This window comes from Poecilia reticulata, linkage group LG13 (assembly GCF_000633615.1).
Source record: "Poecilia reticulata strain Guanapo linkage group LG13, Guppy_female_1.0+MT, whole genome shotgun sequence".
Lineage (NCBI taxonomy): Eukaryota > Metazoa > Chordata > Actinopteri > Cyprinodontiformes > Poeciliidae > Poecilia > Poecilia reticulata.
The window spans coordinates 3,013,550-3,085,638 of NC_024343.1; positions in this window are offsets into that span (position 1 = coordinate 3,013,550).

Below are 72,089 nucleotides of genomic sequence, written 5' to 3' on the forward strand. Positions count from 1 at the left end.
AGATTAGAGCAAAAAAAAAATAATAATAATAATAATAATAATAATAATTGAAGGCCTAATGAGAAAGGATCATTATTCAGAAATACTAAAGCAACATTTCACAACATCTGGCAGGAAGTCGATGCTTGGGCATAGTTGGTGTTCCAAATGGGCAATGACTTCAATCATACCACTGAAGTAGTTATAAAAGCTGCTAAGAATAAGAATAACAAAGCTTATATTTTGGAGAGGCAATTGCAAAGGGCTCATCTATAGAAAATCTGTAGAAAAAGTACATGTGGATTTGAAAAGGTGTATGTGACTGAGGCAGATTGCTAATCTGACACGGTGGCCAGAATTCTGTCAGATGCAATGGGAAGAATTAAAGCAAACAATTGTCAGAAGGTTGAGGGAAGATAAATAAAACATTCATCTCAAGTCAAACAGCTTAAAGGCATTTCTACTAAATTCTAAAATGAACATGATGTTCTCTTCTAGATTTAAAAATGGCAAACAAAACTGATACAATCCTGCTTTTCACAAATAGGAACAGTTTTACTTTATTTATCTTCCTTAAAATAATCCAAATCTCAAAATCAATCTGGCCATAATTATAAGAAAATGCTTTCCAACTTGTAGGCAGTTCATGACAGAACCGAAACACGTCAGCAATAAGTTTCCCGAAAGGGAAAAGGCATTATGCAACAATACCACAATCAGCTGAAATGTGCTCACTAAAACAGAACTGCCTTTTTGAGTTTACTAACACATGAGGGGAGGTTTGCACATCACAGAATGACAAGATAAAATTCCACAAATCTTCTTCATGAGACAAATGAGATRATCTCTAAAGGAAACGTGGATAACTTTGAAGAAGACACAAACTTCTGTCAAAAAGTCAAAGTTTATCTGCACACATAAAATATCCATTGTTGTTTGGCAAAAAACTGTGCAGTTTCAAAAATCATTCGTTAGATAACTTTTCTTTCTTTTTTTTTTTACAGAAGCCTGTTTTGATTTTTCATGTGAGGTTGTCCTAATTTTAATCTTTTGTTTTTTTTTTTACATTTTACAGAAAATTGTAAGACACGTAAGGTTATTTTCTTCAGTTTTGATTGCTTATGTATATTAATTGAACTGTTCAGTATTTTAAAGTTAATATTAAATACCCACATACCACAATATGTCATGAAAGCAAACAGGCAGTGGTGAGATGTACTAATGTGTTTGTAAATCAGCTGATACCCAGAACAAAAAGAATTGAAGAATAGAAAAGCAGCAGAATATAAGCAATGACATTAACCATGTCTGAACTCGGGTAAACAACCAAATCTGTGATCAAAGCTACATCACCCAAGCTCACAGTGAAATGCATCATGAGGATGCTTCTTCCTTTATCTTTCTTTCTTTCTTTCTTTCTTTCTTTCTTTCTTTCTTTCTTTCTTTCTTTCTTTCTTTCTTTCTTTCTTTCTTTCTTTCTCTTTCTTTCTTTCTTTCTTTCTTTCTTTCTTTCTTTCTCAATGTGAGGCAGCAGTGAGTCAGAAAAGGCCCTCCACATTTTCTCACAGTTTTTTGATCATCTCATGTTCTCCTCATTGAGCTACTCTGCAAAACTACGTTAGGGGATTTTCAAGTCAAGAGAATGCGTTTCCTTGCCGACATTATTAACAGCCATTTGGACATGGATCAGAAGCTGATATGAACAGTGAAGAAGCTGAGGGGCAAATACAGCTGAACTTAAGTGGAGGAAGGAGTCCGAGGAAGGAGGAAGGAGTCTATATATAACGTCACATTGCATCAGTCTGTGCTCAGTGTTAACAAGACAGGAATAGATACTTGATTTTAATTCTTCCCACAGCTCATCTGAGACGTCTGAGCCTACATCTGCATCAAAGCTGCTGTATCTAACTTTTGTAAAAAAAAAAAGAAAAAAAAAAGGAAAAAAAAGTTTTTTCCATATTTGTTAAAACTATCACCTTGTGGTGACAGTATGAGATAATTTGTAAAAATGTTGATCTCCTCCAACTCCTCCCTGAGCTACTGTTATAGTCTGAAAAAACAACCAATCAGAGCCAGGAGGAGGGTCTTAGCGCTACAAATCAGCCTCATGTACTTCTTGCTAAATTTGCTAATAGCGGAGGAACAACAACTTACTGCTACAAAAAAGCCATCAGACGCTATGCTAACTAGCTTGAGCATTCACCACATGCTATGCTATCTGCAGCTTAGCAGAGAGCAAGGGGGAAGAGGAGACAAGAAGCGCCCAACTAGATTGTTATTGATTGCATTAAGACCTGCCTCTTGGCTCTGATTGGTTGTTTCAAGTTAGCACTTCATTTCATATTGTCACGACTTAGTGACAGTTTCAACAAATATGTAAACAAATATTTTGTATGAAAATTACTGCAGCTTTAAAGAGACTAGAAAGTTAAATGTTAAAAGTTTGAATTAAATGTCAGGAACAAGTGGGTATTTTGTGATGAAAAGGATGAGGAGGGGGTTGGAGTTCAAATTATGAGAAAGGTTTACCATCATCACGTCTWGTTTCGATATCCCAAAACAAAACAAAAAACAGACATTTTAAGTGTAAACTTGTTACAGGGTTGAGAAATTGATGCAGATTGACTTTTACTTGTTGTGGTACAAACATTTTCACGCCAACACAAATTAGTTTGAAGAATTATTGTTCATGAGAGTATAAACGCAGAAGGATCAGGACATATAAAGCGTGTGCAAGGTTTTGTGTGTGGTATGTATATCAGTGTGTGAGGGCATGGGTGTATGTTTGCTTGTAAGAGGCCCAGTGAGTGGGAGAGTCGGGTTCTGCTGGGACTCACAGCTGTTTCATGGGACTGTTCCAGGAAGAACTGCTGGACTTGTTAGTGTTTACTGGCATCCACTTTGTGAGTGTGTGTATTTTTACATTAATGTGTTAGGCTGGGTGTAGGTCTGCTTTCGTTTGGCCATGTACTGCTCTATTTCTCAACCATCTTCTAACGTATCCGGTCTCCCTCTGAATTTTGCTTTGAGTCTTAAAAAAAATAAAATAAAAATACAGGCACTGAGCCATGTTTTTGTAAGTCCCAACAGTGATTCATTAGGCCTGGGGTTGATGGAGTCATGTCAGTTTCAAAAGTCACCGGTTCTCCTACAAGCATTCAACAGTATCAGAAAACGTTCATCTGCAAGTTAATGTGCTACAGAAACACTTCAAGCTGTTTAAAAATTGAGGGCTTCCRAATGTACAAGGGGTCCTTACCAGAAATCCTCTTGTAATATTTTGTTGTCATATTGGCTGCTCAAAAATATTTCTTGTTTATGTTACCATTTGTCAGCAGGCTCTTCATTATATCAGTTGAGTCTGGATTTGGTTTCTGTTCTTCTGAGGTACTCAAACACAGATCTCTGTCTGATAGAAATGATTCTGCTGTAGTAGAGAAGAAACTAAGTGTTTGGCTCCATGCTGATTTGTACATTTATGATCATTCTCTGTTCACGACATCTGTGGCTCAATGGGAAAATTGTTGCCTTTCTGTCTCCTCAATACCATATGTAGATATGTGTGCTTGTGGGTAAGGTACCTTACAGTAATCTGTCTACCAATCAAAATATCAGTACAGGAAGTTGTGTGCAATGTGGTGTGACTTATGAAGAAGCACACTAAGGTCAAAAAGTGGCCTAGCCAAGCTCCAGACCACAGTGCTGCAGATATCTGTACTGAGATGAAAGTGTAAATAATCAAGTGGCAGCCAGGAAACACAAGACTTCTGCAATGACAGATTTTCACGTAGAAAAACAAAAAGTTGAGGAAAATAACTATGAGCTTTTAATTTGATAACTATGAGCTTATTTTTCTTTCATTTACAAAATATTTCATTTGTTGTTGATTGGATAAACATCCTCATTTGAATAACTCATGACACTTCACACAGGCGCTATGTATTCGTTACTAGAATGTTTTCTATTATGACTTTTTTTATTGCCCAGAAAAATAATATTTAATATTTTTGTGCTGCTTTTATTATCTTTGATCCAAACTACTTAAAGGTGGGCGATTATTTAAATTGACTTTTGGAAATCCTCGAGTCTCCCATGGCAACCATTCGGGGGTGCCTTTACGCTTCCTCTCCTTGGAGCCCTTTGGAACGGCAGTAAACGGCATAATGGAAAGGTATTGTTGTGATGACTTACTGAAGGCGGAGTCTCTGAAAAGGCTGGAGCATCTTAAAGAGACAGAAGCCAATTTCACTGTATGGGATTGAGAAGTCAAAATGAAGTCGGTTATCTTTGATATGTACAGAATTGTTATAACTGAGGATAACATAGGTACTTGATTGTGCTGTAAAATAGGATTATGTTCCTGAAAATACAAAAGATCACTGTTTACAAAACAACCATCAAGGAAACATCTWTGTAGCAATGGAAGTATTWTGCCRTCTGACCAAATGTCCTCTGATGTTTCTTAGAGACCACGAATCAGATCCTTGCTTTCTCCRTGGGCTAAAATATCCAGCTGCAAGACAACCAAATATGTGCTTACCACACTTTCAAAGAATAACCACCATAATTATGTTTACTGTCATATTAAGTCATATAAAGTGCATGATATCATTTCTGTTTGTGGAAAGTACCAATGTCTGTTTCCCACATTTTTCCACCAAAATATGTGAAGTAATGGAAGGGGCTCTGGGAGGCAATTTTTGTTTAGGTCCCACTTTGGGAGACCTGCAGAGATCCCCACTAGGAACAAAATAAGGTAAAACTTTTATATGCTCCAAAAGGGAAAACACAAATGGAGTTTCTGGAAGCTACTGAATCCTCCAGTAGATCAAACTTACAGAATGTTCCTCAATGGTCTTTATTTGGGTGTGTACCAATGTTGGGTGCTCACATAAACTGTTGTGTCCCTCATATAGGCCTGTACACCAGTGTGGCCTGTTTAGGGCAGGACCCCCAAAGGCCCTGCATAATGTACCTCACAAGTGGTCTGCACTGGTTTGTTCTGGGCAAGTTTAACTCTGGTTTACCCACAGATATAGGAAACCAAATTGTCAAAAGTGTTGTTTGACCATCAGGGTAGTCAAATAAGATTCATGTGGGTGATCTTTGTGAAAAGTGAGGGTTTGTGATGCCTTAAATGTTGTGCTGCCACTTTTCAACATTTGTTGGATTTTTTTCCCCCAAAACCACACATACAAAAAAAAATCTTGTAAAAGCATCAGTGCCCAGGGGAAAAAGCTTGTAAGGTTCCAAAGACAAAGGGTCAAACAAAGAAATGACTATAAGTATCATAATTAAACAAAGAAAGAAAGTAAATCTTTCTTAAATCCCAGCACATTTATAGGTTTATATTTACTATGTTTGTAAATTTAGAGGAAAGAAGAACCAGGGCCAACAAAACTGATTCTCATAATTATCAATATTGAAATGAATTTGATGTACTGTAATGTTTTCATAAGTTATGTCTTTAATTTCGGAGCATAATTGTTTTGCTGTTTTAAAAAGCTAGAAAGTGTTGTTATTAAGGCTGAAAGAACCAATGAAGACTCAACTTACCTGCTCTGTWCAAAACACTTTTTAATGTAGGAAGCAGGAAGTTGTACTTGTTACCTTTATAATGAAAATATGTTGTCATCACTGTGGGCATTGATAGAAATAATAGAGTGACAGAAATAACCTGTTAGTAGGATGACAACGCCACTATTGGCTAATTGTTACCAACAGTCTGGATGACATTTTATCGTATCTAGGTCAAATATTAGATTAATAAAAACCTTTACCAGACAATTCYCAAATGGAAAGTGATTTAGTCAAACACAGATAGTAATTTTTCAAACCCAAACTATGAAAGAAGGAGGCATCTTTATTTTCTTGTTCTTGTAATATCTTTACATACAGTATTTGCTTGACTCACCATATATAGATTTTTTTCTCTCTTAATATTTTTCCATCTTGCCTTTCATGTATCTTTATGTTTTAGATTACCAGTATTACTTTTACCTCAGTGCCTCAGTTTTGAACTTTTGTACATCTATTTTCCATCTGCTCATTTCCTCAGCTGTGTTACATCCAGTAATCGACTCCTGGGAAATGTACATTTCCTTAAATAAAGAAATGTACATTTCCTTATGTACATCCAATGTACATCTAATACTGATGTACATTTAAGGAAATGTACATTTCCTTAAATGTACATTTTCTGATGTACATTTTAAGGAAATGTACATCAGCATTAGAGTAAGACAAAAAAAATCTTTCTTAAATCTCAGCATATTTATATTTTTTTGTATATATAAAATCATTTTTTTAAAGCCTTGATGAATGAAGTATACGTTTTCCATTTTCTTTCTTTCTTCCATGCAGCGCATCACTACATAGTATATGATGGGTCTTGAAAACACAACATGGATTTCTGGTCTCTTTCTGCTGATTGCACTGACAACAGGGTATGTTGAACAGACAACCTATCAACTTCCTGATCTAAATTAATCTACTGGTTGCTTCTATAGTTGCATAAAATAAAAAATCTTGTAAATTCAAACAGATGTTTTTTTTGTTTTTTTCCCATGCAGTAATTTAACTCTGACAGAGACAGAGCACGTAGTGAGCTGGATATATGTCTACAGGAGAAGAGCTGTGTAACTATCATGTCACTGTAAGTCTCCTCAGTCTGTCATGATTTAAAGGGACAGGTGAACAGACTAAACACGGTGAGACTGGCCTTTCTCTGCATTAAGCTCTGAGGTGTCTGGGCCAGGTACAGACGGCACTAATCTCTCTCTTGTGTTGGTGTGTGTGCATGTGCGTGTGTGTGTGTGCGCGTGTGTGTGTATGCATGTGAGAGAGTGTCCCTGTAAGATGTGAGCAAGAGAGCTTCTTCTTCAGGTGATAAAGACGAAAACATGATACCTGGCAGGATATGATGTCACCTTCAAATAGTTGTGTGTGTGCGCGTGTGTGTGTGACAGAGGGGTTTGCCGTTGAGTCTGCTCTTATGGAATGCTGAATGTTTCTCTTCACTTACCGTGTTGATTTGTGCTGGGTCTCATGTTCAAAGGAATTTCCCCTGAAAACCCTGTGAGTAACATGGAAACCACAAAGATGTGTGTGTGAGTTGTAGTGTGTGAGGTGAGGAGACTCGTATGTGTACGAGTTTGTAATCACCAGGGTCTGACTCTGGGTTAAAAACAGAGGGAAAATAAACTATAATGTAGTATTATGGATGCATTTATTACATTRTTGCATCAGGTCAGACTAGTTTGGATATTTCCCCCCAAAACAACCGTTGAAAAAAATAAGGTTTATTTATTTTTATGTTTTTTTTTGCGTGTTGTATGTAAATGCATTTTACAACCTGGGACATTTAAATGTGACACAAAAACAATAAAATAATAAAGCGCATAACTGTAACTGTAGAAACAATTTTTACAAAGTTTTAAAATCAGTCTTCATTAATTGGTCTTTAATCATTTGTTCAACACTAACAAAAAGGTCTTATTTCATAATTTTGAATGCTGTTGCAACTGAAAAAGYAACAGACATCAGAGATAGTGTCTTATGGTTATGTATCATTTATATAAAAAAATGCTTTACATATCTTAAATAAAGCAGATGTAAAATAATCTGGGCTCTGAAAAAATCACATATGCAGCCTACAAGTACAAAACTTGTTCATTTTTTATAGATCAATAAATGGATAACAAATGTCTATCCATATATTTCCACTTTAACAAAAAAATTTGTCACATTATTATTTTATTTATTTCAGTTTTTCCTGTACTTTCTTTTACACCCAGCGTTCTTTAAATCCAAAACATAATCAGCTGCAGAAACGTAGATCTCCCCCCTATTATTTCTAGATAGCTTTGACAGTCTATAGTTTGGCCACTGACTCAAAAAGATTTAAAGTGCTAACAAATGGCAATGTAAGTATAAAATGAACGGATGTGGGGGGATATTATTTTATCGTTCATTTGGAAAATGTTTCTATAATGACTCTCAATTCAGTTTGGCTGAAGACCATGTTTTCTTGGCAAAAGAGTCTGTCGACTGTACCAGATACCTTTCAGTTCCAGCCTTCTGCTGCTTTGGGTCTTATGGGGAACATCTAGTAAGTATCAACGCATATGTTGATTCATCAGTCTGCATCATGCTGTCACTGGGCAAAACATTAATTACAATGTTGGAAGTGAACCCATCGTTTTTCACTTTTACATTAGTTCTTCTGTTTAACGGACATACTGTCCTGTGAAAAATGTTCGTATTGCTTCTACTTTTTCCACATTTTGACAAATTGTTGCCCCAAACTTTAATGTATTTCATTGGGTTTTCATGTGGAAGACAGACACAAACTCTCAAATAACTGTGAAATGGAACAGCAGGGATCATACTTTGCAAATAATTCTAGCAAAAGAATGGCATAGTGGTTAGAAGTGTTTACTTTACCTCAGGAGGACCACAGGATCACACAGTGTGGGCTCTTTATGCGTTCTCCCTGTGGATGCATGGAGTCTCTGGGTATTTCTTCCCACTGTCAAAAAACTCCCCCAAAAACATGAAATCTATTAATTAATTTCTCTACATCGTCCTTATAGGCAATAGTGAGTGCATGGATGTCACTTCTATGGTCTTGTGTTGATCTCTGATGGGTATTATGTATTATTTTTTATGTTATTGTTTTTTTTTCTCATCCAACAAAAGGGCAACACGTTCCATAACGGCTGCAGTCTGAGGCACCTGTCTGCCCATGTCATATGTTATTAGTTTTTCTTGTTATTTGGATGGACTGTACTAAAACCAATTTTGTTATGCTTCTGCACTATGACAATAATGGCTGATTCTGATATTATGCTAAAAATCGTGATTGTCCCCTCATCAAAAACATACCTGGAGTATTGAGTATTGCCTTGATTCTATTCATGTGGAGGTGCCCGAGCGTTTTCTCTCACAGAGCTCTGCCTATTTCCACAAAGCTCCTCCTTGGAGCTTCTTAAAGAGACAGAAGCCAATTTCAAAGCTTCAAATTGTGAAGTCCAATTTCTTTTAAGTTATGTTTGACATAAACAGCATTTTTTTATAAGAACTGAAGGTAACAAAGTCACTTCATTGGGCTATAAAATGGCACTATCTGCCTGAAAAATGCATAATACTGCCCCTTTAAGACATTTTAAATGATAAATTGGTTTGACGTTCTAACCGAGGTTGCTCTTGCAAATGAGATCTTGTCTTAGTTAGATTTATCTGTGTAACTAAAGGTGAAATCAAAGAAAATAAAATTTTCTGAGATGATCAGACGTGCAGTATTACAGCAAAAAGACGCGCATCATATTTTCAGATTTGTATTTGAACATTTTTTCTTGAAGCCATGCGTATTTTTTCTTACACCAACACGCCTTTGTATTAAACTACAAAAATCCGAAAAACACACATTGTAAATTTACAGGTTGTAATGCAAGAAAATGTGAAGAAGTTCCTGGGTGTTTTTCTAAGGCACAACATTTACATGTAAACGATCCAGACTTGCCTTTTTTGTTTTCTTAGTGTGAGTTTATACATGTGTACATTATTGGAGTATGTGAGGTAGAGATTACACCGAGATAAGAGCAGCTGGAATGACCTCAGGAGTCCCGCACAGGCTGCAGAGACGGACGCAAGAGAGAGGAAATGGGTCGAGCAGCCAGATTCAGCTGTGTATATATTCTGCAGGGATCTCAAAGTGGTCGCGTACCCATCCTCCCCTGCCTCTCCCCCTCCTACCACCCCCCGCTCCCTCGTTCCCTCCCATCCTCCTTCAGTTTGTTGGCCGGCACCACACCATGCGTCTCGGGGCAGATTTCTCCCACAGTTGGGAGTGCTGGGTTGTGTGGCGGCCTGTTTATACTGGAGCATGGACTTCCTAGTGGCAGCCTGCACCTATCTAAACATCCCCCCGGCCGCTGCTCTGTGTTCCCGGCCTCGCACAGCCTCCACTCCCCAGCCCCGCCGCTGCCCCCACCTCCTCCTCCATCAGTCGCTTCATCCTTTCTCGGCGCTCTCTGCTCGCTCTCACACCCTTTTCTGTTTTATCACTTTCTTCACTGCTGGGTTTTGTCATTATCCATACTCACTGTTTGCTTTCCGTAGAATCCTTTTGTCTACTGTAACTTGTTTTCTTCAGTGTCCAAATCACGCCATGTCGTTGACTTTTTCCCATCAGTACGTTTCTCATTGTTTTGACTTTGTTCTGATGCAGAAGTTTGTAAAAAAAAGTTTCATCGTATGTTTAAGCTGAGATATTTTTGTTTTGTTTCCAAAAGGGCCAGAATCTGATGTTTTCAAGCTGACTTGATTATTTGTTTCCAGGCTTTCTGGTCTCTTAAGGCATACATGTAATGATGGAGGCACCAACATGATAAAACAAGGACAGCTTTGCTACAGAACACGTGCAGACTGCCATAAGCAAACTCTAGGGGGTCAAATATATAGAACGTTCTAGATAACAGTTGTGTCTAAATAACATTTTATCAGTCAAATCAAAGCAGTTTTTTCTATATACTGCCAAATTACATCATTGTGAAAAGATGTTCGATGTCATGTAGTTTCAAGAAGTAGAGACTACTATTTATTAGTATTTTAATAGTTTGTTATTGGTTAGTTTTATTAATACATTCTGGTTCATATTAGAATATCTGAGGATATTTATGATCTTGAATTGGCCTGAAATAAAAACTGGCTGTGGAGGCAGTCCAGTGAGATACATAAGGTTATACATCTTCCTACTCAGTTTTAGACATAACAATGAGTTTGTATGCTAAAATCTGGGACAAAATTGTATTATTTTAATCTGGGCCAGTATGGAATAAAGAAGCTTGAGAGGGAAATAAGAAAATCTTTGAGATTCCACATATAAATGTTCTACTACATTTCATAAAAATGTTTTAAGAAACTAGAAGACTTTGCAAGAAAGTTAGCTATTTTCTAAATTGCAAATGTTTAACCAACTGCTCTTTTAATAACCTTTGTGGAGCAAGAATGTTGTTTTATACTTCTCAAAGTGTAACATTCGATACTCGTCGGCCCATGTCTTTAATTCACATTGAATGAGCAGTGCTTTAGAGATATAATAGTACAAAACTTCAGCAATGGTGGTCAGTAGCTGTCAGTTTCCAAGCATCTCTCGGATGCAGTCTTATGTGTGCAATTGCCCGTTGGTCCAGTCGGCCTTACCTGGAATGCCAGATGGCCAGTCCATCCAGGTCCCCACCCAGAGCTTGGTCTTCACACTCAACTGTAAACTGCTCCAGTGATCACTGTAGATCACGGTTTGATGAAGCCCACAGAACCACATCATCTGCAAAAGCAGAGACCTGATGCGGAGGCCACTAGACCGAGTCCCGTCAACATCTTGGTTGTGCCTAGAAATTCAGTCCATGAAGGCTGAACTGAATCAATGACACAGGGCAACCTTGGCAGAGTCCAATGAGCCCGACTGCCGGCAATGCAGACCTAACCTTGACATTGGTTGTACAGGAAAAAATGAGCAATATCAAGGGGCCTTTCACCCCATAATCCCAAAGTACCTCATACAGTAGGACTCCTCAAAGGACATAGTCAAATCCACAATTAAGAAATTCCATTTCAACCCAGTTTATTTCTATAGTGCCAACTCAACAGATATTGTCATAAGGTACTTTGCAAGAAAAGAAAAACTCAGTTGAATCCTGTAGACAGATTCAGACTTTCATACATTCCTCTTCATCCTAGTTGTTAAGTTTCACCAGCTCTACTTAATGTTTTCCACAGTTCCACAAAACCCGACTTCACTTTTAAAAGTTCACATCTGGACACGGTTGGCGTGAACAGTGATTCATGTTGTTTATTTGTACTCTGAAGTCTACATTTTTGTGTTCCCCACTGGAAATGCAACAATACCCCCTTAGGTCACAATTCGAATATTGTACAGACCAGAGTTCAATATCCATTATGGCTGCTTAACCATTTTGCACATTTGACTTTAGCACTTCTGACAGTTTGCATCTCATAAAATCAGGCTTTAAAAATTACTTTACGACCTCGTATTGTGAACATGCTTCCTTTAGCGCAAAATGAGGAAAGTACATTTTCATCTGTTGCGTTGCTGCAGTAATTAGCATCAAAATAGTCATTCCGACTACTTTACCAACATGCAGGTAGAATTGACTAATCTCAGAAGTGACAGTCTTTCTAAGATCCGAACTTCAACTTCTAATACAAATTAAAAACAGGACAAGGAAAAGGCAGAGGCAGCTTTTCTTTGTAGCCTTATGGGAGAACTGTTCTGTGCAGCAGGCGTGTCTTTCTGTTAGTGTTTTGTAAGACATTAAGGTAAAAAAAAGTGTCTTTGTAGCAGGTTGTAGCTATGAAGTAAACAGAGTAAATACAAGGACCTAAACATCCCGTTTGAAGTTCACTACGTTGACTGCAATATTGGCTCATCTCGTGAATTTAGGTGCTTCAATGTCTTATTGGCTACCTCGACGTTTCTTGAAAATAATAAAAAACTGAAGTTAAATACAGCTAAAGTTATAAACAATGTTAGAGAAAATCCTGAAGTAGCATTGATCAAGTGATTTTTTTTTTTAGCTATCTTTTAAATCAATTGTTTTTGAAACTCTTTGATTGCGAAATTCAGACATGTCTTTCCCCAGAGAGAAGATGGAATCACTTCCATGAATCGTGGGAGTGCCCAGTGGTCTCCAGGTGGCCATCCCCCCTCAGCCCACCTTTCTTGTCAGAGACAACAAGAAAAGCTGACAGTTTGTAAAACAAAAGGGATCTGCAGAGATGTTTCTCAGACGATTGCGTTTCTAATCCACAAATCTCGCCAACAGAACTCCGACGCATTCACCGCTTTTAAACGCCCACGCACACGTCTACGCACTTGTTAGACACATAGCACACCTCCCTTTGTTTGTTTATTTGTCTGATTATCAGCTGCTGTCCAAAAGAGCTGTGGCAGGATATCTGGTTGAACACAATAGCAGGGTTTTCTCCCCAGGGAGCTCTCTGATTAGCAGGCCAGTGGAACATGCATGGAGCATGATCAGCTTCTGCCTGCAGAAAAGTTCAGTCTCTTCCAGACTCACGTTGAGGAGAATGCTACAATTACAAATGTGCACAAATCTTTTGTCTATATTCTGCTAATGTAGAAAAAACACAATTTTGCAACTGTGGCATTTCCATTTCCTGTCTAACAAATGTAAAATAAAGGCCAATTGAGCAAGCAAAACTTTTAAACAATTTAATAAAAAAAAGTAAATCACACGAGTAAACTTGTTCACAGAATAAGTCATTAAAAATCATACCAGCGCTGTACGTTTGTAGTTATATGAAATATATTCATAATTCAGTCATCTGTGGAAACGTCAGCGTGTGTTATTATGTTACGTGAGCGGCGTTTTGGTGAAATTGTAGTCAGCGATTTTACAGAGGAATTATAGATTCAACACGTTCGGATGAACACAACTTTTATGAACGGTGTGAATCCGTTGAGAGCTTTGGTGGAGCCACCTGTACATTGTCTGAAAAAAACCCGGCTTTATTACCCATCTTCCTAAAACTTCCTGTCTTCTTCTTCAATGTTTCCACCGGTAGCAACATTTGGCTGTTGATCACGTGACTCATGATGCAAAAATAATAAATAAATAAGAGAAGTAATCTACTTTGATATGAAAAAAACCCCCACCCAATCCTAGGGCGAAAACTTATTGAAAAAGTTTTTCTGAAATTGGCATAGTTCTGTTAAACACATTTGTTTTCATACTTTCAATTTGCACAACTTTATGGTTAATGGAACCGCATCTACAGCTATACTGCCTCCCTCTCACCCTTTTGTACCGGCCAGTCCTTATCTCATTCCTCGTTTTCCTCTGCCAGAGGACCGGTCTCAGGGGGATGCCCCTGGATAATTTTTTGGGGCCATTTGGCTTGGGGTTAGCGGTGGTGACGGAATGATTTGTTTGTCACAGCCAGGCCTAAAAGAAGTGTTCTGGCCACACAAAAGCTCTAAGATCTCCAGGGCAGTGTGCAAATGTTCGTGTTCACCCCGGGTGAAGAATGTGCATTAAAAACAAAAAAAAAAAGAAAAAGCATGGTTAAAGTCGAGAGTGTGAAGTATTGAGATCCAGCTAGCGCTAGGCCAGAGAAAACTCCAGTGAAAGCATGCCCTTGCTGACAGATGAATTGCCCTAATTAGAAATCCATAACATCCTGCCACATGGCTGCCTTATCCCCAGCACACTTCCTGCTCTGGACCAGGCTGACGACAGCCAGCCGCGCTCCTTCCGTCACTCCAAGCAAGGAACAAATTTGCGAAACGGGCTGCGGGTGTCTCCTCTGGCACAAGCCTCGAGCATTATCTGTCAGTGGCGCTTTCTCTTGGACAATTAGAGAGCAAGTGTTGGAGACCGTGCGTGCATACACACACGTGTGTGTGTGTCATTCCAGCCCTGTGTGTTTGGACCTTTTAGTTCAACTGGCTGGTTCTCTGTCTATATCACTTCCTCTCTCTTTTTTGCCAATTTTAGTCACACCTTCGCTTTTATTCCTTTGGCCTCCTTAAAACACCCAGTCGCCCTCCCGTCCCACTTACCAGGAGTCCAGATGAGGGCGAGACCTGAAGAATACAAGCGCACAGGATACGACTGATAAAAGTGATCGCAGGCCTAGCTAGTTCATCTGCAAGAGAGGGTTCATGCTCTGGTAAAAGGCACCAGTGCCAACTCACTGGATATACAACAGGAGACAATCTGTTGTGCACATTAAGCAAGACATAATGGAGATCCATGACCCCTCATAAACATTATGCAGAGCTTAATGGCTCTGTTGGACGTTCTGCTCTATCTCTAGCCCATTATAAGATGAATGGCTGTGATGCAAGTCTAATGGGCCCACTGCTCCCTTCTCTTGCTGAGAGGTTCCAAGGCGAGTGTTTCTCATAAGAGGATGTTTTGTTAGTGTGCAGCGTTCCACAGGTAAGTGTTGTTGCTAATAAAGTACAAACTTAAAGTGACTTGATAGGGTGTCCAGCTCCTGCAGTCTGTTAAAACAAACTTTGCTAGGCGTTGGGGGAGACGTTACAGTGCTCTTTTGATGAGTGTAAGAAATAAGTTCATCTGCTGAGCCTGTTCTAGACGGATGTGTTTCCATATGATTGAGAGGTTGAAGAAACTGCTCTAGATTTGAACGTGCAAAGAAATGACATCAATGTTCAAAAAAAAAAAAAAAGAATCTGATCAATGTTGAAGTTCTTCGAAAACAATTCTTCATCATGTAAAAATTCTTAAAGTGACGGTGACAGGCATATGGTACCATATTAAAGCACAATCAAGTATCTGTGTTACCTTCAGTTGTTATAAAAATGCTGCTTATATCAAACATAACCTAAATGAAATTTGACCTTGCAATTTGACATCTTGAAATTGGGTCTCTGTCTCTTTAAGAAGCTCCTGTTCTTTCTGGCATTCTGGCGTCAGCAGTCATCAGAACAATGCTTCTCGTTATGCCATTTACAGACGTTCTTAGGAGCCTTGGACTAAGAAGTAGTTCAACTYAGTAGGCTTGCAATTTCACCAGGTGTTTGCTACTTGCTGCTGCTGCTAGTCTGCAGGAACAGTGTGTAGTACATTAATATCTCCCTCAGAGCGCATGGGCATTTTCTACATGTAACCATCACTGAGTCTGTCAAAGGAAGAGATTGATCCACTTTTAAAGCTTTGCAAAAGTGTTTATGCTCTCTGAATATTTTTCTATTTTGCCACACGACAGCCACAAATGTCAAAGGCTTTTATTTGTCTTTTATACAATAATTTTATACAATTATGTACTGCATAATTGTGTACTGCAATTATGCAGTACACAAAGTACTGCATAATTGCAAGGAGAATATTAGATGGTTTAAAAAATATAAAAGCATTTATTGATATTCAGTCCGACAATTCGCCTTAAGATATCTCCAGCTCCAGATGAAGAGCTGTGAGGTTTCAAATCTAGTCAGAGCATCAATTAGATGTTGGTGTCTCCAGAACTTTGGGCAATTCCACTTTGATTTTCTATAAATCTAAATCACAACCTTATTTAGCTCTGGCTACAGGAGTCACTATTAAAATTCATTGATCATACCTTCTTTGGTCTATTTCATAGGCGTTTGGTAGAATGCCTGTTTTTGTTTTGCAAGAAAGAGCTGTGAGAATTGTAAGCAGATAATGTTACAGAGATCCAACAAATCCATTGTCCTTCAGCTTTAACTAAATAAAATGTTACAACTTTGTGCACCATTATATTCTGCAAGTTATGTTAAAGATGCATAACAGTATATCACCAGCACAATTCAAAAAAGATTTATCAAGAGTAACAATATGTCTATAATATGTCTATAGAAACTAAACAGAACAGAGAAACATAGACTTCTAAGAAAATAACAAGAAAGCACAATCATGTATTCTACAAATGTACCACTAGCAAGATAATTTAATTTTGAAAGAAAGTGTAGACTTTCTTTCAAAAGTCTACACTTTTGAAAGTGTACACTACTATAAAGGAGTAGTACTATATAGGAGTAGTTTCTTTGAAACTACTCCTTTATATTAAAAACTTTTGTTTACATCGACATATTACACATATAAACAAAATAACAATTATTTTAGTGGGAAATTTTCCAAGTATTTGACTCCACCAATTGCTCCAGTTTTCTGTCGGTCCTACAGAAGAACATCTGACAGCGCATCATGCTTTTGCTACCAAGTTTAACCAAAACTCACAATTATGCTCTACTCTGTGTTGGTCTATGTCATAAATTGCATAAAACAAACATTAAAGTTTCTGCCGGTAATTTGACCACACCTCAAGTTCAACAGGTGAAGATACGTTTGCAAAGGAACTATACAAAGTTATCGCTGAGAGGCGCTAACTTTTCTAAAGGTTGCTGCAGGATTAACCAAACAGCGTCCTGTGAACGCAGCCGTCATGTCAGTGGGGAAGGAAAAACATCAAAGGATGCCATAAATCACGGAGAAAACTGTATTGTTTTTGTTGCCATGCATTGTGCCCTTGGGGGAAAGATCAGGCTGAAACCAGAGGAGAAAAACTCAACGCCTATGCCTAAAGAAATGTTTTCCTAATTCTTTCTAAGCTGGCACCTCTGATATCAGAGACACAATAATTCGAAGTGGAATTAATCGACGCCCTGCGATCCAAAACACCTGCGAGAGGAACGTTTTTGCATCTCGTTACGTCGTGGTTGAGTTGACGGGTTGAAATGCACATAATCGCTCATACTGACACGTTAGCAGACTGGAGGATTTACTGAGATGCCCATACGGCCTTGTGGTACGCAACTGGGTATTGTCTAAGCAGACTGGACTTTGGTTATTGTTTTTTATCCCTTTTGTCTTTCCAGTGACCCCACTTACAAACTGACAAACACACACAAGCATGTAGATGTAAACACACGAATGCTGCGTGGGCCCACACACACCAGCAGAAGTGTACTTTTGGCTTCATGTTTAAAGTATGCAGTTTTTTTTCGTGTGTGTGCGAGCCTGTCAAGAAAAGTCAAGGGGGGAGTGAGGGGGTGTCAGAGGAAGGAGTGTAAGAAGTGGGACAAGAGAGAGCCAGAGACACAGAGAGAGAGAGAGAGAGTAGGAGTCGGGCCGCGGAACAACGCTGCTGCGAGCAGCTGTGGCACTCCCAGATTTCCCCCTGATTGCTTTCAGCTGGTACTTGAACCCTGGGCCTTTTGGGTTTTGGAGGCCAGCCCAGACCCCACAATCCCCCCAGCGCCCCATCCAGCTGCCTGACCCCTCCCTGACCCCGAGCTGAGGATAGGAAAATACAAGCCATGCCAAGCCAGAGAGACTCTTTTATTTTGCCTGCTGGCATGCTGCCGGTGACCAGGGCTTACATAATGGGAAACATAGCGGGACCCAGGAGAAACAGCCCCCCTTCCCACCCCCCTGTTTTTTTTTTCCTTATTAATCGATCCTCCTCTCTCAACCCCCCTCACCCCACCCCAAACAAAAGAAAAAAAAATTCCCTCCTTTCTCCTTTTCTTCATGTCTTTTCCCACTCTGCCCCCCTCTCGCCCCCATTTGTTCCATCCTCTTCCTTCCCCTGTGCGCTCTTCCTCCCCTCCCGTCCGTGATATATCTCTTTGGGCCCACTCGACCGGGCACATTTATTACAAACAGCCTCGACACAATCCTGAAGCAGAGCCACCAGAAACACAACATTTGACACACGTGAAGCGCACACATATGTGGACGTGTTTAGCTCTCCGGAGCGTTCCACGGCTTTTGTTATCGTTCGCCCCGGAGGAACAGAGTAAGCTGAAAATGAGATCAGCGACATATCGGAGAAAGAGCCATGGTCGAATGCCAACTTCACAGTTTAGGTGATTTTTTTTTCCTTTTTCTTTTTTTAATGTTTTGTTTTATGACTTTTCTTGAAATATTGATTGAGAAACCCAACACGTTCAGTCTGAAAATTATACGGCGTATTTAAAAAGCTRAAGTTGGTTTTGGTAAATATATTTCTAATGGGCCAATTGACATAAAATTCCCAGCAGGTTTTGCTACCAACCCAGGTTATCCACACMGAATAAAATAAAAGTTAAAGCTAAAGTAAGTCATATTTCACACTCGCTTTTCTTCCTGTCCAATGAGTCGTTCTACTTTATTACGCAAAGCTAAGTATTTCAACATAATTGATTTTCATATCTCAGTGTGAGTAGATTACATTTTTTTGGTTACACACTTAGTTAAATGTAATCTAATTTTAATAGACCCAATAGAAATATATTTCCTGAGAAAAAAATGCAGTGTTAAATACTTATACGCCTCTCTTTCTTACTTGTATGTAATTTCCTCCTGAACTATAAATATAAAAGATCGGGGCATGTTTGTAACCTTCTGTACTGCCAAGCAACCTTCTTCATCCATTTCAGCCTCTCGCTCGAAACAAATCCACCGGGAGCTAATTTGGAAGTGATCATAAACCAATTAGCCGCGCAGTGTTTTTATAGGATGATGTCAGCCAACCACAGCGCTCCAGTCAAGTGAGTTCTGGACCGATTTACCACATCTGAAACAGACACCAATAGGTAGTCTGAGTCTGGTTTATAAAAAGCTCCAAACAAGAGCCAGGAGAATATTAGTTCAAATTTAGTCGTCCAGCACGCTTGACGTAAAACCATTACAGCACAGATGTTAAAAACCACGCAGTGACAAAATGCATGAACTGAGATGGACACTTTTTTTTCTTTTTTTTTCCCCTGATATGAACTTTGACTGCACTGGTCGATTCATTGACATCCAAACCGCAGACCTATTGCCTTTCTGCCATGCAGCAAAATGCTGAAGCAGCATCTATTCTATTCTATTCTATTCAAGTTTTGAGTGCTTTATTTCATGAAAACGTCATGCACAAAACGTGAAACAAGCAATTAACATTTAATTTTGTCAAATGCCACCATCAAAATGATCCACATCATCAAATATGTTGATCGGTTTTACATTTACTACTAATAAAAGGCAGCTGTAAACGGGTGAGGTTTTTAGTTTTGATTTAAAGGAACTCAGTGTTTCGATTGTTTTGTAGTTTTCTGGAAGTTTGCTCCAGATTTGCGGTGCTCCACTTACTCCCATTTTATTGGGCTATTGTTTTTTCCCCCCTCAATAACTCTGCTGAACTTCATTTTAATGTAATAAAGTTTTATTTCATCCACAGGCCAAATGTTTCTCTTTGCCTTTTCAATCAAGTTATCATGTTATTAAAACTCTACATGTGTCATTTGGTGTTCGTCTCATTGGCGATGCTGTACATATTGATAACATTTACTGCAGGTACATAAATATATTACATGCAACAAAGCACCATGTGAAAACTATTTGTGTTACTTAGCATGTTGTCTGAACAGGCATGCGGAGCGGGTTTCACAAAGTATCTACACCAGGGTGCCAATTTTTGTCATACTTGTGATTTTAGTAAAAAAAGCAATATTGTTCAATGTGGGATATACTCAGAATGTATTATTACATCACAGTTATCATTATTTGTATGGAATGAAAGTAATATCTCACAAACAAAACAAACATCAACAGCTTTAGTTGTTACACATGCAAACTGTTGTCTGCACCACTTGTTAAAAGAATAATACTAATTTATTTATATATATAGCATATTAGTAAAAGTGTATCTAAATATAACATCAAGTCAAAGTGTTCAGGTGTTCAACTGGACTTAACTTGGACATTTTAAGTCATGAAAACCAGCAGCGGCTGGTCCATGGGGGGGCGCCCTTCCAAATGTGGAAAGTTGGAAACAAAAAAATCTAAAAATGATCTATGAGCAATATTAAAAAGTTGTATTAGCCTATTTTCCTTAATTTAGCCACATAATAGTGTGTGGCTAAATGTACTCAGAATTATTTACAAAACGTTTCCACCAGCTGACTCAAATTCACCAGCGAATTTCCCCCACACAGTGTCTGGTTACTAGGGAAAAGTAACAAGCACTTGGCCAACCAGCATCACTGAATTTACTGCGTCCCCTACACGGGCTGTGACAAATGTAAATGTAAATATGTCAGTGACCCTTGTTGTCAGTCCTTCCACAAGAGACCAGATTTGTGGAGTTCATGACCAGTAATTGTTCTGACAGCAAATTATCCCACCTGAGCCGTGGGACTCTGCAGCTCCTCCAAAGTTACCACCTGCTCATTGGCTGCTTCTCTAAATCCAGCCTGTCAGTTTAGGAGTTCATCTCTGTCTAGGTTTGCGGTTTTGCCATTTTGTTTCGCTGGAATTGATTTTGTAATTAAGTAACTCGGAAAGGAAACTGGCTGCACTGGATTGTGTTGGACGACCTCAGAGAAAAATGGCTGTGTTGGTGTGTGACACACTTCCACTGTGGATAGCATTTTAGCAGTAAGACTCAATCAATCCGGGGATGAAATATGATAAAAACTCTGAATGCAATAAAAGCACAATCATCTTTAAAGATGATTACATCTTCCTCAAATTCCCCCTTTTCGCTCTTTTTCTTTCCACCTTCACCCCCTCGTCACCCACTTCACTACATCATCCCCCCGTCCCCTTTTCATCCTATTCTCGCCTCGTGCGTCTCGGAGCACACAACAAATCCTCATTCCTGGGAAGGTCTCAATGGGAGAGGAATAAGATTAAGTCATGGACGGGTGTTGAGGGAAAACGCTGACCTCCTCTCCTCCCTTTTTCTGCTCCATCTTTCATTTTTCAGTCTCCGTTTTCTTGGCTCTCTTCTTCCACCCGAGCCGCTTTCACTCTCCCTCTCCTGTACATGTACGCCGCAGCCTTCCAGATTGTAATAATAGTAATAACGATAATAACGGCGATGGGGCTGGTGACGGTGATGTAAAGAAACATAATATTGGAATAACAAACACAATCGCTAAACCGGTGGCCATTGTTTGACCTCGGAGTGTGCAATCTACGCGCTAACTTGAGCGCACACGCACGCTCGCAATCTTTTCTGGAGCTTCTCAAAGTTGCACGAGTCAGATGTGTGTGTCTCCATGTGTGAGAAAAAAAGCAAGATTGAGAGCTAAGGGAGAAAGAGGAGATACAGAAAGACAGTAAGAGGGAGAGAGAGAGAGTTTGCTGGCATGCTGTATATACGGTCACTTCCTCTCCAGTTTAAACAGAGCAGGCTGTGCTGGCAACCTCCGCTCTCTGCTCCAAATGGTTTGCATCATGTTTAAACCCCCCTGCCACCACCCCTCCCTTTTTCCTCCGTTCTTTTTCTTCGTCTTCCTTTCTCTATCAATCATCAAAATCACAAAGTTTATGTGTTTGAAAAAAATATGTATAACCCTTTACTTTCTTTAAAAAACAACAACAAAAGGACCTATATAAACAAAATAAACAAGGATTTTTAACTTAAACATCCCTTTTTCTCCTTGTACACTATCCTTCCATCCGTCCAGCCCTCAGACAGCCTCCTGTCACCCCCTGTGAGCTGGTCGTAGATCTCCCATATCTCCCCATGAACTGAAAAAAGGGCTCCAGAAGAACGTCACACAGAGGTCTCCGCAGGCAGATTTACACATTTTTACAATATACAGTCCCCTCCACCCCCCCGACACCCCTACCACCCCCGGCCCCGTTTCTTAATCATGTTAGTCCCATGTGGTAACTCACTAAACGCCTGGGTGGAACCCAAATGGACCAATTTGAAAATGATAAGGAATCACATGTGGGTGAGATCACAAGCTGGGGGACTGTGTTGTTAAAATAAGTGAGGGAGTGAGAGAGAAATTAAAAAAAACACATTTGAGGAGATCTGTAATTTTAAAACTGACCATTTTCTTAAATAAATACAAGTAAGTACCCCCATCTGCATGCCACCCCTTCTTTGTAATGGCTTATATAGAGATTATGCCACAGGAGGATAATGAACAGGAATCACATTTTACACATTAGGCAGTTTGTAACTTTTCCGTATCTGTTTTTTTAACCGTCGCAGACAAACTGAAAAAGTTGAGCTCCCAAACTTCTTTCAAGAGCTGTTGTAGCCGACTGATGAAATTCATCGCTCCTGGTTAAAAACAACCAAACAGAACCAGGAGGAGGGTCTTAGCGGTGTCAATCAATGCTGCTCATTGTGCTGATGGTGGAGAAACAACATACCATTCCAGGAAACCCTTTATCCACCGCCATGCTAATTGGCTTTAGCATTCGTAGCACGCMATGCTGTGGCGAACCAGCTGTAGAGTAGCAGAGAGCAATGGGAGTGGATGAGCATGAGAGTGATTGACAACACTAAGACCCTCCTCCTGGCTCTGATTGGTTGCTTCTGACCGAGCGGTATATTTTTGCAGTTGGTACTGGGAGAAGGCAGAGAAGCGTAATTTATTTTTCTTTTCACAGTTTATCTGTCTTTTGTCATTATACTGTCATGACATAATGATAATTCTAACAAATATGGAGAAAACATTTCTTTTAAAATAAAAGTTACAAACTGCAGCTTTAATCAAGCAGTTAGTCAGGTGGTGCCACATTATTGGGCATGGTAAAACGTTCTATCAATCATCAAAACTCACTGTCAAGCTGCATCATCTTCACTCACTTCAGGATTCTCGACCGACTTTCTTCTTATCTAGTTGATAACTGTATGACCGCTTGGGGCCATTCACTCACTCAGCACTGATGTTTCATTCCCATACCATAAGTCGATCCTTACACAAATCAAACAAGATGTGACAACACAGCATAAGTAACACACCACATCTTGACATGCAGTTCATCACTGTGAGTTCCACACCCTTGATCCCAGAACACATGCACTATTCCAGGGAATGAACTTTGCAGATGGTTTCCATGTTCCTCCCCGTCCTCCTCAGTGTGCATAGTGGCAGGAAAACTGGATGTCTTTACACAAAGCTGCTTCAGTTATGTTTTTTTTTTGTTTGAATTGTAAGTGGTGACAAAATCTGTGTTCATTTTAGATGAGAATCAAATTTGACTTGAGTGATTAAGAATGCCAAGACTTTTTTCGACATAGCTATGCATCCGTTTTCCACATAAGCAATCTTATGTGGAAGATTGCTTATATTCTACATAGTAAGATATGTTCGACAAAAATGCATGCAGGTCTGACAGTGTTACACACTTCTGCCTCAGGACCATTTAGCATGACCAGATAACTCAGAGTACCCAGCGTAATGTGAGTTTTTTACTCTTCGCTGAATAAATGCACTTTAATCACAGCTAGGATTTTTCTGTTCATCTCCTGAGATGCAAAGAAAGGCAGTCAGCTTGGATGCTGCTGTAAAAGTTTGGTCATGTATGTTGCTTTCAACATACTGTTGTAAAATTTAGGGCATCTACTCATCAAAAAATATGAGGAGGAAAAATCCTTAAAGCGACTCCCTGTATCTCTGAGAATTTACATAAAAATACTTCTGTTAGTTTATAAATCACTGAATGACTTGGTACCAAAATACGTCAAAGACCTGCTGTTAGGGTTAGAGTTGTTTCAACCCTCTGGACCACTCAAGTCTTCTGGTTCAGTTCTGCTCTGCATCCCCGGAACCAGAACCAAGCAGGAAGAAGCATTCAGTTTTTATGCTCCACTAATCTGGAACAAACTTCCAGAAAACTGAAAAACAACCAAAACACTTCCTTCCTTTAAAGCAAAGCTAAAAAACCTGCCTCGTCAGAGTCGCCTCTGATTCATGGTAACTGGAACATTGACTGTTATAGTTGATGTGTATTTGCTTGATGATCTTGATGATGGCATTTGACAAAGTGTAATGTTTATTGCTGTTTCATAATTGGTTACTGTATTATATTTTTTGAACACGTAAAGCACTTTGGGGTGCCATGTTGCTGAAATGCACTATGCAAATAAACCTGACTTGATTTGACTTGAAAACTCACCTTTGCTAATTTAAAGTGTTAGCCTTAACCAGTAAGGTCTAAATAGAGGAAGCCCTAAAAAGGAAGGCTAATTTTCAGGCCTCCTTCTGTGTTAGGGACCAAGACGCAACAGCAACAAAATCGCAACAAGGAACTGTCAAAATGTTACGTTGCTTTGCATGTCTGGGACTGTGTCGGTCTGTAGCAGATGGACGTTACTAGAGTTTCCTTTGTAAGCTGTTTGGTTYGCTTTGTATCCTCACGACGCCAACCCTCAAAGGCCATTCATAGCTTGGTAACTCGTTTTGAAAAATAGGAGAACAACATAGAAAAAGATTGTTCAACTAGAGCCGTGCAGATGTTCTGACATCAAGCAGAGAGGATTAATTCCCACAATCATAAACACAGCAGTACACTGTGTTCCTTTTGATGCATCCAGTTGAAGAAACACCAAAATCTTATCAGTGTAAGAAGAAAAAGAAAAGCCAGCCAGCCAGTGGCAATCCCGTGTGATTAATTGCACAACCACCCGGCACCTCCAACACTTCAACCCACATGCCACGGGAATATGTGGCATGTGGCCACTTTTCAGACAAGTGGCTGTGATAGATTGTTTAGAGAGGCCAAGCAGCTTTCAAGACAGGTTRCTACTGCTCAAACAGAGCTTGTGTTGGCCGTGACGCAGAAACTTGATGAGATGTTTCCCAAGCTGCGTCTCATGTTCATAATTGTGCTTTAAAGTTTGCGAGCTGAAAGGTTGCTCTGGCCTGTCGCTTCTTAAGCAGTTTACTTCATCGATGCAAATAACTGAGCAGCTTTCGCAAACCTTTAATGGTTGATATAAAGATCCTTGACTCTAACATTGTTAGGGATGCCAATTAAGAAAAAGAAAACTCAAAAGAGATTTTGTGATATGAAATGGTGTGTTTATTTTCTTTCTGTGTGGATCTCAATAACAGTGCAAATAATGACTAATTTTGCTATCTACCTTGTTTTGTAATATATTCATACTGGTTGCTTTTCAAGCTAGTGAAGTTTTCACTTGCTTGTTGTCAGGGTGAAAGATGGCAGGGGGAAAAAAGTGACGTTTGTGTGTTTTAGTGGAATTGTACCCTGTATTGTGAGTTGAAACCTAATGTTAGGAGTAAAGCTTGTTTGCATTTCCTCATTGAGAATGGTTGAAAGTAGGTACAACACAGACGATCCTTGATTCAATTTTCCTAAGCAACAACGAGGTGCTTGACCCTCTTAAAAATCAAGACAGAAATTACGATGTTGTCAAGAACGGACAGCGTTGGCAGCTGTTGCTATGAGAACGCATGGRAAAAAGTTGCTGAGGTAAGCGTCTATCAAGTCTAGTGCTTCACTGAGATGAGCTAGCAATAAAAAAATGATGATCCTACCATTCAGTGCTTGTCTTCATAGCTCTGGTTCAAGCAAAACACAATGAACTTGTCTAAGAGTTAATTTTTCTAGAACTCCACACTTACAGACTCATTTCAGAAGCAAAATACAATCCCATAATTCATCCTTGCAAATTCAGGTTCATAACATTTTTGAGCTTCACGTCATGTTATAATGTTATTCACTCATCTAAAGCAAACCTGGAGTGTTGCTTTGATTCTTTCATCCATGTCTGAGAAATCCTTTAATCTTCYGTGACAACCATTCAMCTGTGCAAAATGCCTGGGTGGAACTAGCCCCGCCTTTGAGGRCGAAGCTCCTCCTCTTAGCTCAGATTAAAAACTTCTGAATTTCCACCTCACAGAACACCGTTCCCKCAGAGCCTCCCCACTCAGCTCCTTCAGACTAGCCAGCAGCAATTAGCAAACACCTGGTGGAACTGAGTATCTGCTGAGCTCATAATAGGAGTTTCTTATCAGTGAAACCCTGGTAAAAATGTTGTTAAAGGGTTAATAGAGGAGCATGTTGTGATAACTTCCTGAAGGTGGAGTTATAGAGCAGGACTTCCTTAAAGAGACAGAGACCCAATTTCAAGGGATTAAATTATTAAGATTTTATGTCATATTTCATATTTATAGCATTTTATAACAACTAAAGGTAACACAGATCATTGATTGTGCTGTAAACTGACTCTASATGCCTGGAAAACACATAATACTGCTAATTTATTAAGTACAAGAAGTAGCAATGATACGCYGATTAGGAAATACAGCGTGGATTATTGTGAAATGTAACGGTTGGTAATTTCAGATATTTTTTTCTCCCAAAACTTCTTTTTATTTGCATATAACAATAGCTTTTTTTTATAAGCTATAACTCCATTAACCTGTTATTTTAGCTAACAACTACAACCTCCAGTTTTTATAGCTCCATAAATTAAAAAAGAAAAACCAGTGCAACCTCATTTATTTGAGTCAATACTTGTTGTTGGCTGTGTGCATGCACCTGTGTGTGTATGCGTGTGCGCTCGTGTGTTTGTTTGTTAAAATCAACAAATGTTCTCCAATAAAAAAGAAAAAAAAAGCACAAACCGCATCTGTTTCCATTCTTTTATCTGTCATTTTTTTGAGCTTGATATCCGACAATTATCTTTGCTKTAATTAATTTCTCGCCGTGTTTACATCAACTGCTTTGGACGCGACTGATCTGGCATTGTGTGTTTGGTCTGCTGAGATGTTCCTACTTGTTCTGGAGTTGGCACCAGCGCTCTCATTAGACTTGGCTGTCCCTGCACAGACCCTGGTCTGTCTTTAGTCATAAGGCAGATCTCTCTAAAGCCTGAAGAGACTCTGTAAATCAGCCAAGATATTTTTGAATATTGCACAAGCCAGCTGGCTGGCACACACAGTTATAAATTCTCTGCCACACATGTTCATTTGAAAAGGGTTTGCGTCTGCATAAGATGTATTTCGCTGTCTTTAGTTGAAAGAATTGGCTACATGGGTGGGCACACATTACTGCCAGCTGCAGTGGTGGGGCTGATAAAACAGGCCCTTAATCCCGCAAATGAAGGGAAAGCGAGGCACACACACACACACACCCCCACACACACACACACACACACGCACACACACACACGCCTTGGGCTTTCTGCTCTGTCTGAGCAGATCAAATTTCAACATCTCACATTTAGATAAGAATGTTTATCAAAGACTTCAGATTTTTCAGCATTTTCTGCTGCTTCACGTCAGAAAMCTTCGAAGGGAATCGCGAGCTCACATCGGTCCGCATGCGAGAAATGTTCGCTTAATTTATTCCTTTGGAACTAATTCACGCCAATAAATTAGCAGGGGGATTTCCATTGTGACTCCTGGTGGTGGCAGAGGATGAACCAGCACGGATTTCCATTTCAAACAGGCTTGCAGCGCCCTGCAGCCAGATCAYGGTTGATTGAACACGTTCCTCACGCAATGTGATGGACATCGAGCAGAACAAACCTTTTATTATCACCATCCAAGAACTCAGCAAACTGAGGGCCAAGGAAACCACAGACCGATGCTTGAAACCAGGTGTGAGGGGCGGGGAGGAGGGGAGGTTAATGGGAGAAATTTATAATGTGCAAGTACAATCTTGAAGCTTGTTGCATCGTTGGAAGGGTAAATCAGGAAGGTATATCGTTTTGTCAAAGAAAGTAATGCGGCAAAAACACGCATGTGTTTGGGTTGGAAGGACGTTTTTGAAGATGTGGGAATAAAATTGTTTTCGGCCTCAGCGCAGCTCTGTTTATTTTTATTACTCCAGATCACTGCAGATATCATCTGAATGCGCTTAGGTCCAGTTTACCTAAAATTATATGGAACTCAATGAAGTCAAAATTCATTGAACATCAGCCCCATTCATTGAAATAAATGAATACATATATATTTATAATTTCGATCCAAYAACATCTGGTTCTGCTCAGTTCAATTATAATGCAATCCTGTCAAATATGGACSATCTTAAACTGCCCAGAATGAAAACAGAAACTCATCAAGTGAAAACCACTTAGTGTTTGTTTGCAAAGGCACAAAAAGTAAAAAGTAATTTCTGTTTGTTTTCATCTGAGAAACAAATACTGAGAGAAAAACAAGAACACAAAGATGCCAATAGTGATTAATGGAGAGTAGCAGGAGAAACTAGAGAGGAAAAGTGGTTATCAGTGCTGCGTTCCAGTTGTAGTCAGAACTGGGAAATTCCAATGTCATATTTGAAAAAAAAAATCAACTGGGACGTTCTCCAAAGTCGGATTTCTCCCTGGGGAACTGGGAGCAACSCCGAACAGCCTCCAGTCACAACTTGCATGGTGGACTTTGCATTTCAACATGGCCGCTCCTCGCATCAGCAGTGGGAAGAGCTGGAGGAAACTTRTTTATCCTACAAGACACAAGAGCAAGAGTTCATGTAAAATCAGTGTTACGCCTGCAACTCCAAACTGAACCAATTAAAACTGCTGCTTGCTTATGAAAAGTAAAGCTTACAGTGATGTTTGTAAGAGGTACTGCAACCAGTTCTTATGGGCGTCGACATGTTGGAATTTATTAGAACGCAGTTACCTYGGGTCTGATCTCAAAGTCCTCGTTCCGACTTCCCAGGTAACTGGAAAGCAGCATTAAGTTTTCCACCAGGCTATAGTGGCGTAACCACAGAAACGACTCATTATAACCYCGGCTAATCTAACTGCAGACTTTCATTTAAAGCCTTGTCTTAAAAAGTACAGAGGCTGTTCAGACAAAAGAGAACTAAAATATCTGCCTCCCATTCTAGCAAAGTTGAGCATTTGTCTGGGTACAATACAAAAAAATCTAATCTTTAATGTAGAGTTTGAGTATTGAAAGATCTACAGGCCAGAAGATCATTTTGAATTGCTAAACAGCCTCTAAGAGAGTCTTTTTTTTCTGCTAAATTATTTTTAATAGCTTTATTTTTGTTAAAAAGAACCAAGATGTCCACACAAGAAGGTAAATAAACCTAGAATATTTTGAGTAAGCAGCTACAACAAGAACATGTAATTGTGAGAGAAGCATGCACTGACTGAAAAACCACTGCTGGGTGGTTGCTGTGGGCGTTTCAAACCCACAGTTTTCAGAGCAGTGTGTGCACACTTTGCATCCACCATTTAGAAAATCACCACCGTGGTTGTTTACACCAATGCTGTTAATGTAAAACATTGTTTACCAACTGCAACTGGAGAACCTGTTTCCTCAGTCAGACATTTATTCAGAGCAGAGCACAGATACTGAAAATACCTGAGAACTGAGGAGGGATTTCTTTCTTTATTTTMWATCGTTGCTCAGGCATTTTAAGATTAAAGGCGAACTTAAGAGATGGGAGCCGAAATGCTGAAAACCTTACATGAGAAAAAAAACCTCARAGTACATAAATGCTAAAATTAAGGACAACGGCACACAGATTTGTGACACCTCATGTCAATGACCTTAAAACTTTATAGTTCAAATAAGATTTAATAAAGAAATGATTTCCTTCTGGACTTTCTGTAAACACACACTTTTATTTTATTTTAAGTGATTTTAATCAAATGTAGCAGTTTAAGCATTTTGCCTTCTTCGACGTACTATATCTATTTTATTCTCAATATTTCTTACCTAATTACAGAATTCTCTTTTCTCCATTATTTTTTTTATTATTTTTTTCAACATCTAGTAATGTAACTTTGACATTATTTGTGATATTTCAACAATATTGTGTTGAAAAATCCACCAAAATCATCCAACATATTGTYTCCTCTGTGTGACACTGACATGTCTTCAGGTCAGATTTTAGAAAGTCTTCTAATTCAGTCAGTCAGTCAGTCAGCCAGTCATATTTTATGTTTGCTGAGCTTTTAAACATTCCTTACGGCCTCTGAACTTTTCTTTCACTATTTTTATAGGCCTCGGTGACATTTGTGGCTAAAATGCTCGTGCTGTCAGATATTTTTAACTGGCTGACTTTTACCCACAGTGGCAAAACGGTGGAACGTGGCGGCWGTTTTTTCTCTTTTTTTAAAGATGAAATTTGACTTGAATRTGGAGCTGCAGTGGCGACTGATTCAGAAGAAAATTGCACACAGCGCTTGCGAGAACCTCTGCAGGATAGTCAAAGCAGGAGCCGTGCCTGAGTGCCTGTTTGCTCCATCGTTTGCGGTGCGGGTGCGGTGGGAACAGTCGTAAGACAATTATACCCTCGCCACAGTTAAGTCAATTGACATTGCGCTAATTAGCTAAGTTAAATAGCAGTTTGCGCTCTCTTTGCTCCTGACTTCGAACTGGTCATTAAATGTGACACGTAAGAGAAACCACATGCTTGAACCCACTACTTGGCTGAACAAAAATAATGGAACCGTTATTTTTTWTTWTTTWTTTTTTCATTTATTTTTAAAGGCAGAAAATATTGCCGCAGCGACCGGGTTAAGGGTTTGGTAACTGAGAAACATGCACACAAACATGCATGTTTCCTCTGAGGTGGTTCATGGGTGACTCAGAATCAGATCAACAAGCCGTCATTAGTATCTCAGTGTTTGCATCCAAAGTTAGTCGAGTTACAAACTCTGCATGTCACTCCCCCTCTAACACCCAGAGGTAATAGAAAGCAGCTGAACTGAAACATCACAGAAGTGCAGGTCGTAGTTCTTCAGTCTGACTAATAAGCTGCTGTCTTTAGAGCGAGCTGAGGCTCGGTGGCCCACAGAGTCAGATGAAAGGCATCTCATCTCGCTTTAACAGCGAGTTTTATGAACTTTGGTGGAAAATAGAATGGGACCTCTGTGCAGTTATTCTGACACGATGCACCCACTCGTCTCTGTCAAGTGCAATATCCTGCACTTTGGTCAGATATCAGGTTGGGTGGAAGATAAAGATAAAGTCCGTGACACGTGGGTTCCTTTCAGTGTGTTGCCTCCGTTGCTCAAGTCTGCATCACGTTAGAGGAAGTTGACGCATTTCATCAGTTTTTCTCGTTTTTATCTCCCCAGTAGGCAGTCACAACTTGCAAACATGTACAGCCATGTTCAATAAATTAGAATACGTTTGAAACATACACACACACACGCACACGCACACACACACACGTATATGTATACATAGTATATATAAATAAATACATTTTAGACACAGACTGGTGTTTTTAAGAATTTATTTCTGTAATTATGAAACATGACATTTAATACTAGAATATTAGATCAGATTTTCAATACCGAAATGTAGGCTTCATGACAAAAGCTATGTTTAATACCTGTTTAAAGGTCATTGTTTTCAAAAGGCACCTTTTATTCTGACAAAAAAGTCCCACCTGAAAGCATATTCAAACTCTTTGAATGTGACTCTGTCCCTGTGTTAGAATGGCCCAGTCAAAGTATAGACCTAAATCCAACTGGGCATATGGGACAAGACTTGCTCCCTATTCATATGTCACATTTTGACCTAATTTAGCAAAAAATGAATTCTCTTAAAGCTGCAGTATGTAACTTTTATTTCAGAAATGTGTTTTTTTTACATATTTATTAAAACATTACAAGGCAAATAATCTGAGACAAAAGCTAGTGTATGCGCTGCTCAGCTTTTCTCTCTGCTACACTACAGCAAGTTCACCACAACATTGTCTGACATGAATACTAATGCTAATTAGCATAGCTACCGATGATAGGGTATAGACTGTTTTTCCACCATTAGCACTTTAGTACATAAGTGTGACTGACAGCACTAAGACCCTCCTCCTGGCTCTGATTGGGTGTTTTTGATTGGGAGCAGTCAAATCAACCAATTGCTTCTCCCCCCCCACTCACACACAGATTATCTCTCATACTATACAGTCACAATATGGTGACAGTTTTAACAGATAATGATAAAAAGCATAGTTTTGTAAAAGTTTCAACTTTAATTTGCATTTCCCCAAAAGACCTGCAGCTGTAACTGCAGCGAAACGACTTTGACAGAGTATTGAATTAGCAGGGAGAGTTCCTCATCCATCTTTATGTATTCAGGGCAGTGTGTGAGCCTGCAAGACATCAGAAATAATCAAGCCTGCGGTTATTAAGAGATTGACCAAAGTAGTGAATTAACCAACAGAAATGTCAATCATATAGCCAGGCTATTTTGTGAAACCTTTAAAAAAAAGAAGTGTGTGTCCTGCCTGGCTGGAGCTGAAGCTGAAGCTGGGTCAGAGTCACTCTCCCCCCCCCAAGCCCTCGTTTGGCCCCTCTTGCTGCTACAGGTGCTTCACATTATGCCTCGTAAAACGCAGTAAGAAGGGAAAAATTACTGCCACAGTTTGTTAGTGTGGGAAGGGGAGAAACGTGGGTGGGGGCGTCCTGCAGCGTGGCCGCGCACAGACACAATACTGGCATACGTGACCGCGTTGCGTTTGCTGATTGGTCTTAGCGTTCACCCTCCCATGCCAGGAAGAACCGCATTGTTTTCGTCTTGAACCCGAGTGTCATTTATCTGAGGAGTAATTAAGTGGGGTTTTGTTTGCTCGCCGTGCGCCAGCTGGCACGCTTGGCCGTGGCTCACKGCGTGTATGCCATGCGTACCCGGAGGAAGGCAGCGGGGTCGTGGGGTCGCGAGGTCACTGTGAGTCCACCGCGGTGAGAGGAAACAGGCCTAATCTCAGAAAGGCTGGCAGCTTCCTGCTCTCTGCAGAGGGTACACAGAGGACACTGTCTTAACTCTGAATGCCTAACAAGAGAAGCCACCATGTAATTTAATCAGGATCATTACCCTCACAAATGCTCTGTATATATAATAGTGTAAGTGAGAGACACGTGACCTTAGAATGGGCCTTTTTTTTATCCGTTGAGTCTTACTTTGCATACGGAAAYGTTTTTTCATCCAAATTGTAACAAATGCCTCTTTAACTCAAGATTTTATTTATTTATTTAGTCATTGGATGTTATGTTTTTAGCAAATGACCATGAGCCATTAACAGGGGACGCTCTAGAGACCAAAATAACCAACGACCCAGTTTTTCACGTGACAAATAATATCATGAACCAGCAGATAAAACACCGGTAAGTAGGTAATAGTCTGYATGAAACATTACCACTGCATAACTGATCGGTCCTTATTGATAGAGCACTAATCACATATAGAGAAAGTGACAARAAATAACAGTTTATATCACATATATTTAAAAAATGACAAAAAATGACTAAGAATAAATGGGCTGAATAAGGATAAAGTGAAAACCTGTAAAAAACAAAAACAAAAAAAAAACAGTGTTTAATTGTTTTAATRATGGTGATAACAAATAGACATAAACACCTGACAGAGATGTAACAAAAGCCTAATCACAAAAAGAACCACAAATAACCACTAGAGGGAAAAACTAATAAACTAATAATAAATAAACTATGACAAAATTAATTCATAAAATAGCMAAGTGGATAAAAACAGCAATATGCTGCAGACACAACTTCTGATTAAAATTTCAGAATAAACCATAACGTGAAGTTTAAAGTTTGCATCTAAAGTCAACCTGACTTAATTACTTTTATACATTTAACAGAAATGTGGTATATCTTTCTAAAGCAGCAAAAAATAATCTTCCTTATTGATCATCTATAAGATATTTGTTACTTGTTTTGAGTTTCTCACAAAGACTTAAAACACTCAGTAGAATATACCACAACTTCTGGAAAAGCCACATTCAATAACTTTGAATCTAAAGCAGGAACTTTACATATATAGAATACACTTGTCTATAAACTGCAGGTGTGATGAAACTGAAAGATGATTTTTTTTTTTTTATGAAATGCATATCGGCAGCATGAATACGGACTGTGCTACACCTATATAAACAACATGGGAAAGCCCAGACAATTATATATTAGAGTCTATTCACTTTATAAGTTAAGAAATTAGTTTGTTAGACATCACTTATGTAATTCTAGCGTGTCTTTCTTTGTGTGCTGCTGAAAGCATGCAGGATGTTTAGCTCAAGGCAAAAATGGGTCATGGTGAGGTTGGAGGGCTGGAGGTCAGGGTGGAAGGTAGCGTACAGCGAGATGGCCTCGAGAGCCAGATCAGAATGTGAAAGCACGCATTACGCTCTTACTGGACATTTTTGACTGAACAAAAACAGTTTTCACTGAGCTAAACATACAGACAGATTGCAGCATTTCTAGAGCAGTAAAATGATGAGCAATAGGAGTTTAGTTTGGCTATGAATGACTATAAATAGCTGCTTAGGGTCACTATTAAAAGCACTAGAAATTTAGATCAAAATTACAAACTCTGTGCATCACTTGATTGTCAGTAAAACAGTTCAGACTCAGTTGTTTATATAAACACCTGCCTGATAAAGCTTAGGGTTAAAAACAATAGATGAATACATAGGTCCATCTCTGGACTACTGCACTGAAAAAATGTTTCTTTGAACCAACTTTAAATAATGACTCTAATTTTATTATTTTTATTCAAAGTATAATTTTGATTTAGAATTAAATCAGAATTTAATTCAAAATAATTATACCTGATAGCTATATCAGGTATAATGGTTTTATATCTGATGTAATTAGCTTGATCTAAGTTAATAAAATTAGTTGTAACAAATTAGAGTAAGTTTTTTCTTTAAGTTGCTTCATCCATCCATCCATTTTCTTTACACCCTTGTCCCCTAATGGGRTCGGGAGGGTTGCTGGTGCCTATCTCCAGCTAAGGAAACAGAAACAGATTTTTTTTTATGTCTGATTTCAACAAGGGAACAAATAAAGCTCAATGAATGAACTGTAACAGTGGGGAGTGTAAAACAAAACTATAATTTATTAAACCCCCCATAAAAACATCAAAAAAGGGGAAAACCCTGAAAAAGTTTTTCAGGGTTTTCCTCCTTTTCTTAGTAGGAGGAGCTTGTTAAAACAACAACAACAACAACAACAAACCCTCAAAGTCTTCAGAACTTCTTCACATTAAGGTGGATATTATTTTAGAATAACAGACTTTAACACTGCTGATGACCAAACCTGTGACTTTTCTATTCATCATTTTGTTGGTTTTCATTTGTTCATGGAAGTTTAGTGTTGCTCAGTAGTGGAAAAACTGCATGTAAGTTGACGCTTTGCCACTTCTTTGCCTACAACTGTAAAATATCCCATTCACTTTGATGGAAAATACATATTTTCCATCAAAGGATGGAAAATATGTATTATACACGCTATCTATTTATGCGTGTATAGATAGCGTACATATGCGGCCCTGACAGATGCAGAAGCTCTTGGTGGAAAAACAAATCTTATCCTCATGTCATGGCTTACTATATCTGCTGCTATCAGCCAGCCCACAGATGATACTGACATTTGGGCACGCTTGGTATCACTTTTTTCTGAAGCGGAAGCATGAGAAGTGCTGATCTCCTCCATCAGCATGGCCGTGTCATGTGATGAGTGGTATGTTATCTGGCTAACCGTAAGAACTGTTTATCAGATCGCAACAGCCACATCATAACAAAGATAATAATTTGCAATTTGTCTTATTTTAACGGCAAAATGAAAAATGAAGTTTTTTTTGTTTTTCTTGAATGAGATTTGCTAAAGGACATGTGATTTACAGAAAGAAAAAATCCCCTCAGTTTGCATTTCCTCTGAACTTCACACACAAAAATAACAAGCAAAGAATGGAGGTGAGCTAGCTGGTTTTATTTTGGAGAAATGTGCTTTCCTCAAGCAAGCAGAGAGATTCTAACATTTAACAACACAACCCTGCTTGTCTTTTTATTGGCCCCTACAGCTGGTTTTGAGTTTTAGTGGCTCGACACGGAGTTCAGACTCTGCGCAGATGTTTACTGAGCCGACATAAAAGCTCGCTGAACGAGGAGATGGGTACCAAATTACCATTACACGGATTACTCTTGCTCTCATTTCGTATAAAACAGAACTCATTTAAGCTCGTCTATAAGTGCCTCGTGTCCAACGTTCAAGATCACCTTCCCTTCTGGCTTCATCAAAACACCCTGCAGTGACAGAACAGCGTTTCCTTGAGGGTAGAAGAAGGACGTGCTGCAGCGTAAAAATAATAATAAAAAAAAACTCAGACGCAAACAAATGGGAGGAAATATTTACGTCTTCATAAATGACTTGCAAGTTTCAGTGACTGGTGGCTGCGTAAGTGTTGTCAGTTGTAGAGAGTGAGGTGCGATAGAGTCATGACATCGTTTTTTTGGCTCATGTAACTACAGTATTACAACACAAAGAGTGTCTGGTGTTTTATTCATGACGGTTGTGTTGGCTTTAAAATGCGCTTCTGTAAGTGCAGGAAGTTCCTCAGGGAACGCTTGTAGCAGAGAAATGCAGGTGCCCCTTTAGAGGATGCATAAGAGGTACTTACCCAACCAGCCGCACAAGTGCATCTCAATACATTAGAATATCATTAAATAGCAAAACCTTATACACACACACAGGTGTTCAGGTGATTTTCAAATACAGTCTGCATTGGGCTGCAGTTGCCTCTAAATACATTTTGTGTTAACTTGTGGTTTATTTTTCAGTAATGTTATAATTGCATTATGTATGCGTGTATTGGTTTTTGCCGTGGTTTCTCATGTTTTTCTCTCTTTCTCCAGGTGTAGGAGCAGACTTCCCGGGTGTTCACTTATATTCTTTCTAAGCTTCTTTCTCTCCTCTACTCCTACCTCCTTCTTTTCCTTTCAATTGTTTCCCCCACCATTCATTCTCCTTTTCTTTTCTGTCTCCATGATCATTATGTTTCAAATAAAATCTCCAAATGCCTGTTTTTCAGGCATTTGGTCTACCTTACCTTCAGTKGTTATAAAAATGCTATATATATATATCAAAAATATATAAAAATAGCAACAATACTCCTCTGTGATTCTGTTTAGAACCGTTCTTAGGAGCGTTGGAGTTTGTATGCTAAGTTTATGATTCATAACCTGTATATTTCAACTAATTAACAAACAAATCTGAAAGAGGGAAAGAACAAAATACAAAAAACGGTGCATTAGCCAATAACTCTCACTAGGCCATTCCCAAAACCTAATGAAAGAAATATTTTTTTGTTCACTAAACAAAAAATAAAACACGTTTTTTTTGTTTAGTGAGTTATGCTAAAACAGCGAGTTTTAGCATAACTCACTGTTATGCTAAAAAAATATATAATCTCTTTATATTGAGCTTTCTAGCAAATATCCAAAGGCATAGAGTCAAAGTTGAATAGTATTTAAATCTATCCATGATGTCAATAACATTTGGGGAAAAAATCCTTCAATCTGAAGGGAGAGCATTATCATAGACCACAGCATGATCCTCCCACCACCATATTTCATAATGGGTTTGGAGATCTTTTTATGATGTAGCCTTGTTTTTGTCCCAAACTTTCCCCGTGGTATTTTGGCCAAAAGTTCAAATTTGATTTAATTTAGACCAAAACCCAGTCTTTTATCAGGTTTGAGGAGATTTTAGCCAGGCCTGCATGTTTTCTTTCTTTGAGAATAGGCTTTTGTTTTCCATCCCTACTCTTGAGGCCAGATATTTGTAAAATACAGAAGATTGTTGTCACTTGTAGAACGCGTCCAGTTTTAGAGATTTCACCTTTGTTCCATATTTTTTCCCAAATATTATTAAATGTCTTAACTGTGTCATGACTTAATGTATACAGTTGAAACCTGAAGTCTACATACACCAAATAAAATATTCTGGCGCAAGAGACTATCTTACCAGGACAGCTGCACTTTATCTATGATTAGTCAGGTCACTGTGAACATCTAGTGATATGAAAGTACTGGGCCATTCTACGTTTTTTTCTAAGAATTTCTTAAGATTGCTCAAAGAGGCTTTGAGCAATCTTTTTTTTTTTATTTATCATTTCTTTGTACAACAGACAACTTTGAAATTTTAATTGGCTCCCTAGTAGTGTGATTCAATTAGCATTTTTTATATACCAATAAACCTTTTTGCAAAGGTAACATACATTAATTTTCTTCAATTAAGGATGTAAACAAGCTGTTTTTACAGTACACAACAAAGTAATGAAAGCCACATATAAGTAGGTAAATACTTAAATAAAAAGTTCTTATTGTTACAGAACTAACTCATCACTTTTGCTGGTTGTTTTTATAAGAAGACTATCTACATCTGGGCTCCACAGGATACAAACTATCCTTTCGCAATTCAATCCAAAGATGAGTTTGTAGCGCAAGGTGTTTATATTGTCCAGTCACAAAGATGTTAGTTCTTCGGGGGGTTTTCAGCTAATCATTAAAAATAACAGATACCACAGTTTTAGGTCATATTTATGTTGGAAGTAAACTTGTCTGTTTGTGGGCTAGCATAGTTTCATGATGTGTCACGTGTTTTTACTGCCTGTATTGATATCTGAAAGCTGAATATTCATCAGTAGGGGTGTGTTGACACAACCAGCTCAAGAGACGCAACAATGTATAGTATTGTGATCAAGAGAACAAGATGACGGTACGATTTTCTTATTTTACAAGTAGTCTTCCCAAATCTCCACCATTTAAAGAACTTGCAGATACTGTAGAATAACTCGGCTGCTGCATGTATTGCCATTCTTGTTGTTGTTTATGTTGTTTTTGTTTTTAACTGAAGTGGTTCCAAGTCCACAAAAAGCTTTGCAAAAGCTCTGCTTTTGTGTTTTCACAAATATGATACAGATGATCTGGATTATCCAGCCCTGAACAGATGTACTAATCTTAAAATAGATATGATCAAAAGCAGAAATGACTCATAAAAAAGACATCTAAAATTTGTCTAATGGTGCAAGCCTGGTTGGCCTCTAATGGTTAGTCTTTTTTGTCTGTTTTTGTACTTCCATTTGGGACTCTACTACCTCTAAAAAACAGCCACCCTCAGAGCTTTTGGCAATAGGTTAATGTTGAATGATGTCTGGAAAATGAGCCGTTTCAAAAACCTCCAGAATGTAACATCACAAATCAGCAGGCGCTGTTCCTCACCTAAGAACCTCAGCAAAGCTCAGTCCATCACCTCACAACAACAATTGAATTGCTGATGGATAAGAAAAATGTTTTGTTGTTGACTTACCATCCAGAAACCACTTTCTACTTTCTTGTTGGTTGGACAGCAGGCTCTACTTCTGCTTTTCAAAGATATAAGGTTGTATAATCGCGCAATTGTTTGCAGCCATTTTAATGAGCGAGTGTAAATGTTGAGTTTGATTAGGCGAAAGATGACAATTTTGTGAAAGTGACTGATATGTTTGCATCATTTTGATACTTCTCCAGCTTATCCCTCCTTCTATGTTGGAGCCAGAGGAGCCTTTCAGTTTGGTTGGGCAGCAAGGGACTGAGGTACTTCCTGTAGGACCAATGGACAGAAGGAACCACCGCTGGTCCTCGGCCTTCAGAGGTGGAAAGTATGTGTCGCAGGCTGCGCTTCCACCTCCCAGCTCCCAGCCTGGGAACGGAAGCTGGGAGCCGCCAGGGAAAACAAGCAGACAATCAGGTAGGGCCGAAGCTGGGGGGAGAGAAAGAGAGGATAGGATGGGAGGCGGAGCCGCTTGATGCATCAGGTCGCTGAAGACATGGGCGAAGCTCTTGGAAAAGCCTCCACATGCAGTTGGTGTTTTGGGATGGAGGTTCTGTTTATTTGTTAGCATGAGCATTTCCTCATCCTTCAAAGAAAGTGAAAGGATGTGAGTGTTTTCAGAGGGACCGGCGCACGAAGCATTATGTGTATTCGGTTCCATGTCACAGCCACACAAAACGCATCGCTGAAACTCAATCCCATATTAAAGTCGAGGGAGTGTTTTTGCAGTGTGTGTGTGAGTTGGTGTGTTTGTGTGATAACTCAAGTAAAGTCCGTGTGTTGTGTATTTGGCTAAGGACTGTGGCCAGCAGGGGACAGGGTGGGTTCAGGGCAGCACAGAGGAAGATTATGGTTTTGGGTTTCTGCAGGGGGGGTCCTGTGTCGGCCTGCACGTAACGCAGTGTGTGCTTATGTGTGGGTGGGGGTCGTGCACTATCTCCCTCTGTCTCTCCGAAGAGCAGAAACACACACTCACAAACAAACGCACTCATGTTTTATATTTCTACCCATATTAAGACTTTGTATTGACCTCCATTCATTTTACTAACTGCATTTTTGCCTAAACCAGACATTTCCCCTACCCATACTAGTATATTCCTAAACTGAACCAAATCCACATCTTACCTCTAACTCCTAACACAAGGAAAGGGGGTTCACTATATTAGAACAGGGCTTTTGTCCCCTTACACCAATCGGTCTTCAAACGTTTGGTAAATGTGCCAGAGATGATCCTAAATAGTACAGCTAAACAAGAACATACACACACACAGTCTGTCTTTCTATCTTCACAAGGACTTTGCATTGGCTTCAGTTAATTTCATTTTATTCATTCTACAGCTTAAGCCTGACCTTTACCCTAAACTTAACTTAAGTTTAAGTCACACTTTAGTCCTAAACCTAAGGACTAAAATAGCAGTACGTCCCCATAACATATGTTTAAAAAAATGGTACTTACAATTTATCAAACAGAACAGACCACACACACTCACACACACAGTCAGTCTTCTATCACTTTAGAAGGCAAAACTGAGCCAATTTGCTTCTGGAAACTTGTTCAAACCAGAACTATCACTTAACTTATCCAAACAACATTTCAACCTTAGCTTTCATCCCAAAAACATTAAACAAAAAAAAAAACAAAAAAACAATAATGATTTACATATAAGGATTTATGTGTTGTCCCCAAAAAGAAGACAACATATTGACTCACCAAAAGGATTTATGTGCCTGCAATGTCAATAAATGCGCACACACACAGAGATACACAACAAGTGCGTACAAGTGCTTTGCAGTATTTTACTGACAATGAGCTGGAGAATGAACAAGTAGTAAAAGTCAGACAGCCAAAACGAAAGTAAAAAAAAAAATCCTTTGTTTTTTCTGAAACAAGAGGAAATTTTTGAAGAAACAACTTCAATCACAAAGAATGTTGCTTCACATTTTACAAGTCTGCTGTGTTCCAATCCACTCACTTTCACTCCCTCGTCTTCTGTACCCTTTTTTAATTAATGCGGCTGTAGCTTGCTAACTTCACACAGGAAATACCTTGTCATCTACATCTGATTAGCATCATTTCCTTTTAAACATTATTTGAATCAACTGAGGACCAAGAAGCTGTCATCATAAACAAATTAGGTTAAAATGCTACGTAAATCAATTTTTATACCATCTTATACAATTTTATTGATAAACCGGTGTTTACTGAAACAATTCATATTTATTGAAGCCTTTTCATTTATTTAGCTTGTTGAAGCATTAATGTAGCATTATTTTTGTCAATTGCATAAATCTAATTGATTTCCCCTCTTTATAGTAATTTTCATTGTTTTAAAATACACAATTCAGTTATATTACCTGGAAAAATGCTGTCGTATGCAGAACTTTGTTGTTATACGAGGAAAGTGTGAATTAATAGACCATGCAGTACTGATGAAATGTAGGCTGGTACCTTACTGCATTTCGGAGTTATGGTGTCTCAAGCTTACACATGGCAGCAATAATAAGGCATCTCTAGTTTTCATTAACAAAAAATAGCAATTTAATGTAGGGTTGGAAGATGTGTTTTATTTTACCAACAACACTGAATTTTGATTGACTGAACAAATATATTTGAGCCTGAAATAATTTTAATGTCACAATTGCAATTATCTTGGTAACTTACACAAAATTGTGGCTACATTTAGGAGGATTGTGTGATCTGGATTGCCAGTCAACAAATCCTTGAAATGGTTCCCAGTCCATCACCGAACTGAAGGAGTACATGAAAGACACGTTACTGGTTAGATTCAGAATCAATTGATTGAACATACATGCTTTTTGGGATGTCTAGAGGAAAGCCACATAAGAACAGGAAGACATTGAAACCACAAATCATAGCAGACATTTCCTTTCTATGAGGTTTAAATAAATAAGCGCTAAACCACCTCAGCACGGGCCTTCAATGCATTGTTTCAGAATCACTGCTTCGTTGCACTACTCTTGTTGATGAAATTTCAATTGTTTTTAACGTCTTCACATTGTATTTTCTGGTGGTAATTTCTGGGCAGCAAACTGTCAAAACCCATTCGGTTTTATGACGATATTTTAAGTATTTCCATTTTTGTGATCATAAAATATTTTCAAAAGATTCTTTTGTTTTTGCAGCAATGCGGTTTTCTGCGTTGTAAGAATTTGGCCTATTTGTGTTTTGCCTGTCGAGACTGGTGTACCTTTTCACAAACTTGACTTTGCCCAGAACCACTTTTCAGAATTTTGTTTTAGAACGTGTCTAGCATGCAAACGTCTACAGGTCAAACACCAGCCCAGAGGAAACGGCAGTGTGTGTGTGTGTGTGTGTGTGTGTGTGCGTGTGTGTGTGTGTGTGTGTGTGTGTGTGTGTGCTGTTCACCGCCACCCAGCAGTAATGAGTTTTAAGAACTGTCAACTCCAATAACTCTCCCCTCTGACTGCGGACATCGGGTCGGAAACACAACATGGAAATTACGCTAAATATCCATTTCAAGTTACAGCAAACACTTCAAATGCGACAGATGCTTTCCTCCTTCTGACTCAGTCACTAGCATTTCATTAGTCTGAGGTGGCCCAGAAGAACAGATTTTATGGTCATTTCGAGCCATAAATCTGTCACTTACTTCCTTCTTGTAGAGGTGCTGCTTTTTTAGACAGCACTGAATCCAGCTCAAAAATATAATACTTGAGCACATTTTTTTTTTTTTTTTATGAATAGCCCATGAGGCAAAAACTATTTGTAAGAGAAGATTTACTCATCCACCTGGTTCGCTTGTTCTCCACCTGTTGCGATCGGACATTTATCAACTGTGTTATAATATTTATGTCTTTTGAGGAGCTGAGGATATAAACCAAAGGCTGTACATGACTGGGTTCCAGCAAATCTACTGTAACCCATGAGAGAATAAAGTGCACTCTGATGCCTTTTTTCTCACAGTTACTTACATTTTTTTATTTAAATATATTTCCATATACTATAAGACATATTTTCTTTTGTTTTAAAATACTGTCATTCAATTTAAGTTTGATATTACCCCCTCTTGTTTTATAATTATGTGTCAATAAAAGCCTCTTTCACACAGGAGAAATTCTTCGTGCCAAATGCAAACTTCTGATTGGAGAAACAGTCGTTTCCATCCGTTGCGGACGGCAGCAAGGCACCAGGATTTGGAGGCTATCAGTCAGTGGATGTTGTAACCATTAAAAGCTATGTGTAATGACATTCCTAAGTCCGGAAATAAATGTTTGAAGCAGATGAAACAGTTTTCAAGATTAGAGTATCAAAGGTTTAGATTTTTGGCATTGCTTTGCTAGTTGAGAAATGGCGAGAAAGCCAAAACAAACGGTAAAACGTTCATGTAACAGTAGCTGCGTTTCTATTACAAACATGCGCAAATCTTTGTCTATATTCTGCTGATATTGAAAAAAACACATTTTTTCAATGGTGGCGCTTCCATTAAATAAGACGTTAAATTAAAATCATATGTGAATAAGCTTGTCACTGAAAATCATGACAGTGACGGATGTAAACAGTTACATGAGACATATTCATAATTCAGCCCTGGTGCTTATCATCCACATTAGAGGAGGTGTCAAATTATTATTCAGGTGTTGGAACAACAAGCTGCTGTAAATTGTAGTCAACAATTTTATAAAAGAGCTATGAATTCAACATGTTCAAATGACACAACTTCTTATGAAGTGTTTGATATTGTTGGAGGTCTGGCAAAGCCAGCTCCACACTGACAAATAAATAAATAAATAAATAATCCTCCTACCACTTCCTGTTGTCGTCTTTGTCATTTCTGCCAGTAGTAACATCTGGTTGATGATTACATGACTTATCTGCTGCAAAGTGTTTCCACTGCAGTTTTACAAAATGCATCTATTTTGATAACCAAAAAAACCCACCTTGTCCTAGGGCAAACACTTTTCATTGAAAAACATGACTTTCAATTTGCAAAATGTTATGGTTAACAGAAAAGCAGCAGTAGTCATTATTTTTCGTCTTGCACACTAACAGTCAAACTGAAAAAGCGATTGTGTTGTCTGCTGCTGCTCCTTTTCTGTCTCTGTAATCTCACCTGCTTTTCACCGTAGCTATGCGGGTTCAATTGGTTAGTACAGTGCAGCTGAAACACTCGTTTTGTTGCCACGTTCAATCACGTTCAATGAGAGCTATATGAAACACAACAATGTACAAAGTAACAACTTCTGAAAACAATAAAACAACAGAATGTGAACTAGATCAAATTCAAATAAAGTCACCGTAGGGAGTACTTTAATTTTTTTCAGTAGCATTCATAACATTCTAGACCAGCGGTTCTAGAATGTGGCCAAAATATGAGTTTAGTCCTTCATTTTTTAGATGTTTGCGAGTACTGATGTTTCTTTGCAGAAATTAAAACATAGAGGAGTTTTAGTGTTTTGTTTGTTTGGCATCTTGACCAGAACCAGTTGAACGACCACATGGTCTAGTTTAAGAGACTTCTCATGGTGGCCAACTTTTAAGTTTAAATGACTGTACATCTGTTAGCAACTCAAAATCGGAAGCAAAAAAGGTTTGTCACTTAAACTTCAACAATACAGCAAGTAAGTTGCTTTTTATGTTTTTATCAAAATTGGCTTTAAACAAGAAATTTAACAGCCTGCAGACAAAGTGGAAACAAATAAATTAAGAATGAAGGAATGATAAGTACATAGATTTGCAGCTAATTATTTTAATTATCAGAAAGAAAAAAAGAAGTATCGTCTTGACAGTGCAAAACATGTTTATTTTTTCCCCCAGCAGCGTAGATTTAGATAACGGACCAAGCAAGACGGCTGAGTTTCTCTAAACTCAATTATCTTTTAACATATTCAACCCAAGTTGGAAAAAAAAAATCCATCCATCCATCCATTTTATGAGAAAAAAAAATCATAAAATCAAACTGTTTCCTCCATAAGAACTGTCACATGATTGCATTTGTCTGTACGTGCTTGGTAGAGTGTCCAAGCCTCAGCGGGGCTGCCAGCGACTGAAGCTGTGCTAAGACGGGGGAGTTTAGGAGAGGGGGAGCAAACAGAGGGGCAGAGGGGGTGTGTGGACGTGACATCCTCAGCTGGGCTTGTGACATCATTCTTACGAAGACAGGAAATTGGGAAACCGAGAGGGTAGGGTACAGTGGGTGACTTCGGGGGCTTGTCTGGGTCTTGCTGTTTTCCAGCTGGGTAAACTAGACAGATAGAGAGAGAGAGACCCCCACCATCATTCCCACCCACTCATCGCCCGACCACCTCCTCCCCACTTCTGTCTCCTTCCTCCACCCTTTTCTTCGATCTCTTCTCGTCTCAGAATGCATGTTTTTTTTTCTCTTTTTTTTTAAACACCTCTTTCCCCGTGTGAGTCTGCGACTTTAATGCCATGTGTTTCCTCATGCTGGCTCACCTTTATGTCACTCTCTCCTTTAAGTGTCTGTGTTTATGTTTGCATGTGTGTCTGCTCCTCATCCGTTCGCTCTGACCCCGCGTCTCCATTGAACGTGTTCAAAAAGCCGGCGCCCTCCCGCTGACATGCACACATACGCGCAGGACGAAAGAGATTGCTGTTTTCAGAGCTAATTTTGTCTCTCGAGAGTGATTCCAGTTGATTTAAATGTGATATACAAGTTTGTAGCAATCACAGAGACATGATTTTATGATTCATTAACGAGTCTTGAACAAACTCATGTGTAATAGTCTAAGTAAAGGCCTTCCAGACTTGAAATCAAAGACAAATTATCAAAATACCAGTGGAAATGCACAAAAAGCTGCTCAGCAATTTTAAGTGTTTGATTGCTACAATGTCAATAACGATTTTTCCACCAACCATTTAAAACTGATGATGATTTTTTCATGGTTTTATTATATTTTGCGAGATGCCTGTCTTGTTCAATTTCAAAATCTGACTTCCTGGTTAAATGAAAAGAATTTTCAATCTCAATCTGGGTGGGGTATGAGGAATTTTGGGCTCAAATGCATATTTTAATCAATTTGAACTAAACTGTTATGGGTTTGAATCTAGTTCAAATCTTACCTGAAGAACAGAGGCTTCTTTATAAGATTTCTCAATGGAGTGAAAAGAAGTCACATCTGGTGTACCCCAAAGTTCAATCCCTGAACCCCTCCTGTTTACTACATTCACCCAGTTAAATAAGAGTTCCATTACTATGCAGATGATGCGTAACTCTACTTTAGCACAGCACTCAAAGAGTTTAAAATACTTTTGATCATTTATAAATCGCCTTGGCACCAAAACACATGCAAAGGCATGTGTTTTGGTGCCAAGGCATGTGTTTTGGTGACCTTACAGGTCTGGAAGGTTGTATCAACCTTCCAGACCTGTAAGGTCTTCTGGTTCTGGTTCTGGTTCTGCTCTGCATTTCCAGTATCAGAACCAAACATGGAGAAGCAACATTCAGCTTCTATGTAGCGCAAATCTGGAACAAACTTCCAGAAAAATGCAAAACAGCCGAAACATTGAGTGCCTATAAATCAAGGCTAGAACGCCACCTGTTTAGAGCAGCCTTTGCTTCATAATACTGGAACATTGATCAACATATTTGATTTATAATTGATTCATGATTTTGGGGATGGCATTCAAAATTTTAGCTACATGTTTCATAATTGCTTATTGTACTATGTTTTTATGGTGTAAAGCATTTTGAACTTCCTTGTTGCTGAAAGTTACTGTACAAATAAATTTCACTTGACAATATTTTTAGATGATTTCATCTCAACAATTTACAGGAATCTTATACAGATGTTACAAAAAGCTTGTCGTCCCGTTATCACAGACAAGTGAGATAGTTATGAGAAGATCATTTCTGTGATTTATGTTTAACATTTTATTCACATGTTGTACTTTTTGTGTATATTTCTAAACGGTGCAACAATCCATAGACAAATCTCTCCAATTTCTCCCAAATTGCTTAGGAACTATTAGGGGAACAATAACTCTCCCACCAGGGGAAACTACTCCAACTGAAACCGAAGCAGGTCCCTGGTCTTGGAGTTCGAGGTGTTAATTTTCTTTCTAGCTGCTTTATACTCCGCTGTAAACATCCAGAGTGCGAGCAAGAGGTCAGGTCTCGATGAAGCCAATGGGAACGCGATGAAATCCTTGTTTGCAGCCAGAACTTCTGTAATAAAATAATAGCAAATGTTGCTTTTTGTCTTTAGGCAATGTGGACCAAACCCTCAAAACAGCTACACACACATGCACACCCCCACACACGCACCCCCTCCCCCCGCCCCCCACACACACACACACATGCACACGCACTAAATACACTCTAGCAGAATCACAGAACCTCGTGCTTTCAAAACACATTGAGTGCCTTTTTTTCCCCTCAGTCAAATCACATTAAAACTAATTTTTCATACTTTCACACACCCTTTACTGTGTCATTAAGAGGATAAATCTCAAAATAGATTGTTACAGATTTAGAAAAAGCAAAGATTGAGTCAATCTAGACACAGTGATGCAGCTTTGGGAAGTCGGGGTACCTGGAGAGGACCCATGCATGCAAAAGGAGAACATGCAGGCTCGGTTTCTAAATACCCAAATGTTGGGATTTGAACACAAGAAACAGCTCTGCCATCTACTTCACATTCACAACACATGAAATTTAGAAAGCAGAAATAAATCCTATCCTTCAGGAAAGCAGTTTTTGTGAGTGAAAGGTTCAACATTGGTATCGAACCAAACTCTGATGTCACTCTTGGATCGGATGTCTGGCTGAAGCAGCCGCTCCAGACTCCATCCTCCTGTGTGACTGCCGTGATGTTTTGGACTTCAGCCTCAAGGCAAACAATCGCTGCAAGCGTAAATATATAACATATAGGTAATCACATTAATCATACATAAGCACATGTTTTTTATATATAAATCAATAGTTTGCCTGATTAAAGTTTAAACTTACAGGCAGCATCTGCGATGGAGAGCCACTGCCAGAGGACCGTGTGCTGCTCCATCACGGCCTTCCTTGGAGATAATTTTGGTGCGGAGTGATAATTTGGAAATGCTGTTAGCCTGCTGGAAGACTTTACATGCTCTAAAAATGTCTCTGTCACATGGTCTTGACTGAATTTCACAAAGTAAATAGGCTTCTATTTTATTGAAACTTCTCAATCTCTCAAAAACACTTGGGGATGTAATGTGGCTTCCCCTCATTGATTATTGATTACCCTTCAGAAAGACTTAAGTTACAATGTAACCAAATAATTTTGCTGCTGAACACAGAAACTTGTCAAAACATTTAAGCTCTGGAAAAAGCCACAGATTTGACAACTGCAGTATTTTTTTAAACCACAGTTATATTCCAAGAGGAAGTAGGAAAGTCCACTCATCTGCCTCCTACTCGACATGGTCGTTCCACATCTTTCCCCGACTTTTTTTGCTTACATCTGTCTTTGGAAATGTAATTGTAGGAGCAAGACCATTTTTGTGAACCAATTAATTACCTGCATCATCTAAAGAAATATCAGGCCTGCACTGGTCTGTCTGTTTTGTTAACATGCAGACTAAAACTCACTGGCTWTGTTTCCATAACATATGTGYRCAAATCTTTGTCTATGTTCAGCTCCTGTTGAAAAAACACAATTTCGCAATTGTGGTGATTCCATCATATGAGAAATGAATATAAAATCACATGYAAACAAGCTTAATCATTAAAATTATTTAAAATTTCATGATTTTTAACAAGCCGTTAAAATCATGGCAGCGATGGATGTAAAGAGCTACATGAGATGTGTTCATAATTCAGACAGCGCTAGAACTCATAATCTGTCAGCCATCAGAGGARACGTCAGYGTTTTATTCAGGCGTTGGGGCGACAATAACCTCATACCTGGGAGCGACTACGTATGCGGCATTTTGGCCGTTTCATTGAAGAGATATGGACTCAACACGTTGGAATGACACACAACCTTTTATGAACTGTGATTCTGTGAGAGCTCTGGTCGAGCCAGCTGCACATTGTCCACAAAAACAAACCATCGTCCTCCTACTGCTTCCTGCATTCTTCCTTGTCGTTTTCACCAGCAGTAACATCCGGCTGTCGATCACATGACTCGTGTCATGCGGGAAAAAAGTGTTTCCATTAAAGATTTGCAATTGCATCTATTTCGTTTATCATGAGTTGCAAAATTTGCGTGTTTCCATGAARAGAATTTATTTTTGTGATTTCAGTTTGCAGAATTTTAGGGTTAATGGAAACGCAGCWACGGTTTGTTTCCAACCTGCTGTTCCAAACATTTTGAGAAAGGTTGGCTATAGATGCTCTTCTGGTCATCATGACTTACTCTGATTTCAGCCGACAGACACATTTTCAGACCATCAACATTATTATATTTTAAAGCCCAAAAAGATTTCACAAAAGGGAAATAAGAGACTTCCACATTGACCCACTTTGCATAGATGAGTGAGAGCTTAGAGGGGGAGCATTAAACGACTGGTATCACTGGAAAGGACAGAAAAAAGTAGCACAAATATAAGGRAAAATTACCCTTTTTTTCTTTGCACAGCTGGTTGTTGACATGTGATACATGTTTAAAGGAAAATAGTTACATTAGTTTTGTCCAAACCTTTTGCACCATTGGACAAGGTTTCCAAGTTCAAAGTACTGAGAGGCATATCTTTTATCATTTACTATGAACTGATCTCTTTTCGCCTGGTTAGCAACACATTTAAAATGCGATAATTTAATGAAACGCAACAGAAGAGAGGAAATTATTGCAGGTCCAACAGAGGGTCTCAGATGTTATTCTTAAGACAATAAACAAAGGTCTATTCTCAGGAACAAAAACAAGAAGATTCTTTGAAAACCTTTGCTGTATTTAGCCGAGTTTAGTGAATGAGTCTGTTTTTCAGTAAAAAGTTGCTTTGTTGTTTTTGGCTACTTAGTAATTCAAATGAAAGCAAAAAAAAAAAATGTCTAAAAAAAAAAAGAAAACTAAGTATGTGTTTATGTTCTGCAATAACAAACGTGACCTTTAGGTTGAATAAAAGGAATAAAAGAGGGGTATGAGAACTATTTGATGTTTTCTTTTTTTATTGCAATGTTTTTTTAAATTTGGCTATTTTTTTGTGATTTTGTGTCACAAGGTTGCAATGTAAATTGTAAGACACAAATTACCCCCAGAATGTTTGCCTTTTTAAGATATTCAAAAATGATTTTGGTATTTAAAAAATGCCTTTTTAGATAATTTTGGCACGACTGTAAAAAAAAAACAAAATAAAAAATACTTTTCTAAGATGCCTGTAATAAGTGTTCTTATTGAAGTCGTGAAACAATTTAAAACAGAATTTAAAAATTGCAGTATTGCAATCCATAAATGACTCGAAGAAACGTTTAAACGTTTTTCTGTCATCTCAATTCAAACTATTAAAATCAAAAAAGCATAAGAAAAAGTTTCTTCACCACTTAAGAAAAAGTTTCTTCACCACTTTGTTTTAAACAAAACACCACTGCAATTCCTCTCAAATAAAAATAAAAAGGTTCAAAACAAATATTTTGTACTCGGATAGTACAAGTTTTATGTGTCTTATAATTTGCACTCCACTGCTTTTCTTTGGGACAAATGTTGCATAATTTGTCTTTTAGCAAGCAATTATAATTGAAGACAAAACACTCTGGATCCTGTTTTTAGGCTGTTGTTTGATTCTTGTTGTGAGTGCGCCACAGTTACTTAACAAAGCTCACACAAACAAACGGCATGGCTGCGTTTTCCACGGCCGATCTCTGCGACCGGAGAGCTGCCAGTCACATTGAGAGGTTCACCGTTAGTGTGCACATCCCGGCATTGAATGCGAAACACATGTCAGTGTGTGGGTGGGAGTCAGGAGAATTGAGCAGAGGAGGGTATCCGTGTCTCAATATGAAAACGCCCTGTCTGTCCATCTGCGGGAACATTTAATAAGACCTGCACACTAGCAGACCTTTCTTTTTTTTCCCTTTTTGTTTTCCATAGCCTCTTTTCTCCCTTAGTTGCTCGCGCTCACGTTATCTTTGATCTCTGAGGTCAAATTCTTTCTATGCAAATGGATTTGATGGGAGCATTTTTTTTTTAAATGCTTTTTTTTTCAGAAGTTGTGAATGTTCACACCTGCGTAATGTTTCAACTTACGCAGAGCGCTTTTGTGTACAGTTGTTTGTTTAGGTGTGAAAATGTTTGCGCTGAGAAACTTTATTTCACATGGTTTTGAGATCCACCCCCCCACAACCCCACCCCTCTACCCCCAGTGTGTGTGCGTGTACTTGTGTATGCTCCGCCACATGTTTGCTTCACAAATTAAATGAGCAGAGTTGAATGTGTAAAGAGGGGACTGAGTGCATGGCAGCCCCCTGCCTGCCTCCCCCTTAGAGCTCTGGTGTGTCTCAGGGCTCTGCAGTAGGTTTATGATGTCTGGCAGGGGATGCAGAAAGTGCAGATGGCAAGAGCAGTCAGTAAAGGAGGGAGGGGGAGAAGAGTGGGGGGAGGTATAGAGGGAGAGGTGTGTGGTTGCATTAATATGGTCTGCAGTTCTCGTTATTGCTAATCAGGGGCTTCCTGTGCAGAGAGGAGCCTGAGTTCACCTTAACCATACTGTAACCCCACACACTCGTACACACGCAGACACACACACACCATCTAAAATTCTGATAGACACCTGTAGGATGTTCACATGCAAACGTACCTGCTAAACATCTGTAGCACTTCCTTCCACCTGTCACTTCCTACCTAATCTTGAGAGAAAAACAAAACAAAATAAAACAGTAGGTCCTTATCTGACTTGCTGATTCTGGTTTCTCACTCTGACCGGAAACTTTCAAAAGTATTCATTCCCACTTGAAGTTTTTCACCCTCTTTTTTTTTGTCACCTTACAACTAGCCTTTGTTGTGTTCTGTTATAATATTTAATGTCACCGACCCAATCCGGAACGTTATTTAAATGTTTTACGAGTAAAAATCTGAAAACTGGGCTGTATTTCTTGACATTTTGCAGAATTCTCCAACAGCTGCAAGTCTTTTGGGTTATGTCTCTACCAGCTGTACATGTATCGACAATAAGGTCTTTTTTTGCTCATTCTTATTGGCCGAAGAAGTCAAGGCCAATCAGATCCAATTTGGATCTTCTGTGAACAGAATTTTTTTTTTTAGTCTTACCACAAATTCTCAATTAGATTTAGGTCTGGACTTTGACTGGGCCATTTTAATAGATGAGTATGATTGGATTTATGCCACCTCGTTGTGGTTCTGGCTGTAAGCTAAAGGTGCATTCAGCCCAGGTCTATTTTGTTTACGGAGGTGTGAAAGCAAAATTGAACTCTGGTCTGCCAAAAAAACAAGGTTTGGGTTGGGCTGAAGTGAACTTTGGCGCAGTTCAGATTTATATGTGGGTAAGTGGACCAGGGACTGCTCTAAAAGCAGGAAGTGAACTAGACTTCAGGGAATTCTGGGTAGATACAACCAAAACAAATGCGAGAGTCTATTCTAATGGGAGAAATGGCTCGTAGTCTTTTACCACTGACAAAAGAGAAATCCGCCAATCACTAAAATCTGACGCTACTCCATTTTTGTTAACTTTTTGAGAAGAAGTTCACGGTTGGTGTCTTCTTCAGAGGTTTTCATGTCATTTCCTTAAGTAGTTCTGAAGGTGAGCGGGATAAACAGGTTTTTCTAAGGGTTTGGTTTGTTTGACTCAGTGCAGTGTTAATGTGAACCGCTCCAGCTGAAAATGGAACAGATGTTGCCATTTTGGTCTCCAATCGGGAACCATCTGTTGTGAAAACACCCCGGGGTGGTGCTGTCCCTCTGGAAGGTAAATCTTTACCCAAAGTCTCAGTGTCTTTTGCATATTTTCTAACATATTTTCTGCCCAGGTTTTAGCACCATCTGTCTCTCCATCAACTCTGATCAGCATCCCAGTCAATACAAAAGAAATTCCTCCCAAAACCATGATGACTCCACCATATTTAACCCTGTTCAGGGCGATGGGCAGTACTAGTTTTGAATCTGACCAGAGCACCTTCTTCTACATATTTGATGTGTCTCTTACAGTGGTGGGAAATTGCAAACAGGTTGTGTAGTTTTTCATCAGTGGTTGTTTTCTGATTCTCTTCATGTGGATTGCACAACTTCTCTGATTAATACTGTCGTTACCCAGCCTGCCAGTTAAGCTTATCGTCCTTGTCTTCATGGATTTGCAGCTGTTCCATACGCTTTTGATTTATGGATGATGGCGTAGAGAGTACTTTGTTCCTCGGTTTTCGTGATGCTGTTTGCCTCATAATGTTGTCTAACAAACCTCAAAGGCCTTCACAGAATGGCTGGATTTATACTGAGATTGTGTATTTCAGAAATAAATTTAAAAACCTTATGTTATTTCTTTTTAAATTACACAAATATGCACTACTTGTGTTGGTCTACCTAAAACAATCCCTATAAAATACATTACATTTGCCATTTCAACAGGACAACATGTGGAAAAACTCAGAGCATGAATACCTTTGTACCTGCAGACTTGTGTAACACTTCCTTCCATCTGTCACTTTCTACTTACCCGAGTAAGTAGTTGCAAAGTACTCCATATCTTGCCTTGCTGTTTCTGGCCCCACACTTTGACCATCTATCCMTCTCTGTTTGTTTGGCTCCTTATGATCTGTAGCTGGCCATAAAATTAGTTGGAAAGTACTGCGAGCGGCTGAAAGTGGAGCTTTTTCCACTCTCGGGGTGACTTGCCATATGCTGGAGTCACGTGAGACCGCCGCAAAGAGTTCACTCTTTCTCAGAAAGGCCCTCGTCCCGAAGTGAACTTCATGGGGTGGTGAACTTTTACTCTGAGTTTTTGGAGGAACCGGCACCCCAAGGGCGGACGATGCCAGCGACGTGCGATCGCTGGCGTTGAAGTGGCTTTAACAACATCGTGGAATTTGGAAATAAAATGACAAGTGATGAATCACTTGCTAACGCTGGTATACTGCAGACAGCAAAAAAAGTGTCTCATACATGAATAAAGTCATCTCGGTGCGCGCGCAGTGTGTAATGCCATCTGTAAGTGTTTAGCAGCTCTGAGATTGTGTGGCCATAATGGCATGTGGACTTTTTGGGCAATGTGTTGACCACAGAAACAATAGAAACAGGATTCCACAATGAAAATGTCATAAGTGCCCTCACTCCTTTTTCCCTCTCCCTACTCCCATCCCATCCTCTCTTTTTCTCCCCCCCCCCCCCTAAACTTTAAAAGAGCCCCGGGGTGAAATAAATTAATGTATTTAAGATGTGGAAATCTAATATTGAAATCTTTGCCCTCACTTTCCTCCCTTCCTACACTCCCCCCCCCAAAAAAAACCCCAAGCCTCCCTTTACCCCCTTCCTCCCTGCACTGCTGTTCTCTTTAATAGAGTTTAATGGCACACGGGGAGACAGTGTGATAGATCGACTGAGAGAAACCGGAGAGATTTGGTTCAATCTTTTTCTTTCACTGTGCACATTTTGTGTCAAATCTTTTTTTTTTTCTTTTACTGTGCCCTGGGCTTTGCAATTGATAGCCTCCTCAAAACTCCCAGCTCTCCTCCTCCTCTTCCCTCTACACCTTCCCACCCGAATGAACCTTGGCCAACCACAGCTGCTGGACCAGATGTGGGAGAGAAAGAAATGGGAGCAGAAAGAGAGATGGAAGACAGGGAGAGGCTACCTCCTGCAGGGAATATGGACCAAGGCAAAGTGGAGAAGGAAGAGATGGTGAAAACGTGAGAGCGTAGGTTCGGTTGTGGGGGGATTGCGGTGTATGGCTACGCTTATAAGATGCCGTAACAAAGCTGGGAATCTAGTTTGAGCGAACAGGCATAAATTATCGCTTATTAGCCTCCTGCACCTGACCTTGTCATCGGAGACCACCTACACGGACAGAGCTGCGTCTATGTGTGGTCACTTGTCAAGTACGGGCAAATTCATTATCAAAGCTGCTTCACACCTCTTGCCACATCTCTAATCAAAACCCAACACCAAATTTTGACGGGCCTTTTTCCACAGATAACTAAAGATAAGCAGAAAAAGAAAGTGTTAAAGCAATAACTAAAGTGACCGGAACAGAGTGTAGCTCAATCAGAAGGTCAGCAGAGTCCTTGTGTGTCCAGGTTTCTTCAGGGCAGAGCTGATTTATGGAGCAGCTCAGGGCTCTCAGCCCTGAGTCTGTACTCACAGAGTTCTCCTGGGGGCTGTCTGATTAGAGATGGGGGAGAAAAACCATGCACTCACACACCCCGCCATTTGGTTCTGATTACACACATGTACATGCACTTCCAGGACGCACTCACACCCCTAATGCACATGCACACGTCCAGAGATGCAGATGGCAGCTTGCGCAATAGCCCGGAGTGCCATTTTCAATTTACCTGCGCTTTGTGAAATTAGGCATTGGCGGATGTGGAACAAAAAGAAACGGGGCAGCAGAAGTGGAAAGGAGGAGGCAGAATAAAGCATCAGAAACCTGGTAAGAAAAAGGACAGAAAGAGGAAAAATCTTTCTCTTTCCATGTTAGCCATATTACAAATTTGGTCATATTTGTAGAGAGGAGGATGAGTTGTGTTTGAACAGTTTGGCTCAACAGTACAGTCAACCATTACGGACGCAGATGAACGGTAAGAAGTTTGAAGGTGATTCTAGCCCTCCTGTTGTCCTCGGGTCAAATTGACCAAGATTTGAATGTGTTTTCCCTATACACAGAAAATGAGGACAACAGGAGGGCTAGAGATGGTTGTCTGCAGGGGGTATACTGTAAGACAGGTAGGTTGTAAATGGTTTCTAGTTCTTGGCAGAGGATGGAGTCTGGGATGTTCTTACTGTTAGTGAAGATGAAGACGATCTAGGAGGGAGGTAAGTTAATCTACAGATGTTAAGGTGTGCTCATTGTTTGCAGTTTGCTGTTGATTCTGTTTGTTCTGCTCATAGCTTTTCCGGTAGAGGTTGAGCGTCGGAGGGTGGACAGGCAGGCAAGCGCTGGATGGCAGCCACAGGTTGGTGTTTTTCTGAAGGGGACCGAGAAGCAAAGAGGGATCCACTGAATGGGAGAACCAATGCAGAGGACAAAGGAGAATCCATCGGAGAGCAACGGTGTGCGAGGAAGGAAGAAACACAAGAAGTAGGTATAGCGAAGAGCTTCTTTAAATAACTACAGGAACTCAACAGTTGCCACAAGCAGTAAGTTACCCATCTGACATCTGTCTCAGGAAACCACTCCTCGAAGGCTACGTTTACAAGAGACCGCTCCCTGGGAAACTGCTGGTATTTTCAGATTTTGAATGGGAAAAATTGCTACCAAGATACCTCGAGTCAAGTGTAGTAGTCATGCCAGGCCACTAGATGGCACTGTGATTTTAGCACATAGTCAAATGCACACATTTTTTTATCCTTAGCTTCCACCTCCTAGTATCTTCCATGAACTAAGTGCTCATGTAACACATATATACTTTATCAGAAGTCGTGTTAAACTGAATGTGTCAAGTAGCAAACACAATACAACGCTGTCCGCAATTATTTTTGTTATCAGCGGGTTTGCTTTCAGTACTTCGTGGTGTTCCCGAAAAGTTTTGTGGTGTTCCGGCGACACCCGGTTTCAAAAAGTGGCGGTGTGAGAGACTCCGGTCACTGGTGTCGTGTAAACGAGAGGCTGGATCGCAACAAAAATGTAACAGTTCAACTGAAGAGCGGCTTTGTGTAAACAAGGCCTAAATGGTGCTCCTGATGAATATCAGCTGGAAGCTGCACCCACCAATCACACCCTGAAGAGGAGGAAGGTTAGAGAACAGACACCACCTAAAGCAGCACACAAGTTTGTGGTTACAACAAAGTTCACTATGGTACAGCAGGGCTTTGGGTTTCTACTTTAATTAGGTCGTTTCTCTATGTGAAGTTGCCATGCTTTCGTTGGATTTGGATTAATTGGTTACTGTAAATCTCTTGAAGATTTACAGTAACCAATGATTTTGTCTTCTTGTCTTTCAGGTTTGTCATCAACTTTGGTGGAACATTCAGTGTTGCTGCTGGCAGCTGAAATGTTCAATATTTAAGATTAGCAGGAGCCTTTGGGCTGAAGTCGAGGACAACTGTCTGCTCCCACGGCAGTTTTATGCCTTTTCAAGTAAATTTCAGGATGGTACCCCATGCTGTTTAATGCACGTGTTAATATAAGCGGATTGTAAACACTTGGCTGTAATTGCAGACCGCAACATGTGGTAGCTTTGACTGCAACAAGATGAGGACGCATGTGTTGGAGCTAGAAACCAGAGGGCGTGAGGCTAACTCCAAAAACCCAAACGCTAATCAACTTGTAACTAACCAGGATCAATTAGTACGCTTTTTTTTTTTTTACTGCAGTCTCTGAAGTGTTCAGGGTGTTATCAAGAAAATATTACAATGTGCTGCCCCAACATGTACCATAACAGACATCAGGGGAGGCAGAAGAATAAATCAAATAATTCATTTTGAGAGAAAAACTTCCTTGTAAAAGCTAGGTGCCAAACCATAGCAGCTTCCCATTGGGCCAACTCAGAGTTGAGGTTCTTATGTCGTCAAAATTAATAATTTGCAAGAAGCTTTCATAAAGAATATGTTTGTTTTTTCTACATATTTTCTAAATAAATTATTGCTATGTTGTGACAGTATAACAGGAGACGGATAATCTGTGAAAAAAAATTATCTCCTCTTCCTCCTCCATGTAGTCCTACCCGCCGTCTGCAGGAATACGCCACTCCACGAACAACCTATCAGAGCCAGGAGGCAGGTGTTAGTGCTGTCAATCAGGATGATGTATGCACTCCTCAATGTGCTAATGGCGGAAAAACAATTTACTATCACAGAAAAACTGTTTATACACCGTCATCGGTGGTCATGCTATCTAACCTTAGCATTCAGGACAGGTGCTGCTAAGGAAGGAGCTTTAATGAAAGGGCAACATGTGAGCAGCTTGATTGACAGCACTAAGACCCTCCTCCTTGCACTAATTGGTTGTTTTTCACAGGGTGATGTATATCTGCAGATTGGCAGAAGGAGACAGAGTAGCTTGATTTTTTTTCACAAATGATTCGTTTCATCTTAAACTGTTATAGTATAATAGTTTTGGCAAATATGGAAAAAGTGTACTTTTTATAAAAGTTAAGTCTCACAGCACAAATAAGAAACAGTCAACGGAGTCCATTGCTATAAAAAAACAAAAACATGCAACAAGGCAGAATCAGTTCCATGGTGCTTTGTAAACCCCGACTGGAACTCTTTCAAGATTACGATCTCTCCCAGAAACAATTACGATTTTATTTCTTCAACTTTTACAAGTCTTTCAAACCATACCGTTTCTGTGCAAAACACTCGTGCTTCAGGCTACGATATCTCTGATCTCTGAAGCTCTTTCTCATTTCCTCCTGTATCTGCTCGGACCCCCAACACCCGGCAGGCTGACATCATGGCTCAGCAATGGCCGGAAATGGATTATGCGCATAGCTCCTCTGTGCCCCTCGCCATGTTATGACGCTGGAGCCGTGATAGGTAAACCAGATGCATGCTGTGGACAAGCACGCCCTGATCTACCAGGAAAATAGTACATTCTTGCCGACAGTTAATTAGTCAAGATGTTGTTTGACTAAAAATGTATGATTTTGAAGACATTTCTATCACAAGAGATTGGCAAATTGATGTCTGAAAATACAGTGTGCATGATGCTCGGATGTACTGGTTGCATGTTTCTTGCGTTTCAAAGTAACATGCTTTAAAAGAAAAGTCTGATTAAAAACAACAAGAAAAAAAACTATCTGTAATTGTTGGGAAACACGGTGGCACACACCTGCTGAAGAGACCACCACTGCGCCGCCGCCAGCCCTGATTGGTCCCAAGCGATCCGTGTCCAAGTGTGAAACAATGAGACAAACAAATGTGGATGAGAGGATTCTGCAGGGGACGTAGTGGAGACAGACCACACTCCCACTCCGGGGGGTGACCCCGTCTGACAGGAAGTGTTGGTCTACACTTGTCCAGTGTTCTGTGTGTGGGGGCGTGTGTGCGTGCGTCTGTGTGTGTGTGTGTGTGTGTGTGTGTGTGTGTGTGTCAGGCCCACACAAGCAGGTCAAGGTTGTTCAGCCAAGGGAGGAAATTACCACAACCACACACACATTAAGATTTAACTCTTTCTCTACCACAATGCTTCCAACATTAGGATCATATTCAGAGTAAAAAATAAATCAAATAAAAAAAGAGCGGAAATGTCAATTTGAGTCAAACTGTGCTTCACTTTTGGGTAAAAGTAGCAGATGTGGAACTTTCTCAAAAGGAAAGTCTTTGTGAGCCAGTGACGTTAAACGGGTTACCTAATGATGTAATTCTTGGAAAAAGATGAATTAACAAACTGTCTACGTGAGCGTCCAAATACACGTAAGAATATTTGGAATACTTCTGCCGAGGTGCTCTAAATTTAGCGTACCCTTGACTTTCCCTCTCCCCTCCCAACACTTCTGCTCGAGTCTGAAACAATGGGACCCCCCCTCCTCTCTGTGACCCCTCCTTCATCCTCCCCACACGCAGATACTCCCTGTGCCATTATTGGATGCGTTGCCTTGCTTAGGTGTGTGGATGCGTGGGTGTGTAGCTCCAGAGTCCAGCTGGCCTCTGGAGTCCCATAAGGAAGAGCTGATCGCTTAGCATCTCCCACACTCAGTTTGCAGCGTCGCTTTTCGTGGCGATACAGTCACTGTGCCTCAGCAGGAAGGAAGTGGCGCGCGAAGGCATTCTCAGACGGTGGCCTCAAATGAACGAAGAATGCCATAAGACATCTGCACATAAAAAAAATAAATAAAAAAATTGGACAGGATATTATTGCCTGTCAGCAGACACGTTTACATCAAGCTCCGTCCAAGTCTGAGYGACCCGTTAACTCATCAGGTTATGTAAGCAAGGCGCTGAGTAGCCAGCACACCTTGCGTGCGCCTCGCGCCCCGCGCTGGCTATCTGCATGCGTCCATCCTGCTGCCAATCTGCAAGGGCTCAGCGCACAAACAGGAGCCAATGCTGTGATCTGAAGTTCATCCTGTTTTGGTGTGCGTCTGCAACCTTGAAACATGTCTTTTTTTTTTTTTTTTTCTGGTGAAAACAGACATTTGTTATCGACGGTTGTTTATGGGGAAGACTTCCTGGCAGTTCATTTGTTCATCCGATATTTTTTTTCCTCGTTTTGCCTTTCTTTTCCTCTCCGGTTCAAGTTTCATTGTCATAAATGCAAAGTTCTGTAGTAATTATTGTACATCTAGCATCTTGCCAAATCATAGTGATCATAAGCCATTAGATAGGCTTTCAGATGAGGATTGAAGGCTAAATTTGCATGATTGTAAGGGTAAACTTTGTACAAGAGAGCAGTTTATCACATCCTGTAGGAAAATAAAACAATAAGCGTAAGAAAACACAATCTAATTATGTCTTTGCTTTGTGTAAACATTATCCCACAAAGCTACAATGATCAAGTGAAAAACACAAGCTCTTTTATGTTAAATTTTTTCTGACCCCTCACCCCCAAACAGTGACATACATCTTATCTATGACAAATTCAGCTTTTATTTCAATTCAATTTACCTGTCGTCCCAATTTACAGCTAATTTTGTCTTTTTTTGGAAGCAACTTTCCAAAAGAAGTTGCTTCAATTCAATCATGCACACACTCCATTTCCTTCTAGCAGTCAAACCCTGTGTTAAGTTTGGTTTTCTGTCTAAGGAGTCCCAGCGGCTTKCATCAAGTCGTTGACTTGCAGCATTCACTCCTGGTGGACGAGAACGGAGCAGCGGTGGAGAATAGCTTCGGTTGTGTTGTTGATTTTTAAAACAATCCCTCACACCGAGGATGCATGTAGCGACAGTGGAGAGGAAAAACTCCCCTTTAACAGGAAGAAACCTCCAGTAGAAGCTCAAGCGGCAGCTTGCCAGGACCAASTGGGGGGAATTTGAGAAGACAGAGGAGGGCATATAAAACGAAACTGAAGAACTAATGTAGGATTATTTTTTATGTCCATAAAAGTAAGAAAAAAAAGGTAAACTTTTCCAATTTGCAGATTATGATCTGAAACACTTTTTACACTTTCACAATTGTGAAGAATAATGTTGGGACTGCAACACAACAGGCTTTTTCAGGTTTTAGGAATACAACATAAGTGAAATTTAGTGTGTGTGGAATTTTAGATATAGTCTTCAAATTGTTTAATAAAGAAAAATCAGTTGTAGAGGAGATAAGTTATAAAAGAACATCCTGATTTACAAGCATCTCAAGAAACACAACTAATCACAATGTGGTAAAAAGTCATTAAAAGTCACAACTGCAAGCCAGGTAAGGAGAACAATATTTAGAGAAGAAGTTCTCTGGACTTGCTCTCCTTCATTGTTCAGGAGACTTGCTTTCAATGAGACATCATGTATAAATAAAGGTAAAAAAAGAAAAAAGAAGAAACAAAATGGTCCATGGCAACTCTTAAGTAGCAGCAGAGATAGAAGTAGGAGGTAGGATAATTTGTTGACAATGAAAACCATTTGTCAAGAGTATCAAGAAGAAAATCATAGTACAAAAAAGCCATAAGAAGTTAAATTTCCATGAGGGGGAAATCAACAAACATGTGGAATAAAATTCTCTGGCAGCGAAAGTCAACCTTGGCTCAGTGTCAAAGACTCTAGACCGGGCCAAGGTTCATGTGGGACACGCAGACCCCTAAACACGGAGTCTCAGCCTACGACGATCAAAGCATACAATAATTGTTAAATAAGCCGAACCAAAGTCCAAACCTAAATCCAACTGAGAATTTGCGGCAAGACTTGAAAATGTTTGTTCGTTGATCCCCTCGATCCAATCTGACAGAACAGGCAAAGATCACGGTCTCATTTATTGTTCTCCTCCCAGTTCACAAAATGTTCTGCCCTGTGTTGGTCTGTCACACAAAGCCCCAATAAAACGTCCTGAAGTTGTGGTTACAAAGTGACCAAATCTGGAAAAGCTCAAGTCGGCGAAGCACTTTAATTCTTCCAATGAAACAGACACCAAGGTATATCCACACTGAATTTTTTCATAACTATCATACGGTGGTGTGGGAATGAGAAGCCCTTCAGTTGGTTTAAAAATAAGAGACATTTTATTTCACTGTAGATTTTTTTTTTCTTCCCAGATTAATGTCTCAAGAATTTTTGGTAACTTGGAAATCAGCAATCGACATTTTCAGCTGTGACRACCTCATTTCCGTTGTTCTGAATACATGTCGTCTTTCTTTTACTTGCCACTTATCGCCCGGTTTTGCGAGTCCCACACTGACTGGACGAATGCTTGGAAGACTGCATGTGCGTCTGAGACGTGTGTGTCGGTGTCCATCTCTCCATGGCAGCGTTCCAGCTTGGCCGAGCCAGTTAGGGGTCTCCGTCTCACATCCCTCTTCAATCAAACACAAACACACACGTCCGGCCAGCGTGGCCCACGCTATCTTTTCCCCTGTCTCCCAGTGCCAGATGCACACACCCTGTACTCTCCCTTCGTTCACCCTCTCCTCCTCCTCTCCCAAGCATTCCTCCTCCTCCTCCTCCTGCCCCGGTTCAGCACCCCTGTGCATCACATTGTCTCCCAGCTCTTCATCTTTCTCCAYTTCCTGTGTCTTGCTCCTTGTGCCCCCTGCTCTCTCTCCCCCTCCTCCGTCCTACCCTGCTTCTCTGGGTTCCTCTCTCTCCTCGCGACGTGACTTTTAGCACAGAGAGTGGGGCCGCTGCCARTAAACCGGGGCAGAACTGGCTGAAGATGTGTGCTCGCTGTGGTGTCTATGTACGAGTTTGACTGTGACGCAACCACGCAAGAGCAGACACCTCAAACGCAGACACGGGTGATCTGATCTGTGCTCATTTGTGCTGCTTTTACTATTCTTTTGCATATTAAGGTGAAAGTTGGTGAAATTGGATGTTGTCGTTCCACAGGAGTGTAGACAATAATGTGGGATATCATTGGTTGTTAAAAAAAAGGAAAAAAAAARGKTTTAGACATTAAGAAAATGTGTACAAAGTTTTTGCAAAGATGTCTGGGAATTTTTACATACTGACAATTTTATACATTTTGTGACGGCCATAATCTTCATGATTAAGAGTTTTGTTCAAAATGACGAAGCTCTCATCAGGAAACAGTTTGCATTTGACTGAAATTATATTTCCTGTTTCTTTTAAAAATGCAGTGTCCATGGAAGGTGCAGGTTGGATTTGCTAAATGCAAAAGAGAAAAAAAAAAAAGCTTCAGTGTAAAATTCACAAGCAAAAACATGAAAAACATGACAGAACTTTGAATTTTTTTTCATGGTTTTGCCAACTTTTGTCAAGGGTGAGCATATTCTCAAAAATATTTAGTAAATGCATTGACATACCTTATACCTGAACTGTCTCAAACTGTTTTGCCAAATAAAAAAATACTGCAATTCAGAAAGGAAAGTTGTCAGGGAACTTGTTTGTTATTTTTTCCTGTCTGTGGAACAACAGGTTCCTCCAGGAGGGGGCCTGCGGAGTGCGCCCACTCACCTGCAGATCATCAGCCATCAGTTGCCGAGGATATGAGGATAATCCTTGAATCTCCCATGGCAGCCAGTCAGGGATGCCTAAACGTTTGCTCCCACAAAGCTCTGCCTATTTCCACAGAGCTCCTCCTTGAAACTGCGGTCTCCAGTCRCGCCAACAGACTAGCTGCGGCAGCAGTTAGCAAACACCTGATGGATCTGCCAATCTGCTGAGCTCATCAAACAAACTACTTCTCAGCTGTAAACAGCCTAACAGAGGAGCATTGTTGTGATGATGTGCCAAAGGTGGAGTGTCCAGATGAATAGGAGCTTCTTAAAGAGACGGCGGTCCAATTTCAAGGCGACTAAGCACAAAGTCAGATTTATTTTTAGATTTTTTTGCTAAATACGATATTTTTATAGCAACTGAAGGTAGCATTGTTACTTGGTTGCGCTAAAAAATGATACTTTGTGTCTGGATAATACATAATACCRTCCCTTTAATGACAGAGAGATATGCTGCTGCATATGCTCTGAATGCTCACATTTATGTACTATCCATGCATTTTGGACTGCTGGAGGAAGCTGGAGTACCCAGAGAGAATGAACACATTAAGAGAGAAAATATGCAAACTMAACCTCAGAAAGAGGTTGAGTTTGCAACCTCTTTCACTAGCTGCCAATACACCAATAGCTGCCACATGAGAAACACCAATAGCTGCCACATGAGTATAAAACTGGAAGCACCAGGTTTCCAAAGGAAAAAGCCAAAACACCTAAACCAAAGCATAACAAGCTATGTTTCTCATTATGCTCCTTAAAAACACATAAAGTTTACCATTTACTATAAAGCATAAAGATAATTTTGTAAAACCAACAAAGCTTGATAACATGATATTAACTGCGGTGCAAATAAGTGGCTKTGGCTTATGGAGACCAGATATGGGCCGATCGGCACATGGCTTCAAAGATACTACGCAGAAACTTTAAGAGACTGTTAACGGAACGAAACTGTGACTTTTACCAAACCACGACAAGTGTTTACAATTTGTCTGTGGGCATCGCGCTCCTGCTTTAGCTGAAAAACACTTTGACACTGATCATGGGAATGAAGGAAGAGCCAGATTTGCCTGAAGAGGGAACCAAAGAAGAAGAGAGGGGGGGTGGAGAGAGAGACAAGCTGCAGCTGGTACAGGAAGTTAGGATGATGCCAATGGAGGGCATGAGAGCAATCCACAGACGAGTCTCTCAGGAAATCTCTCCGTTCACACACACAAAATGTTGGAGTGAAGCATGGTTGTCCAGACATGTTTCAGTGTGTGTGTGTGTTTGCAAGTGTTATCGGGAGGTTGAGGACGGGAGAGACAAGACGTCGAGTCATCCCTCTTTCTGTGTTTATGCTCAGTCTAAACAGCAGGCCAGCCACTAAGGCTAATGGGGTTCTAATCTACAGCTGCATGAAACACACACACACACGCAACACATGTTTTCATCACTTGTGGGGACTTCACATTGACTTTCATTAATTTCTACAGCCTAACCCTTACCATAATCCTAACCCTATCCATCATATACCTAACCCCTACCTTAACCTTTATCCTAACCATCACAGACCTAACCACTAACCCAAAAACAACAATTTCCCTCATGGGGACCAAGAAAATGTCCCCACAAGGAGCAATGGTCCCCATAACCCCACATTGTAGACAGAAATAGGTTCCCATAAGGATATGAAAACCTGGTACACGCACACACACACACACACACACACACGTCTCATCTTCTTCGTTTCTCAAACAGGCAAGCGACCTCTCTCTGCCACATGTGCTTTTACAACACACTGTCTCCCGATCGCGTAGTCATACACTTTATGTAATGACCTTGGAGTGCATGGAAGTTAGATTATTTACATTACATTCTTCTGGCAGATGGTTTTTCCAAAGTAACTTGGCTTTTTTTGTTTTCACCCACACAGGAAACTATTTGGGGTTCAGTGAGCGTCTTCCTCCAGGATATTAGTAACACATGAACAGAGGGAGAAATTTGATTACAGGCCTAATTTTTAAAACAATTCCCTTTTTCACCTGAGTCACAGTTTTTTTTGTTGTTTTGTTTTGTTTTTTTTTTTCCTTTTTGCATTTGTTAATTGTTTGCGGGCATTAACTTAAATGTAAACAAATGCTTTCATGTAAACCTGCTGATGCAGATTCACAGGCAGTAGGGGGGCGTGGGCTGAGGTAAGATAATTTTATTAATATGGCACATTTTCAGCAATAAAAAGTTCAAAGTGCTTTACATAAATTAGAAGGAAATGCAAACAAAACCAAAAGAGAGACAAAAAGGTAAAAGTATAAAGCTACATATTGGTCCACCATGTTTAATAAGAAKAAGTAGTCCATATAAACCAGTGGTGGTTTCACTGAATTCTTGTTCTGATAAAACTAAATGTTGGTTCTCCATGTTTGATTCTTGTTCTGGGTCGTTATGCAGATGGTACTTTCTAAGTTTGTTCTAGATTTGTACACCAACARSAGTTTCTCTTGCTCTGATATTAAAAGTACAAAACTTTTTAATGTTGGTCTAAAGTAATAAGTAGCTAAATGCTGATCTGAGGTACTCCACCTTTTCTAAAAGTAGTAAACTACACAGACATACAGGGGAAAGAAATGACGCATCAGAAAAAAATAGGCACACAAAAAAAACAACAGATAAAGGAAGACAGACGCAGACGCGTGTGAAAATAACACCTATGTTTTCTTCTCACCATTGGCGTTCTTACTTCTCCATTCATCTGCTTCCACTGGGTGAAAGTGATGACTCTCTGGGTATTTTATTACCCCTTGTCAAACTTYGCCRAATACTAATGGCTTTTTCTGAGTGTGTGCACTGAGCATTGAGAAGGTAATGTACACCCTGCTCTTAACAGGCCAGTGATTTTCTCTGTTGGGTGACAAAAGGAAACACAGTTCACACACACACGCTCTTTGTCTCAGAGCGCCACTACTACACGGTGGCGTCACCATTATCGGCAGCAGATCCGGAAGTCTCACCTTTGCGCTTTTGTAGCATGCGATGAACACATCGTTCTGCCATGTTCACATAAAGTTTCCCATAAAATGAAAGGTCACATCTTCAGCTCGCAGCGCTTCTGAAGGTCTGTTGTTTTGCATGCCAGTTCGTTCATTTGTTCAAGTTTTTTTTTTCTTCCTCTCCTGGAGACCGGTATTATAAAGGCTTTCTCCGCCCTTCTCTCTAATCTTTGTGTTTGTGCTTGTGTCGTCCTGCCAGCCTTTCCGTCACATCTTCTCCACCGAGACCAAGCGGCTTCGTTCCAGCATGCCTGGTTGCCAAGCTGCTYTGCGATAAATATGAAAAGTTTGTACCACAAAATTTCTGATTGGTTCTGAGTGAGCGTTTCTTGCTCACTCAGAACACATTGGTGCAGAAGATTCACARAGAAATCTTCAGTAATTTTGTGCAGTCTTAAAACACCAACTGTCGGGRAAATTTGTGTTAGATGTTGACGTRAGGTCAAGAACTACACATTTTTTAGGCGCAATTTATTTGCTAATTCAATTTTTCTTAACAAATATTTGTTCTGTAAAAACAGATTTATTCACCTGAGCAGTGTATCTCTGAAGCTCCTCCAGAGTTACCATCGGYCTCTTGGTTGCTTTTCTAATAAATGCTGTTCTTGTGTTTGTAGGTTTGCAGTTTTGACATTTTTTATCAATTTTGGGAAGATTGATGGAACAGTGAACTGTGAAATGTTCAAATGTTGGTGGCTAACGTTTATGTGAACATGCTAAACCAGTAGGTCTGCTGCAAAGCCTGTGCAATTTTCTCTATAAATGTGGAACTAAATTGAATGACTTGCAAGTTGTTTAAGGCCSCACCTTAAACTCGTCAGGTGTTCTTCAAAAATATTCACCGCATGGGGAGAAAGCGAGAGATGTCCCACTAAACCTTCACATTTAAAATGAGGGTGTAGAGAAAATCACTTTGCAAACAACTCATTTGAAAGAAAAGAAAATGATGTAGACACTGTTCTAGAACCGAAGGGAATTGTGCAACATGAGAAAAGGGGCATGAGTGCCTACTTTAATCACTTCTGTTTTCAGTTCTTTATTTGCATGCYGTTGCTTGACACAKCTACAGTATCACCAGACACCAACACTGTGCTTTAGCTGAAAGAAACAGGATGGGTGGATTCGTCAGAGCAGGTGCCCGCATGTTAGTCAATCRGCAGGCAGGAAGTTGCACTGGCACAGACACCAAAACACACGCTTCACCCACGACATACACCCAAATTCGTCATCCTGGCCTCTTCWGCGGCTGAAGCAACACTTCCTCCTCCTGCATCTCCTGACCCTTTTCTCACACCTCCTTCACCATTCCCCAAATACGAATCAATATTTTTCAATTGCAAAACCGCGCGACATTGCTTGAGATGAAACTGCGTCACTCGGAATTGACTTCCCTTTAGACAAGCTGCTAGCTCTCTCGCATTTGTTTGCTGGTCCAGGTAGACTGACTAGTTGTGTGTCTGAATCTATTAACTTTTACTAGTTAATTTTGGTTTTCAATGTAACTTCTCCCTAAATGACAGAAAGTAAATAAAAAAAATAAAAAATGCAGCCACTATCCAGATGACTGTTACAAACAAGACGGTGAAGCAAGAAATGTTCCTAAATTTCCCAAGATCGTTTTGCCTCAGTGACACAAAAAAAGAGGCCATATTTGCAGCAATGCTTACACAGCAAKCTCTGCCTCCAGTAGCTCAGTGAGACTTCTAACAATGTATTGAATTACGACCGATGTGTGAAAGAAATGTCATGATCAGAGCTCAGCTGGAGAGTCCCTGCATGAGGTTTACGCTCACTGCCTTCATGGTTTCATTTAGAGGCTGCGGAGTTGCCTCTAAGTGGCTGGCATTTTGACAGGAAGTTTAACAAAAGCCTATTGTAATRCTTTATTTATGACATTAACCAGCAGCAGTGGCAAATTGTGGCAGGTTGCCTTTWTGCAGCAATTCTAAAAAAAAGGTCGAGTTGCGGTTTGAATCAGAGTGGCATTTACCTGAGATAAATGGGTGACTTGTGGTAAGCTGCTTCACCATGAGTGGTAAACCACTTTCAATCAGTAGCATCAGATCTACCCGAATTAGTGAATTGGTACGGTTTGTGACACTGAAGCTCAGACTTTGGTTAATCAAAGTTAGTTCATTATTTTACAACGGAGGAGAAGGGGGGGGCTTTCTGTTTTCACATATGGCTGYAATGGTTTGGTTAGCTTTATTCAACTTTGTTTATTTAACATCTAACACTTATTTTACCAGTGAGTCAGTAGAGATAAAATATCTTTAATAAGCAGCACACTGATACACTGCACTTCACAGTAGAGAATAAAAACACAACTTCCTACAAGCAACAAAAATGTATTTAAAGAGGAGATATTATGTATTTTTCAGCCATCTTCTAGCATAATGAAGTCACTATGTTACTTTCAGTTGTTGTGAAGATGCTATATTTCTATTTCTATAACTTGAAAATGACATATTTCAAATTATTATGTATGAAAAATAACTTGACTTTGACACCTTGAAATTGGGTTACTGTCTCTTTAAGAAGCTGCTGCTCTTTTCAACACTTCATCGCAAAACCTTGCTTCTCATTGTGCCATTTACAACCGTTCTTAGAAACGTCAAACTGAGAACTAGTTCGTATGACGAGCTCGGCAGACTCGCAGCTCCAACAGGAGTTTGCTAATTGCYGCTGCCGCTAGTCCAGAAGAGCTGTGTGTGGGAGATGTGCAAGAAACAAAACAGTACTCCATGTTTTTGATAAATGAMWGGCATTAAAACATAATATAAAGCTAAAAAAAGAAAAAGTTGATTTTACCTAACACCTCGCCTTTAACACCRGTGACCTTTCACCATCTTCACTGCATGTTCAGATGAGAAACCATAACATTTCCAAACAGCCTTTCAGTTAAAACACATGAATGTTCTGTACACGTCAGAAAAAAACAAGCCTGCACTCATTTTGTCCACATCCTTGCCAAACCAAATTGCCCATACAAAAAAAACAACAAAAAAAGTTACCATTGCATTCCTTCCTTATTGTTATGGAGGCAAAAGAAATCCTTCCCAACTTTATTTAAAAAAAAAACATGAATTTCCTTCCACATCATCCAACATGCTCTACATCCTAACACTCAACCATCTTCAAATGCTTTTCTTGCCAAACCCAAAACCTTTTTATTTCTTTCTTTCTTATTTCTTTTTTTTTTTTTTGCAATGCCACATCATTGACCAAAGCAGGTGAACTAGGTCGGTCGGCTATCGGGACAAAGAAACAACTTGGACTCGTTACCCGACACATTCTTGGCCACAGCAGCTCAGCTGCAGTATATCTYCGCATTTTTCACCCTGTCAAAAGTGGAACCAGCCATAACACCAGAACATCACCATGGGAGTAGGGTTGGGAAACAAATTCACAGAAACAAGGAGAGGAAGAGAGTACCATATGTGGGTGAGGAGCATGTTCTCATGCAGGCTGTTTTTCTTTTGTTTCAGCTGCGCGGCCCCACCTTAAACGAGGAGCAGGGGAGCTCACTGGATAGAGGACGAGAGGGGAGAGGTAGATGGGAATTCATTGAAGGATTGGGCATGATGTGCTCTGGGCAGTCCCCGACCCAGCTGTTTTCCATTCAGTGGGAGTCGAGGCAGTGAAATGTAGCAGGGGTGGGTCATGCACACAGAAAGGAGAAGAGGCGAAGAGGAGGATGGGGAGTGTGACAGCAAAACATGGTGTGAGACACTCKGTGTAAAGGTCACGATGATGGGTAGATTGCTCCGTGTGTCTGCCTCCCTTTCTCTGTATCTCGGTGTTTTGGTCTGAGTGTGTTTAAAAGTTGAGCCACTCCCTCTGAAACAACGCTTGTTGTGCTGAAGAATGATCTTGAGGAATTCATTGACGGGCTAGATTTTTAATAACAATCGGTTACTGTTTGTTGGCGTGCGGTCAGAAGACGAAAGACTGTTTCAGAGTCTTGGAGCTAATAAGCTGTAGACGTGATTTTTGGGTCAATTTGTTCTTTTGTCAATACGTTCCTCTGCTTCACGCCAAGCTGTTGCCGTTTTCTTCGATTAATTTTTGCTTCTTACCAGCTGCGCTTCCACTGACCAGATAACTGGGCAAATTGGAATTCTGAAAATCAATTAGCTTAATGGAGATTAGAAAAAAACCTCACATCTTTGCGCTACATTCGGGTGGTTTTTCAGATGTATCYAAACAAAGGTGTTTCGCAAAACCGCAACCAAAACATTTATTTCACASCAGTTTTTTCGCAACACATGTGAGTCTTGTGAGCAACGACTGGATGTTAAAAACGGAAACGTCAAAGAAGAYGACAGRAAGYGATAGGAGGATGATGGTRCTGCAKGTTTTTAAATGACTTATCGCATGGACAAACGTGTTCACGTGTRATTTTAACTGTGTTTAGTGGAACTAACACAATTTCAAAGTTGTGTTTTTTCAAAATCAGCAGAACACTGACAAAGATTYGCGCACATTGGTTAATGGAAACGCAACTRCTGGTGAACAAACCATTTCATACCCATGAACTTTTCAGATTAAATTACGTGATTTGTACTGAAAGTGCTCAAATTTTGTATAGAGTGGCAAAAGGGGGGGACTTTGCAGGATTTCCTTTTGTAAAATYTGTTGTACTGACCCTGAGCTTCTGTGGGAAAATAAGCCAAATAATGATACCGTAGAATTTTAAGAGTGCCCCTGCTTAGAAGGGAAAAAATTTTACTTGTGTTACTCTTTTCTGCACATCTTCTACTCTATCATATAGAACCTTGACTGCTTCTCCATTAGGAAGCAATAAATTCTTTGCCGTTTCTGAAATTCCACCCCTTGTCTACATATTTGGCCCATTTTTGTTGACAAATYGGTTTCAATGTTCTGGACTCTTTTTCTACATGTGTTTGTTGTCAGATTTGAGGAWTTTTTTKTAACCAAGTACATGACAATATAACTCTATTTTCTGTTTGATATCCTTTAGATATTCTGCTAGAAGGGCAGAAATGTTCTCCACTGCCCCTTGTGGCAGAGTCGGTTATGACAGTTTGGTTGTTTTTCATTGTAAATAGAAAATCTTATTTGGTTGGCCTCTACRTCTTTTGACCTGCAGA